The following is a 72,089-nucleotide window of genomic DNA, read 5'->3' as shown; positions in this document are numbered from 1 at the left end:
ACTTTACACCATCAATACACATATTTTTCTAACTTTGTTCAAACTTACATCAATGCGAATAGACACTAAACAAGGCATACATACACGTAAATTAGGCGTACAGAAACGTAAACAAGGCGTACAGACACGTAAACTAGGCGTATAGACACGTAAACAAGGCGTACAGACACGTGAAAAAATCGTACAGACACGTAAATAAGGCGTACAGACAGGTAAATAAGGCGTACAGACAGGTAAACAAGGCGTAAACTAGGCGTACATACACGTAAACAATGCGTACAGACACGTAAACAGGGCGTATGGAAACGTTAACAAGGCGTACACTAGGCGTTATCTTTACATACGTACCTAAAAATGTTTCGGAAAACTTAACAGGGCAGCCTGTACACTTCCATCATTTACATGATTTAGATATGTGCGTGAAGTTAGCAGCACAGCAGCATAGCAGCAAGCTGCCAGCAGCAAGTTGATATGCTGCTGGCAGCTAGCTGCTATGCTGCTGGCAGCTAGCTGCTACATTTTTAAATATGAATATAATGATTTATATGAACTATATACTACTTTAGTTAATCATTGTATGCTTTCCAGCTGTTTATAGGAATATAAATAGTGGTAAGAAAAAATGAGATCTTACTGTTTTAGCTTAATGTTTGGTAAACTTTTGATTACTTCGGGTCTTTTTGATAAGCGGTCGACCAACACAGTTATTTTCTTGCGAAAGAACAATTTCTCATCTTACAAACCAGCTAGGGCCAACGGGACCATACCAACTAAACGTAATCTTTATTTATAGTAAGGAAACTACAATGCCTAAGATTTGACTACCATTACGAGTAGGTATGATAAATGTTCAAATCCCATGCGGACGAAAAGTGCAGGGATGAACTAGGCCACGAGCCCTACAATGTGTGCTATTTCGATAGTTGGAGCTTTTGTCCTGAGTAGGCGAAAATAGAGCTCGAAAATCGAAATTTGCTGCTGTAAAAGCCATTTTGGGGACGCACTGACCCGAAAATTCGAGTAAGGGGACCATAACGAAAAGTGCAGGGATGAACTAGGCCACGAGCCCTACAATGTGTGCTATTTCGATAGTTGGAGCTTTTGTCCTGAGTAGGCGAAAATAGATCTCGAAAATCGAAATTTGCTGCTGTAAAAGCCATTTTGGGGACGCACTGACCCGAAAATTCGAGTAAGGGGACCATAACGAAAAGTGCAGGGATGAACTAGGCCACGAGCCCTACAATGTGTGCTATTTCGATAGTTGGAGCTTTTGTCCTGAGTAGGCGAAAATAGAACCCGAAAATTCGACTGAGGGAACTTAAGCGAAAAGTGTAATGTTGAACATTCTTCGCTTCACGCTCCTTTGGCTCATGTTCAGCTAGGCATTGTCAGGTTCATTCCAAACAATCATGGTTATTTAAAACTCATTAAAAAGTATACGTAACAGAATTCCAGGCAGGGATCTATTCTGCATGTCAATGGAGATTTATTAACGCCGGCTAGTAGACAACAGGTTTGAATCCTAGGCGCTGATTTGCAATTGAAGTGGGTCCGTCTAGCGCAGGTTCGAATTAAAATTGCCGAAAATAAAACAAACAATAGGCGAATAACACCTGCTCAACAAAAACAATAGCTTTATATATTTAGAGACAGATATTGCCAAAAATTTACATTTAATGCTTTATACTAAGAAATTTGCAATCCCCAGTTCGCATCTAACGACAAACATTCTAATGCCGAGCAAACTATTGACTAGTACCGTACATACGTATCAACGGAGGGTACACAGAGGTAACATTTTGAATGGTATAAAAGGTACGGAGTGTAAACAGTGTTTAAGTAGAGGGGGACAGAGGGGGTTTCATTAAGCAAATTCTGTGTCACAGATTTGCACCAAAAAGTTTTTTTCTGTAACGAATCTCAGGACAATAATCTAATAGAATTTGTTACGCTTTGATGTCGTAATTGTAAAAAAGTACCAAAATGTAAAAAAAAGATTGTGTCCGAGACTGGGTTCGAACCCGCGTTGCCAAAATTGAAATTCGTCGTCTTCCTTACTGAGCTACCATAACTATGGGAGACATAATTAAATTATAAAGCTATGTCGGTAGTATCACGTGATAACACCGACTAGCCAATCACACATAAGGAATGAATTCTACCTGGTAGACATACCCAGTAATCTTTTTTTAATGGTAAAATACAATATAACTGCTAAACTTAAATAAATTGTAAACTATGTGGTACTTTAATTAGTAAGTTTCAATGCATTGTACACATTTGCAACAAAGTATACGCTGAACTATTTAAACAACATATTAGACATTGAAACACTGTTTTTCAAGTGGAGTGATTTTTCTTAGGAATTACTTGACCCCCCTTTTTTATTGGCTTAAAAGGTAATTTAAAGCTTGTACTTTAAGAATATATGTGGTTATCATAGCCTGCATTCGCTCGAAATGCCTTTAAATGTTGTCTGAAAATTATAATTTTACATTGAATTATATAGGGAATAACAATGGTGGTGTGTAACCTAAAAGGGACCAAACTGCTTTGTTTAAAAAGTGTTATTTTTGATAAGAAATGTATTGCATTTCACTATTTCTGGCAATTTTTCACAATTAAATGCATTTATCTTGTCCGGTTGATCAAAATATGCTATTTCCTGGTTTTCACAAATTTCGCCTATTTTTTTTTTTTTTTTAAAAATAAGTCGTCTGCAATCTTACGAGCACTGAAAATGTCCAAATTTGGTGAAAATTTGACTGCGAGAACTTGAAATGTGTGCAAAGATGTGTAGAACTGCCCAATTTGATGCTTAGAATGCCATTTGAGTCAAGGTTCAGTTGAAAAACCTCAAAGAATGGCATTTTGGGCCAAAACGGGCGGGCGGGCGGTCGGACGGGCGGGCGATCTTAAGGATGGACGGACGACCAGACATGTTTTTGTCGTAAACATGTTATTTAACGGTTTCTTGCCAAAAAATAAAAAATATAAACACACATATGAATATTCAATATGGTCACAACGATTCATGGCCTATATACAAATAAAAGACAATAGTATAAGTAAGTTAAATTAAAGAACAAAAAAAGTTTCAATAAATGGAAAAAAGATTCATTTCAAATGCAAACTGAGATATATATTATATTAACTAATGAAGTATTATGGGAGGCTATTTACAAATGACATAATACTTAAAAGATCTAAACGATGTTATTTAGTAAGGAATTTCTTAACATAAATGCTTGATTTATTAATTTACTTAAGCTACTTAGTATGCTTACGTTTTTTTATAACAATAGTTTCGATAAACTTGTACATACCTGGGTCTCTAATGTAATATATTTTTATCATTTTTTCTGAAGTCATTATATACAGGACATGTTATGATTAAATGATATTCATCTTCTAAATCATTAGAGTTACAAATAGTACAATAACGTTGGGCTCTATCTATTCTATTTCGGCCATATTGGCCGGTTTCAATATGCAGTTTATGAGATGATCAATAAGTTTAAATTCAGAACTTTCAATAACATGCAAACTTGGAATTAATATTTTTGTTCTTGATTTAAATAAATAATCAGTCTCTTTTCTTTTAAAACAGTAGCCTTTTATTTTTGATATGATCTCGGAAAGGATTTTATCATCATTCTTCAAAACAGTTGTCACAATTGTTTAAATTAGGTAGTTTAAATACAAGAATTAGTGAGATAAGGAAGCTGCCTTTTTATAGATGTATTTATATGTCATTACTTCAATTGATTTATATTTCGGTCATTAAAATTTCCACAGTCTGTCGAATTAATTGATAAAATTTAGAATGTGTGTGTTTTAGTTGTATTTCGTATAGTTTTATGACCCACTGGCCATGTGTTTTTATAAGCAAATGATCATGACATAACGCGGGCTGTCAGTCAAAGTAGCCGGCCAATACCGGAATGACCAATCAGCGTCCAAATAAGGCGTGGCTTATCAGTTGCCCTTTGTTATCCGCCATGGTTAAGGGTCCGCCTACGGAGCGGGAGGTCGTGGGTTCGATCCCGGGCCGCGTCATACCGAAAGACGTAAAAAGCTGGTACAAGTAGCTCCCTTGCCTGGCGCTTGGCATTTAAAGGGTAGTGCTTGGAAAAGTGGTGTACTCAGTACTGGTTCTACCCAGGAAAGTTGTATCCCGTGTATCGGTGCTTTACACCGAGCACGTTAAAGAACCAAGAGGTCTCTTCGCAAAGAGCTAGGGTATCGCATCCGGATTTCTTGTATCTCACTCTGTTTCTTCAAGTCTTGCAATGTCTGGATTTGACTGCAAATTGCTGTCACTTCTATCTCATGTCACTTATGGCATTTAAACACAATTTAAGTCGTGATGGCGTCACGGCGGGGTCAAGCCATAATGCAGCCAATGGGTGCGGGCAGACCTTGATAAACTCAAATAAACAAACAAACAAGGTTAAGGCGCTTGGCATTTAAACGGTAGTGCTTGGAAAAGTGGTGTACTCAGTACTGGTTCAACCCAGGAAAGTTGTATCCCGTGATTCGGGGCTTTACACCGAGCACGTTAAAGAACCAAGAGGTCTCTTCGCAAAGAGCTAGGGTAACACACCTGGATCTCTTGTATCTCACTCTGTTTCTTTAAGTCTTCCAAAGTCTGGATTTGACTGCGAATTGCTGTCATTCTATCTCATATCACTTATGGCATTTAAACACAATTTAACTCATGATGGCGTCACGGCGGGGTCAAGCCATAATGCAGCCAATGGGCGCGGGCAGACCTTGATAAACTCAAATACACAAACGACCTCCGACTATCTGCACTAGTGAGTGTGGCGGATCCGTGGTCTTGAGATAATACACTTGACTATCAATCCAGGCGTCACAGGTTCGATCCCCCGTCGCATCACTAACAAAAACTAATCGTCTTCCGGAAGGGACGTTAAATGGGGGTCCCGTGTGACAGTGCTATACACTGGTGCACGTTAAAGAACCAGTGTAGCTCTAACATTCAGGGTTACATTCTGTCTTTGCACAATGATCCAAAAACCTAAAATGACTAACAATCTTAATGGAGCACTCGCCGAATGGGCAAGGCTCGAGTGCGAATATAAATTAGCTTACACACCCACACAGTAATGAGTATGTCCGCCCTGTTAGCTCAATCGGTAGAGTGTAAAACTCTGAATCGGACAACCCTGGTTCGATTCCCGGGCGGACCAGGTCACTACTGTTGTGATTTGTTATGAAATCCTTTCTACGACCATTCGCAGTGTACCACTGCCCCTGGCATGTACAAAAGTTGTCAGTTCCTTGCAGAGGTGAAGGCACCTAGTACTGGTTCTGCCCAGGAGTGTTGTGCGGTGGTTGAACTGTCACTCTGGGACCCTTAAATGTGCTCACGCCTGGACCCGGAGTATAAACTACTAACACCACCACCACCTTCAGTATTGAGTGAGCTCAATCGATAGAGCGTTGGTAAAAATATAATATAAAGATAAATATAAGATAAAAACAAATCTGGCTTCTTAAAAATAATAACATCCAATTAGAAAACTTGAAATTAATTTCGATTTCAATAATCTGTTTTTAATTAGCAATCGGTCTCTAATCTTAGATATGATTTTATTTTATCAGCATTCATCAAAGCAGGTGTTACAATTTATATAATATTGTTTGAATACATTATTTGTTCATGCATACATCAATTCATTCTCACTCACTCACTCACTCACTCACTCACTCACTCACTCACTCACTCACTCACTCACTCACTCACTCACTCACTCACTCACTCACTCACTCACTCACTCACTCACTCACTCACTCACTCACTCACTCACTCACTCACTCACTCACTCACTCACTCACTCACTCACTCACTCACTCACTCACTCACTCACTCACTCACTCACTCACTCACTCACTCACTCACTCACTCACTCACTCACTCACTCACTCACTCACTCACTCACTCACTCACTCACTCACTCACTCACTCACTCACTCACTCACTCACTCACTCACTCACTCACTCACTCACTCACTCACTCACTCACTCACTCACTCACTCACTCACTCACTCACTCACTCACTCACTCACTCACTCACTCACTCACTCACTCAACCCACCCACCCAGCCAATCAGCCACATACCCACCCACATACCCACCCACATACCCACATACCCAAACACCCACCCACCTTACTTGATTACAAAATTCAAAACTTTTTTATAACATGGGCGTACGGGAAAGAGTGCATTTCCGTATATCCATAGGGTACGGGAATTGTAACTTTTGGAACTTGTATATGTCCGTACATCCGTAATATACGGGAAATGTACACGCCCGTATATTTTTCGTGTACAGGAATGGTATAAACCCGTACGCTCAACGTGTACGGAAGAGCATAAATTCCCGTACACTCAACATGTACGGAGACCATACATGTCCATCCGCTCAAGATATACGGAGATGTATGGTACCGTACATTCATCAAAATTGTGTTAGTACCAGTCGTACATCAACCCTACCAGCATTGTCGATTTTTATTATTTATTATTATAAACATGTCGCTTTAATTTCATCAAAGGTTGTTAAAACCCACCAAAAGCATAACATTTCCTACACAACGGGACCCTTACTAACACATTGCGGTTTCCCTGCGTAACACGGACTATGTATACCAGTGTATGATTTAAATGTTGTTCATATCATGTATGCTGTCAAATATAACACCAAATTACCTGACTTTATTACAAAATTCAAAACCTTTATAACTAGGGATGGAAACCGGATACCAAATCGGTATCCGGATATTCGTATCAAGTATTCGAATACTATCCGGATACTCGTATCAAATTGTTTTCATATTAAGTAAATTTCCAATTATATGTCACCCACCTTCTGTTATTTGACATAATTGTCCACTTTATTTATAATTCGTCATATGGCAATTTCACTTTTTCATTCATTCTTTCTCAGTCTTAATAATTTATAATGTTATAATCAAAGCCAAACAACTCATTTTACGTCATAAAACTCATGATGAATACCACATAAACACCTCGCGAATTTGATAGTCACTTCGGCCGAGGTGGTTTCTTGGTTACTGCCACGTGCTTTCGAGTTTGTTATTTATCAGCAGGTTTCATGTTAAATGGCGTTTTGATTATTTGATAGTCAATTGTAATTTTATTTCATTACATTGTTTGATATAATGCAAAACCTACAATTTCTGCGGTGTATTGTAATGAAGGATATAATTGCGGAAAAGGTATGAAGACAAAAAGACGATCTGATTTTTCTTTATTTACATGCGCGTACTTTTTTATCTATCAATAAACTAAACATGTTTACATATCGTATGAAAAATATAAAATAAGTATTTGATTGAAAAGTGAAAAGATAATAAATTTGTTTTTGTATCTATTGTTCAGATAGCAATAATTTCTTCATGCATATTCATAAAAAATACGATTGGTCATTAATAGCTTTGATTGCACGACCCTTATCTTGTGATTGGACAATCAATTCCTACGGATTAATGATCAATCCGTTTAATATCAACTAGTGCCAATTACAAATGTAGTGTCAATTAAGCACATCTGAGATCATAAAACAACACTTGTCATTGTAAACAAGGCCATAGAACTTCACAGGGTGCTGTATAAGGACACAATATCACGCCTTGTGCAAACACCCAATTAGCAGACGATTTATGACACATACCCGCTTCGCGACCGACACTGTTGATCACCTGAAATATTTCATCTGAAAAGTTTTATAACAATTGCTATGTCTTTGCTAAGCTATTTCATTGAAATTTAATTCTTAACGAATATCGGAATACCCATTTTGGTATCCGAATACTTGCGTGATATCCGGATATCCGGATATTCGCTTCCATCCCTATTTATAACATGTGTGTACGGGAAAGGGTACATTACCGTATACCCATAATGTACAGGAATTGTTACTATTCCGTACACTCAGTGTGCACGGGAACTGGTTTATTTCCGAACATCCATATAATGCGGGAATTGTACAAGCCCGTATATTCATCGTGTACGGGAATAGTGTAATCTCATACTCTCAAATAGCATAAATTCCCGTATTTTCAACATGTATGGAGACCGTTCATGCCCGTACAGTCAAGTACTAGTCGTTAGTCAATCAAGTCAGTATTGTCCGAATTATTTATTTTTATAATTTAGACCTCTTTTAAATTTCATCAAAAGCTATCGAAACACATTAAAGCATTAAATTTTCTACAAAGGTAATTTTTACTGACACCATCCTGTTTTTTTACGAAACAGTGATATGTTTAAGTCAATGGTATAAATGACTTTCATATTATATGTGCTATCAAATTAAACCCCCAAAGACCTAAATTGGCTACAGAATTCATTGTTTTTTGTTACAACACGGATGTACGGGTTAGTGCACGCCCATACATCGAATCCTGTATACTCAAGATGTGCGAGTTTTATGAATATACGAATCCGAACACACCCGAATACTCAACATCCCGTACACTTACCGTACAAATTGGATGTACGGGTTTCAGTATATTCCCGTATATTAAACCATTTTCCGCAGTGTAACATCTTCAATCCGTTAAAGTTAGTCCAATATAGCCAAGAGACATTCGGAGCTCCTCGGCCATTTTTATCGAAAAAGATATACGTTATTCTGCTCAATCGTTTAAGACATTCGAGAGGACAATGAGAGGGAAATACTTATGATTAACACCTTTATTGTTTAAGGGATTTTCATGAGTAACTAAGCTTGATTGGTTATAATTTGGCGATTATCTCGTGATTACTTTTTAATATCAAATATGTATTTCTAGAAATGGAACTTGATTTTGATATTTTAAATATTTATCTTTAATAACTCCGTCAGAGAAGTTAAACAGTTAATTGTGTCAAAGTCAATTTAAAGAACACCCGCACAATATTGTCCCGTATAGTTCCGAAAAAAATACAATTATATTGACCTTGAGTGTTCATTGTATTGACTTCTGCCTAGTTTAAGGAATATTTGCCATGATAATCCACTGCCGTGCATCTTCTCAATATTACACTGGTGTCACAGTAGGGGCCATTTCCTGTGTATTTGTTAATTGGCTCCGGGCCTTTTAGGTTGACACTTTTCGAGTAGATTATCCTACTAATACATATAAACAATATACACAGCTATAAATGAATTAATTGAATAAACCAAAATAAATATGACTGATAAGCTTTTAAACTGTGATATAGCATTTATATTTAAACCCATTTTAAATGCATGATCACCATTGTTATATCCAAATTGTGAAGCATCCTTTGTTAAAATATATTGGTGGGCTACTATATATAACATCACTCTTGTTCTTATTCAAAGGCATTCTATTAATACTGTTATTATCGTTTGAAAGCAACAACAACAAAAGATGAAAAGTCCAATTCTATAATAAAACCTTTATAACTGCACGGCTGGATTCCCAGATCGGAGAACTGCTAAGCAGCACAAGGCCATTAAGATAACTTTCGTTATGACTTTGTATTAATATGTTCGTGTATATGCTTATGGGTGTGTGCGTGTGCGCGCGCGTGCGTGCGTGCATGTAAGTGTGTTTGCGTTTATTCGGTGTCTTCCTGAAACCCCCACTTTTCAAATTTTGATAAAAGAAAAGTGGGTGTTTCAGGAATTTTGCTTTTTCCAATAAACACCTTCCTATGGCCTTAGGTCAAATTATAGCTATAGTCTGTTTCTTAGGATGATTTAATAAAACAAGACAAGTTTTTTTATACATTTATATCATCTTTTTTTCTTCAAACTTAATGGTCTTGTATCTTGTGTTTAATACATTAATTATCGCCTTTAATATACTCAAATAAATATTTCTTTGCTTAGATATTGCTCAGTTGAATTTATATGAAACATCAAAGTATTCAAAAAGATAAACAGTAAACTTAAATACCAATAAATTAACACTATTGATTGCAAACTGTTAATCTTATTTCTTTAATAACATCATCATCGTGTATCAATTATCAGTTTTAATTAAGAAAACTGCTTGCAAACTGTTAATCTTGTCTTTTTCAATGTATCAATTATCAGTTTGAAACTATAACTAATATATTTTAAAAAAAGATGAAAGAAACCTAATTAATCTTAATTAAACAGACTATAGGCCGTAACCATGGGTTACTTAAATTGTATGTATGTATGTATGTATATGTTTATTGCATGAAAACATTATACAACGTTTTTAGCAAAAACAAACAGTGAATGGAGAAAAGTACATGTACATGTACATTGAAAATTTTCAAGAGTATAAACAAACAGGAAAGATGTAACATCCTGCGACAATTGAATAAATGTTAGTAACATTAACAGTAAACATTTGTAGGCATTATCATAAATATAAAAAAGACGTTTAATTTAATAAAGAGTGTCTACGCTGAGTAGCAAAGAAAATAAATTTTGACAAATTGTATATTGTTGTTCTATGATTACTATTCATAATATTTTCAAATTTGTTAATATTAGGCCAGTGACAGTAGTATGGTTTAAAAAATTTAACTCTTAGGTCTCTATATTTTGGGCAGACAAGTAGAAAATGATATTCTGATTCTATCTGATTCATGTTGCATAGTGTACATACTGGGTCATTTAATGGCGTGTTGGTATACCTGCCAATCTCAATACCCAATCTGTGAGAGGAAATTCTAAATCTTGCTAAAGCATGTCGGAATTTGTATTCATGAATTACATCTAAATATTTTTCTCGTATAAAAGTGTGCTTAAAAATAGCATACGTTCTTAGTCTAGGCGAATTATTTATCTCAGAATACCAGCTTTGGCAATACGTAAATTAAAAGTCGGTGTTACAGGAATTTGAAAATTAAAAAGTGGGGGTTTCAGGAATATGAAAATTAGAAAGTGGGTGTTTCAGGAATAAACCGTTTATTCATCGGTTCTGTATAGTGTGACTTTTTGAATTGCTATTCGTAAATATGGTTGGTATTATTTTACTTTGTACTGTGATGATAAGAAATATTACTGAGTCTCAAGCATTTAATGATTTTTGCCTATCAATTATATAGTTAATATGTTTTCATGAAAAAGTTTAAACATTATAATAGGGTCATACAAGAATAAATTAAATCAGTAGGGTACTTATTTAATAAAACAAGAAAGGATTTTTTTTCAAGAAGGACATTTGCAGATACAAAGTCACACGGTGCAAGATTCCTCCTCGTATGCGACCGCGCACCCCGGTTTAGTGAGTGTAGGATGATATCCCCCCCGGATGATTGCCCCCCAGACATTAGCCCCTAGGACCATATCCCCCCCGGATGATAGCCCTCCCAGACAATAGCCCCCCTGCATATATCTATAAATGACTTTACATAGATACACTCTTTTAAATTTGCATATTCATAAAACTCATAAAACATAAAAAAAATGCCATTTAGTGGTCCTTTTCTGGTTCTCTATACAGACTTGTGAATCAAGTGTTCAGCGAACAAAACCTATAGTTACAGTTCAAACAGTGCATTTGCAAATGTCCCTATTACCATCTAACAGAATTGTAGTGTTGAAGGGTACAATGAAGGGTGGCCAATGTTGTGGGAATTAGTGTTACAAGTTCGATTTTGACTTGTAAAAATAGTCCTCACAATTTCGAGTCATTGAGGTTTGAGAATATCATACAAATTTGCTTAAATAAACTGGTTATAATATGCATTTTAATATTGGGGGGGGGGGGGGGGATATCATCCGTTTTTTTCACTAAGACGGGTACGTATAGTATCTTCCGGGAGGGCTATGGTCCTAGGGGATAATGTCTGGGGGGAAATCATCCGGGGGGATATTATCCGTACCTCCGGTTGAGTAGTGCAGCTTCACCGAGCCCGAGCCACACTGTCTTAGCGGCACGTGCATTTGACCAGCTTGTGGTATTAGCTGACATAACTGCGAGTCGCTGTTTAAGTGCAGACAAAGTTTTATCGTTCAAATGACTCAAGTCAAATTAAGTTGGTTCTTTATTAATTCCCCTTTTACGTTTAATTGTCACGTCCGGCTATTGATATAATGTACCAATATTATTTAATAGAAGAAGAAGTACAAAGATCCTAGTTAATTCTCTAAGTGTTTCCATTACAAAGGGTCTTTTCCTGTATATGTCAAATTTGGGAGTAGTCGGTCCCTGCTAAAATTAAAATGAAATATGGAATCATTGTTGTGACTCGGAGACCTATGCATATCCCTGATTAGAAATAAGAGATGTCTAGTTGGTTTGGTTTTTGGTTATTTTAAATGCAAAACAGGCATTGCCTTTTGAAGCACACACTAGTTAACTATAAATGTCAATATATGAGCATACTTTCTTAACATGCACTAGTTCACAAAGCCAAAAGTAACGCCGAATCATTGATATCCTCATTAACATTGTTATTATTTATGGCCTTTCTCAACAAAATGCTTGCATTGGTGGGCCGCTCATGAAAAAAAAACCTGCCGTAATCAAAATTTTACCAAATAAGCTAAATCAGTAAAATCTTTTTTTTCTTACTCCTATTTGTATTCCTATAAACAGCTGAAATAAAAAAACAATTATATACTATTGTATTATAGTAAATATATATTATTATATTCATAGTAAAAACGCAGCAGCTAGCTGCCAGCAGCACAGCAGCTAGCTGCTGTTGCTGCTAGCAGCTTGCTGCTATGCTGCTGTGCTGCTAACTTCACTCACATGATTTAGATTGCATTCCATTCATTCGCTATGATGTAATGACTATGATTTGACCGGTTGACAGAGAAGCCACGAATTCATAGTAAATGTAAACTTTTGTGAAAAATATTCAATGTCACTCATGGTCTTTTGAACATGAATTTGGAAATCATTCTATGGGGGCTTTCAAGCTAAATAGTATTTTCACAGATGCTCAGTTTGGTTTTAAAATTAAGTATAGTACGGTTGATCCTGTCTTTATTTTGCACTCTTTGATTCAAAAACAGTTTGAAAGAAAAAAGAAGCTGTTTTGCTGTTTTATTGATTATAAAAAAGCTTATGATTGCATTGATAGAAGTAGGCTTTGGTATAAGTTTACAAAATTGGGAATCGACGGTAAAATTTTGTCCATTGTTCGATCTATGTATAGCGAGGTGAAACTTTGTGTAAAACACCTGGGAACATTGTCAGATTTTTTCAACAGTAACCTTGGCTTATTTCAAGGGGAGATAACCTCTCCGATATTTTTCTCACTTTTCTTGAACGATATTGAAATGCATTTGCAAGAAAATATAAATGACGGCATTACTGTCGACCAAATTTCAATATATCTACTGTTATTTGCAGACGATGCTGTTATTGTTTCAGAGACAAAGGATGGTTTGCAGAACTCTTTAAATAGTTTATATTCATATTGTCGCAAATGGAACCTCACGGTTAACATTGATAAAACTAAGGTTATGGTGTTTAGGAAAGGTGGTAGGTTGGGCAATAATGATAAATGGTTGTATAATAATCAGGAAGTTGAAATTGTTGGTTCTTTTAATTATCTAGATGTTGTTTTTACCAGTGGCGGTTCTTTTATTCAAGCTGCAAAAACACTTGCAGGAAAGGGGTTGCGATCACTGCACGCACTTATGGGGCTGGTTCGTAATATTAAAGTTCCAATTAATATCATGTTTAATCTCTTCGACTCTTATGTGTTATCTGTTTTAAACTACGGCTCTGAAGTGTGGGGCTATATGAATGCGGAAGTCTCAGAGAGAGTACATAAGAAATTTTGTAAATGGGTGTTAAATGTTAAACAATCCACTAACACTTTGGCCTTGTATGGAGAGTTGGGTATGTTCCCATTGTACATAGAACGTCATATTAGAATGGTGAAATACTTTTTAAAGCTCCACTCAGTAAAGCAAGAAAACAGTATCTTAAATGCTATATTACTTGATCAAATTTATAATGTAGATAACAACGTGTCAACCAAGAGCTGGGTGCCAAGAGTTCGTGACATCCTTCAATCATCTGGTCTTAATGAAGTATGGCTTTATCCTGGTTCTGTGAAAATGGAATGTTTTGTGCCTGTGCTTCGGAGTAGACTTCGAGATATTTATATTAGTAATTGGAGATCTGGGTTAGATTTATCCTCTGCTCTAGATGTATATCGTGAAATTAAAACTAGTTTTGAACAATCAGCGTATCTCAGTCTGGTAGAAAATACAAAATATAGAAATGTTTTGGCTAAATTACGTCTTTCTTCGCATAAATTAAATATAGAGATAGGTCGACATAATAAAATTCCTAGACATGAAAGAAAATGTACATTGTGTATTTTAAATGATATTGAGGACGAATTCCATTTTGTTATTAAATGCCCTGTGTATGCAGACCTTAGACGCCAGTATATTCCTAAGTACTTTTATACTCATATTAGTTTGATGAAATATATTTTATTGTTGCAAAGTAGTAATAAAATACTCATTAGAAAATTAGCAATGTATTGTGACAAGGCGTTCAAACTTCGTGATTCGTTGATATAAAGTATGTGTCATGGATGTTTTCTATCTTATTTTTGATAGGGTAAAAACTCATATTGGGTTGATGTATTGTCCTTATGTTTTGTTATTTCAGTACATGTTTGCATCATTTTCCTGGTCCTTACGATGTAATCAAATATACTTTCATTACCCATTATACGCAGTCATATGCGGCTATATACATAACCAATGCATGATTACTGTTTGATCAATCTTAAATAATGTCCGACAGTATGTAATATTCAATTAAAAATTATATCATATGATATTAATTTATTCTCACATGTATATCCCAGAAACAATCAAATCAAATGTATTTAGCGTATAATATGCTATGTGTTAAAATTGTTGCATGCCATATATATGTATTTTTTGCTATTATGACGATAAGCTTGTTATGCTTAAGTCTAATAAATATTCTGTTCTGTTCTGTTCTGTCAAAAACTTGTATAAAATTTAGCGTTAACTGGCAGTATGATTGTGACATTGTCATTGAAAATCTTGATTTTGCAGACTTGATTGCCCACCGTCGTTATATTGCATCAATTAATAGATAATTATATATTACTTAAAATGGCCATGCATTCTGAAAGGCTTGTTGCTATTGTATGGTGTTGTTTTCGTATAATCCAACAACAACATGGCTGCTGTCACTTCAATGTCAGCTTTATTGGAGAACTTCTTCTTTTAGACCGTGATCTGGGAGATTTCGTGACCTTTGTCAAACAGCATTTTGGAGAAATATATCTTCCTCGCTTCACTATCAAGTCTTTTAAAATAAATTGACACATATGTCTAGATTTCCCGTACTTTATCAGCCATGACCTTTCAATGTTACGGTTTACATGAAAACTACAATGGTGGTTTGGCCGATCGATTGACGGCCAGTAACTGCGCATACCCGTCAATGACGTCATTATCGGGATTCTCCTTGAGTACATGACCTTACCTGTATTCGTCAGCAACACGATCTGAACACTTTGGAAACTAGTCTTGCCTGGCTAGGTGCACATTTTCATTCCATGGTTACATTGTTATTAGGCCTGGTACTACTTTGATTTTCATAGTCAAATTTGCTAACGGACATACATGTATAATCAAACTGTATAGCGTAGTGATACATGACGTAATTGAAGTGTGGTTACGGCTTTCGTGGCCAACATTCGGTGAATAGCTATGAACTGGGGCCCGTGGCCCTAGTCTAATAAAACAGCAGTGACTACACCAACTTTGGTACCATATATTGTATGTATGAATACACATAGAACCCATCTGCATCATTGGAGTCATCCGAGAGGCGATACGGAAACAGCTGCAAAAAATAAACAACTCGTTATTCATGATTTAGAATGTTTAATGTAACGATTATTGAAATAGTCCTTACCACGAAAGACAAAACGACATTCTAGAAACGATTCCATAAGACGCTAGGCGAAAGTGGTTGGATATTCATCCGATTATAAGGCAAAACATGCATTGCAACTTGAACTATCAATAGATGGATTGTCAGTAGAAAACGTGAAATGTCAAAAGGTCCTCGGGGTGCATGTTGATCAGACATTGTCATGGCATACACATGTTAAGACTGTAGTGAATAAGCTTAATTCAAAATTGGCACTTTTAAGAAGAATAGCATATTATTTAACAGACGAGATGAAATCATTGTATTATAATGCATATATCATGTCAAACATGGAGTACTGTTGTAGTGTCTGGGGACTTACACATTCCTCAGATACCACAAAAATCACTAACATTCAGAAAAGAGCGATTAAGCTAATAATGAAGTCGGGAACTAGCCACTGTGGAAACATGTTCAAACAGTCTGGGTTGCTATCTTTTGAAGACAGGTGCTATTATCATCTCTCATTACTTGTTTTCAAAAGCATGAATTGTTTGACTCCTTCGTACTTCACAGAATTGTTAACATTTGCCAAAAATGAGCACTATAACTTGCGTTCTTCAGAAAACAAGGATCTTTTTGTTGTAAAACCTAGAACAAACTATATCAAAAAAACATTTGCCTATAAAGCAATGAAAATTTGGAATAATCTTCCTACATACATAAAATGTCAAGATAAGCTACCAGCCTTTAAACATGCATTAAAAGGCTACTTATTGGCAAAATAATTTTATCACATGAACAAAAAATCTTGACACTTTATTTAAATCACATTATAATAAATAGTTCATTGTTTACATGAATTGTGTTAATGTACGTATATGACATTCTTGCAACAACTTGTAATGGATACTACCAAATATGTAAATATATTGATTGAATGTGGTTTTACTGAATATATCTACATTATTTACAGTATGAAATTATTGTAATTTATAATCATCATATTAAACTGAGTTGTGTTTGTCGAAGAAATGTATGATAGTGATAGTGTGATTGTATGTTTTGTATGTTGCTTAATATGTATAGTACATGTGTTTTTGTAATACTTTTGTGTGAAGGCCATGCTGGAAATAAGTAGTATGTCTGTAATGATTGTACACTTAGTATGTAACCTTCGTTAAATAAAGTTGTTATTATTATTATTATTATTATTATTATTATTATTATTATTATTATTGATATGTTTAACAGTCGAACGAAATCAGATGTCTTTCCTTAATAAAACTTAGAACTATGTTTCTTAAACGCAGCTAATTTTACATTCTGTCAAGTGTCAAGATATTTGTGCGAGTGAAAGACAGGAATGCAAAAAAGTACACGAACTTGAGCAAGAGAAAGTACCCATACTTTGACCAGAATAACCGTATTGGCCGTAACATTGTCCCACTCTGAGAGAGTACCCATACTTTAACTGAAACGACCGTGCTGGTGGTTACGTTGTCTCACTGTGACAAAGTACCCATACTTCGGCTAGAATGCCCACACTTATGGTAACGATGTCTTACTGTAAGATAGTACCCATACTTTGGCCAGAATGAACATGGTTTCGACGTCCAACTGTGGGATAGTACCAAAACTTTCACCAGGTTGACCGACTGTGAGATCGCACCCATACTTTCACAAGAATGATCGCAGTGACGGTAACGTTGTCTCACTGTGATAAAGAGCCCATATTTTGACCAGAATTACCCTGTTAACGGTAACGTTGTTCAATTGTGAGAAAGTACCCATACTTTGACCACAATGACCGTGCTGTCGGTAGCATTGTCCCACACTGTGGAATAGACCCATATTTATACCTGAATTACCGTGTTTGCGGTAAAGTTCTTCAACTTTGTGAAAGTAATCATTATTTATCCAGAATGACCATGACGATGGTAGCATTGTCCCGCATTGAGATAGTACCCATACTTTGACCAAAATGACCGTGCTGATGGTAACGTTGTCCCACAGTGAGATTTTATCCATACTTTGACCATAATGACCGTACTGCTACTTACGTTGTCCCACCGTGAGATAGTACCTTTACTTTCACTAGAATGTCCGTGCTGACGGTTACGTTGTCCCACCGTGAGATAGTACCTTTACTTTCACTAGAATGTCCGTGATGACGGTTACGGTGTCTCACCGTGAGATAGTACCTTTACTTTCACTAGATCGACCGTGCTGACGGTAACGGTGTCTCACCGTGAGATAGTACCTTTACTTTCACTAGAATGTCCGTGATGACGGTTACGGTGTCTCACCGTGAGATAGTACCTTTACTTTCACTACATCGACCGTGCTGACGGTTACGGTGTCTCACCGTGAGATAGTACCTTTACTTTCACTAGATCGACCGTGCTGACGGTAACGTTGTCTCACCGTGAGATAGTACCTTTACTTTCACTAGATCGACCGTGCTGACGGTTACGTTGTCTCACCGTGAGATAGTACCTTTACTTTCACTAGAATGTCCGTGCTGACGGTAACGTTGTCTCACCGTGAGCTAGTACCTTTACTTTCACTAGAATGTCCGTGCTGACGGTAACGTTGTCTCACCGTGAGATAGTACCTTGATTTTCACAAGATCGACCGTGCTGACGGTAACTTTCTCCATATTTATATAATGAGATCTCCTCTACATTGCAACCGATAATGACACAGTGTAATAAGGAAGACGACCGTTTAAATTGTACTACATCACTCACAATATAAGGGTTCAAATAATTTCGAGTAATTTGTATCGAACAGTATATTAAATTGAGAAGACACGAGTATACAAACGGCCGGACGGACATCCACAAAGCAAAACATGTACTGTATCTCAAACACAGTCTATGTGGAGGAGATGGAACTCACCGTATTCGCAGAGCGGAAACCGTGGCGTCCCGGAATTTCCATGCGGCCCACAAGGCATATCGTCCCAGTGGCCCTGGATGTGCGGAAACATGGCAACACAGTCGTCAGGATCACCGTTCAACGAACTTGTTCCCCAAATCCAGTTGGTGTAATTTACTGGGTCTCCTGCAGGTACGAAAGTAATACTATAATATACGAGGGGTGATCCAGAATTACGTGGACTTCTTACATATTTTCTATATTTTTCGTCAAAATCATTTTAAAATTCATGAATATCTTATTCAAGGCATTCTAAAGAATGTATAGACGGTATGTGTTTTAGGTCTGTAATTTTAATGAGTATTGAAGAATTACGGGTTTTAAAATAACAGGAACGCACGGTCGGCGCACCGTCTAAAATGTACGCTTATAAACGTTTGATGTATCTCTTACAACATGCTTTTCTTCCGTCACATATTACGCTGACTTCATACCAATATACTGTTCAAATTTCTGACGTCATTTCCGTTTAAAAGTCGTTAAATTCTGACTTGATTAAAAGCACAGTCTGTGATACAACATGGTGTCATCGGACTTTGTAGAGGCGCGAGGCGATGATAAAGTTTTGCGTTGGATGGGTAAAACACCGACGTAGATTATGACAATGATGGCCGAGGTGAAAATGAAGCAACCTGTGTGCCGTTCATTAGTATTCAACTGGCATTAACGTTTAAGAGAAGGGCGAGATTCCATAGAAGACGATAAGGGAAGAGGACGGAAGGAGACTAGGGGCTCGACGTTAGTGACGTCGGGCCCGAACGTCATCGAAGGGGATCGCCGTTTGACAGTCCGTGGGGTAGCAAGTATAGTCGGGGCGGGGTACCGAAGTGTGCAAAGGGTTTTAAGAGACGATTTAGGCGTGCGAAAAGTTTGTGCGAGATGGGTCCTTCTATTGCTACGTGAGGAGGAGAAAGTAAAACGTGTGCGTGATTCAAAAACATTTCTGCAAAAATATGTTCTGGAAGGTGAACAATTTATGAACCGGATCATAACTGCCGATGCCACCTGGCTATGGTTTTACGATCCGTACACTTAGCAACAATCTTCAGTTTGGATGAGAACCTCTACACCAGATCCGGAAAAGGCAAGAGTAAACAAGTCTGGAGCCAAGTACATGTTCATGGATGTTTATTATAATACGCGCAGTGGATTACGCGCCATGTGTCCGTGTTGGTGGGTAATACTTCGAAAAAATATGACGCTCTATGAGGGCAACATCATTGACGTCATTGACTGCGCCGGTCGGGTTCAACCATGTATCGTAAATTGATTGTAATTCAGCGAAAATTATATATATTGCTCTGAAAATTGCAGGAATTATATAGGATATTTTATATGTATTGAATGTGAAGTTTCTATGTTCTATGTGAAATGATATTTGAATTATTAAAAAAGTCCACGTAATTTTGGATCGTATAGTGCATCGCTTCAAATTGGAAGACCAGAGCCAATAATATCGTGCTGTCTATTTTGTTTTTGTTTTGTTGGTGTAAGTGACTTGGTTGATTCAAAGAATGGGCCAAGACGTCATATTTAATGATCCTCTAACCTGGGTGTGAACAATAAATCAGTCTGTTAAAGTTCGTGCATCACAAATTAAACGAACTTTTCGAACAATTGTTGCCGCTTACTTGAAATAAATGCAATAAATATGAAATGCATGTACACAGCAATTTTATTATTTCTTCTTCTTAATACAATTTTTTTTGGTAATTAAAAAGCTTGCCGTCCAAATGCCATAAAATGGCTGAAATGTGTTAAACATGAAGTCCCGCAATTTGGGAGAAATAAATGGAATTAATTCACGGATTTAAAAAAAATCAATAGATATCGATTAGGATATCACATTAGCTCCCAGAGTTCCTACACTTCGCATATTTGCCCCGTTTTTCGGCCCAAGTAGTTAATCCGTCGCAAGAAAAAAATAATCCATGTGTAGAAAACTCTTTCCAGCTTAACATGGGCTATAATTCAATACAATAGACGTATATTTAACATGGGCTATAATTCAATACAATAGACGTATATTTAACATGGGCTATAATTCAATACAATAGACGTATATTTAACATGGGCTATAATTCAATACAATAGACGTATATTTAACATGGGCTATAATTCAATACAATAGACGTATATTTAACATGGGCTATAATTCAATACAATAGACGTATATTTAACATGGGCTATAATTCAATACAATAGACGTATATTTAACATGGGCTATAATTCAATACAATAGACGTATATTTAACATGGGCTATAATTCAATACAATAGACGTATATTTAAAATAGAAACAGTAACTAAAGGAAAAACTGTTTGTTGCAGTCCTGGAAAATGTCGTTACGAGTCCCCTAACACAAATGATATACCAGGAAACGCTCTTGACAAAATAGACTATTTTAAACTAAATTAAAACTATTAATAAATGTGTTACGTAACAATGTATGTTAACGTTAAGTTATACAACATGTTTGACAGTAAGTTTGATGGATTTTAAAAAAAACATATATCCTGAGTATAAAGAAGTGCCGTCGATTTTTTATAAATATAGGGAACGCCACCGGCAACATTAAGTCAAAATTATTCCGTTTTACGAAAAATCCAAACTTTTGCCAAAAAGTAATTTGTGCAATATAAACAACTTTTTACTGGTCTTATTGGTTTAATAATTTATTTCAGCCAAAACTGTGCTGCTTGCGTTGTTTGTAAGAGCTCAAATGACCAAAAAGAGCTATCAAAGTTGGGAGAAAAAGGATGTAAAGGCTTAATTGAAGCAAGTGAAAAAAGGGTTAGCATTTTTTTTCTATAGAAAAATATTGAAAGATAAGTATAAGACATAAATGAAAACTTTGTATCATGTCACATTATCGTTCATTTTCACTCCTTTTTACATTTGATGTTGTTCTTTAACTTTTTATGGATTTGATCAAACGAAATGATACTATACTGTTTATTTGGAATAGCCTACTTATCTGTTTATCTGCAACGCAATCATAACAATACGCGAACTTACTTGAAGTCTCACATACATACGCTTAGAAACGTAAATACAAGCTTTGTTAATTTATTTTGCAACCTAGCATGTACATGCATTAAAGGAATAATAAATTGTTTCTGGTGACTGTTTAACTGTGCAACCAGGCCAATACGTCCACAAAGAATGCAGACGACAGTATTGCCACCCCAACAATGAAAGAACACCACAGAAGTCAGAAGATAATTCTCACAGATTACAGCGTAGACGCCGGACTGAAGAAAACAAATTTGACTTCATAGAAAACTGCTTATTTTGTGGAACTGTGGCCAAAATCGCAAGCAACAAAAGAGGAAACAATGTATTTCCGGTCAAAACAATGTAAGGGATTTCTGCAGAAAGAGAACTGACGAATGGAGCGAAAATGTGCTAGGCCGTCTCGAATATGCTCAAGATCTTCCAGCTGTTGAAGCACGTTATCACCAGAAATGCAGTATAAACTTCAGAACAGGCCGAAGTCGTCCAATTCAGTACCGACCCATTCAGACACAAACATATAAGAAAGGAAGACCATCAAGCAGAAATGCAGATACTGCCTTTCAACATGTCATGGAATATCTGGAAGAGCGTGTTAATGACCAAGTGACAATTTCTACATAAAAGACACTGACACGTTTCCGACATTTTTAAAACTAAAAAGTCCTTTCTCTGAAGAATCAAAGCTAAGGAACGTTGAAACTGGTACAGTCGGTTACATGATCTTTTCAAATTCGTTAACTTTAAAATACACGCATATCAATTATTGGTTGTTGTTGGTTCAAAAACATACCAGAAAAGAGCACCCAAAACTTTAAACTGGCGTTAATTCAATTTCGGTCACTGTTTACAGAATATTTGACACTCTTAAAGGTAGTATAATTATGTAAACGTGATTTTAAGAATTTTATACTCGGAATTCTTCTGAGGACTTTTTTCTGCGGTGTAGAAAAGCTTGATCTTCACAATGGTGCTTGATTTATTTCTGTTGCAATTTGTTTGAGGTAGAAGCCATTTCAGATCTAAATCGATATCGGCATTTAAAGCCTTTCTGTCGCATTAAAAAACAATAACAATAGAGCTCTAATATGACCTTAATGTGATGTTATCATTAAAGCAAGCAAAGTTTCAGATGTATGACTCTTTTAAACATAAAGGAGCGCCTTTTAGAAAGACACATATCTAGAATCAAACCTGTCCATTTGTTAAACGACACAAAAAAACTTCGTCCATTAATCATCTTTAAAAAAATCCGGCGTTCTTGAACCGGAAGAGACAAGTTTAGGATGCCTTCTGCCATTTCTTCAATCGGAACTCCTCGGCTAGTATCAAGATATGGCCTCGGATATAATACGGGTCGTAAGAAAATAGTCCATCATGGCCGACCAAGAAGATGTTCAAACAACCAAGAGATATGTTAGTCCAAAGACAGAATGAGGAGCGAACCATTACCACTTATTTGTGTGTAAGTGTTATTTTTATACTTATTGTATTTTAATAAAATATAAAAATAGTTTTAAAAGAGCTCTAATGAGAAACTAATTGGAAATGTCATTAATTCTTAGTGGGTGGGGTAAAGTCTTCTTTCATTTGACAGATTCTAATTCAGTAAGTTACAATTTTGAAGCTCCAGTGATCAGTGGCAAAAATTAAGAAAACAAATACTCTATTTGTTTGTTTTTTAAATAACAAATAAGTCTGAATCTGACTTTACTTATATCGATAATAGGTTAGACTTTCTTTCTCAGTGTATTTATCTCGTACATTTCATATCATTAACTTTAATTTTTTATAATTAAAATTTACGTTCTTTTAACCAAGGATGAATGGTTTATATTTCCGTGAGTGTTGGTAGCAAACAACTTAATGTAATGGCACAATTGAATACCTCGGCCCTGTTCACTAATATAGTTCTCTAAATGAATTAATTAGATCTTCATTCTATTGGTTTAACAAAATGAGTTTGAACGCAAAAACCAGCACACATTTCTTTCTAGACTAAATTCTTTGATATCCAACAGTGGTGGTGATGCAGAAACATTGAAAAATGCTGACATTTTTACTGTGCCAATGAAATGCAGACATTTAAATTTTAATCTTATTGTCATTTTCAGAGAAGAGTATGGTACCAGGGGTGCAGCTGACTCTGATTCCCGGCTTGTTCTAATGAAAAAAGGCAGATGAGGTAATGGTTGTGCTATTTTCGAAATTCGGACAATAATTTAACAGTCAAGTATCCTATTGGTTTAAGCCCAAAAGTACCTGCATGTTTGTGCAATTAACCAACAAGGATTGACAGTATTAAAATATCAACATAGTAGATGAATTTAAACATGATAACAATTTCATTTCATATTTTTTAATTAACCAGCAGTCCAGAGCTAAAAGCTGCTCTCTCACAGATTTACAGTTCTTCTTGGTCATTCTTCAAAAGCCCAAAGGAGTAATTAAATTAAATTTACACATATAATTAATTATATGGCTTAAAGCAATAGCAAAAAAATATTTTCCAAACAATTGAAATCTGTTCTATTATGTGTGACCTTATATGACTAGTTGGAGGAATTTTTACCAAATTTTCAAACTTGTATATGAAAGACTGTGATCTGATATTATGTCAGCAGTCTAATATCACTGGTTTCCATACATTTGCTCAATAATTGCCAATTGGCTCGTTTAAAGACAAAAATAAAAAAGGTGTCAGAACAGTAAAACTGTGAGGATGCAGCTTTAAATTGGTGTTGCACTTAATGTTTTGTGAATACTTTTCTGTTGTTGTACAGGCTTTTAAAATAATTGATCTGAAAATATAATTCCTATTATTGTTGTATTTTCTGTTTTCTATTTCAGGCACTGGAATCCAAATGTAATCAAAAATGCCATTGTATGAGGATTGACCTGCAATGCATGGCAATCATCTTAACACAACTGCAACGCCTTCCTTGGAAAAATGAGTGCAAGATGGAAACAAAGCGTTCAGTGGAACATCTTGTCATCTCAAATATTTGATGACTTACATATTGATGTGAAGTTGAAGATAAAAGTCATCTGTTGGTCCGTGATTATTAAATAAATCCGAACATATATTTTAAAAGGGTAAAATGATAAAGGATTTATATACGCTTTAAGTGGTTTTCCTATATTATGGAGGGAAGATAACTTCAAAAACAGAAACAGATGGCATCGGCAGACCAAATAAAGGAGAACTATTTTGTTCAGTTCAATTTTTAAGACTGCAGAAAATCTGTTAATAGAGCACATCCTTGCAAATGCCATATTGTAAACTGGGCTCTTTAAAATGTGAAAAGGTGAAAGTGGTCTAGAGGATAAGCCCCAAATTCAAGGTTGTGAGTTCAAGACCTCCAAGATACTTTCTCTTGACCTCAGGAAAAGGATGTCCATACTTGTTTCTTCTTAGGCAACAGACTTAAGAGTGATTTTGTAAGCTTCCAGCTTGCATAGCAATCTGATAAGGCATAAAATAAGTACTAGCTGACTTGCAAACAGTTTTTCCATTTGTGTTGATTTATTTTTCAGTCTGTTGGAATGTTTATTAGAAGTGATGGGCATTGCTTACTGCAACCAATATTAATTTTCTTTATTAAGTTGAATTTAACAAACACATAACATGGCTTGTGATTTTACGGATGGCTGATACATGTTTATTTCGTTGATTGTATGAGTTTATTTTCTCAAATGATGTAATAAAAGTTATTCTGAATGACTGTCCTTTTTTGTTTGTCCTTTTTTGTTTGAAGAAAATGTGTTGAGGTTTTGGCATAGCATAGTGTCATCATCATCATCACCATTGTTGTGTACAAATAAAACATTCAAAACAATGTATTAAAAAACAAACTGTCAAGCCAAGTACTCAAAGAGGCACAAGGATATTGCTAAAGAGACCGGTAATACAATTAGACAAATAAAATGTAAAGAAAGATCTATAATTCTGACACATGGTAATGCTTTAAATAGTCCTCTCATTGTGTGTTTATGGTTAAAGAGGAGACATACAGTATATTTTGTAATGAAGACTTAAATTTGTATGGCAACTTAAAGCCATATATGGGGATTAAGCGCCAGAAATATTGTGAAGTCTCCCAAAAGACTCAAAGCACATAAAAGGTCTTGCCATAGAAATGAAAGTAAAAATGGGAGTAAAAACTAATTTATCATTAGTTTTACATTGGATTGCATACACATGGCTCTGTTATTACTTGACTAATATTAAAAATAAAATTAAGAGACATGTTGATCCAAACTGTAATTATTCTTGTTTGCATTTTATGGAGTTGGACATAAAAAGAGTCATTTGGTGAAGAGTGATCTAAAGGCTAATTATTCAAAATAGGTTAAGTATTATTGAAAAAAGTCTGGTATACATTGCTGAAAAGCTTAGTAACCTGGCTAAATATTTGTTTAAGGCTTTTATTTACAAAAAAATGAATCAGTTGAGTATCTTATCAGTTACTCTTTTGGTGTTGTTGTTTTTAATAAAAAATGACAATTTACTCAAAGATATTGAGACTAATAATTATAGATTTAGACAAGTATAATGTGTAAGGAAACTTCTAATGAGTGGGTTTTATCCACAGCCTAGGAGGTAAAGTGAAGCATGATCTGCCTTGAACAAATACAATTTTAAGACAAGATCTGTCAACTTAGTGCACCAGTCAATTGTAACCCCCCCCCCCACCCCAGGTCAGGGGGAATACTGGGGTTAACCAGGGGAAATGGGCCGTGTTTTTACCTATCAGGTGGCCCTGCAGTGGTGGTTGAATGCGTTGGTTTTATCTTCACTTAAAATATAGAGGGGAATGGACCTTACCTAGAGTCCCTTGGGTGTGGGGGCATTTGGCAGAGATTTTGCCATTGGATCGTCCGCGCAGGGTGGGGATTTTAGCCGGGGTTGGCTGTACTGAAAGTCAAAGTCCCCACTATTCCCCAGATGGGGAGGCCGTGGTTACAATTGTCTGGTGCATATCCACATGAACGTTGTATTGGTACTCTAACAATTGAGCTTACTGCGTAGATAGTCACCGCCCCACCTCAACCCCACAGAACTGTTTACACAAAAAAAAATTGCAGCCCAAACCCAATAATGCTGAAGTAAAAGCATGCATAGATTTCAGCTGGTAAAGCTGACTGGGTGCCAAGCTCACACCCATCCTACCACAATCCACAAAAGTCTGCACAATGCAATCAATGATTTTACAGAATAGTAATGTTGTTTTAATGGCAAGACATGGTGTGAAAAAATAACACGGCAAAGTATGACTTGAAACTTACATTTCATAGGGTATTAACTGTTGAGAAAATGTTGACATTTAGTCCATGCATGCATTTAATCCGATGTAATGATTCATGCATGCCATGAACCGTATGATCATTTCAATGACTGTCAAGTACATTTTCTGCGGTTTTTCTGTGTGCTCACGATTTTTCTAGAGGAAATAGAGTGCTTCAACTATAAGGAAACATCTAAATATCCATAAAACGAACATTCTTTGAGGTTACAATAAATATTTTCTCTTAAACAAGCACATTTAATTTAACAAAATCCATTTCCTTGTTGTTACAATGGGCCTTCTTTACGCGGATTGAAAACAGTGTTAATCGCCGGCAGCCGCATCGCACTTTCGTATATCCTTACTACTATTTACGAGGTCTATCTCGAAGCTTGCCCGGAGATGGCCGAGTTGTTACGATTGCCATTTCTTATTATTATTAATGTTAAAAATGTGGCCAAGTGCGGTCTGTCTTGGAAAATCAAATGGCAGTCGGTGATAAATAATATAAAGACCATATATATATAAAGATATATGAAGACCATTTGAAATCCATGTATGAATATATTGGATGTTTTGGAAACCCCAGAATGCTATCATAGATTCACAATGAAGTTAATATTGTTTTTTTTCGGTACAATTTTAGTTATTAAGGAAAATACAAAGGAGATAACGCTGTAATTTCTTAAAGAACAATTTTGATTCTTCGTTGTCCTACCAGCAGCATGCACAGACTCTCCGCGTATTTATTATTATTTATTTATTATTTAATATATGATGGGTCGATTTTCAAATTGCATGCCGGTTCACTCAGATTACTGAAAGCATACAAGTTGTTGCCGTTTGCTTTCGTTTAATATCCTTGAATCATTTACGACAGTAAAATGCTTACCAGAAGTCCACTGAAAATGCCCTTCCTTGTCGATATCGCTTAAGCCAATCCACACAGATGAATTCCTCGGCAATTGTGTCTCTATCAGTTGCTGGAGGAACGCCTGTTCCTCGGCGGAAGTAATGGCAGCCAGATGTCCACCGCCTTCCAAGCACAGCTTCTCGCCATCAGCCCAGCCCCTCGATACTTGGAACATCTTGAAACAGCTCCTTCCGAAGCTTTGGGGATCTTGTTTTGTGCAACCTATAAAGGAGATAATATTAAAATATGAAAACTTCAAACAGGTGTATTATCAAAGCACTCAATAAAAGTAACTGCACAGACGTGGGTTTTTTATTTACTCATGTATTCGTCATATTAATGGGTAAAGCATATTCACCATGTATATCCTAATAAACAGAACTAAACCATAGCCACACAAAGGAAATGCAGTCCTGCTACTTCTTTTGGAAACATGTGACCTCGAACTTATGATGCATCGGTTGTCGAATTTAAACATATTAAGGACACTAATAACACCGATCTACCGTGAACTAACTATGAAGTATAGCGTTTTAAGAATAATAGATAAATCAAAAGACCTGAAAAGGCTTAAGTTACCAAACACGTCATTTTCTTATGTTACTGGGTAAAAATCGAAATGCAAGAAAGTCAGTCAAACGATCAGATACATTATACGCCGTACTGCCGATATACGAATATAAAAATATATATCACATAAATATTATTCAACGATAATTCCAGTCAATTTCTGCTTGTTTGCGCCTACTTAAAGAAATTGCAGTAAATTTCTTTCAATACGTTTCATTAAAATACAAACATCCATTCATTTTATTTTGAGATGTTATGTATATAAATTTGAATAATAAATGTATATAACATTAACATCACTGTTTCAATTTACAAAACACCATTTGCAGACCGGATGTCATACTGCGATAACAAAAGGTCTCCCGTAATTTTGTTCCAAAGTTTGTCTGTCTAATTGCAATCTGATTTGCACAGTGATCTTCATATGGCTTAGCCTCTCCTTTTTTCGTTTTCGACAGCTTCGTTTTAAATACAGGTCAGGTCGACATTTAAAATATCTTAACATAATTTTGTTTCAGTTAATTTGCTTTTCTTTTGAACTGCCATTTTCAGATGTATGGCGCTTTATTTCTCAATAATCACTAGCAAACGGGCGCTTGTACATGTGATGTTTGTAGTTTCTGGTATATACCATTGTCATATCTCAGTCGAGATTTCAATACAATGTAGAGTTGATATCTAATGTCCTTTAGGTATTATTTCAACTGCGTTAAGAACCCTTTTTAGTTCCTTTCATTCTCTTTCGCTGTTGCCTGTTCCTTCTTGCCGAATATCCGTACGATAAAATGACTCCAGTCCAACAAAATCATTTGTGTCAACAGGGCTGACACAATAGAAAAGGCGAATTACGCTTTCGCGACCGTTTCCCGTATTAATCAGAAGGAGTATCTCCATACCTCAAGTCTGTGATCCTGCAAATATCCTTGCCAAGCGTTGCCTTTCTTCTCATGCACTCGGTACAATTATGTTTGGAGATAACCGACTCTCAAAAGCTTTTAAAGGTTTTATAGGGTTGCCAAACACACCTTGCTTCTGCCCCAACAATGAAACAGATAACATCGAGCCCTTTTGTTGCTCAGTCCATCCGTTGTATGTAGCACGTGCTTTAAAATGATGTCTGTCCATGTACCATAGTAGGTCGCATGCTTGATAGTAACGCCTGCATATCATCTGTACACTAATCTTCTATTTTCGTTAATTCACGAATTTATCTAGCCTGTCATTTCACATGTCCTCTGTCTGGAATGATGTGTTCATGAAAGTCTAACTTTCTTTCATGCGTGTCCTAAGCAACAACCGTCGCACTCTCGCCAGTTTACTCCGGATCCTAGGCCAGGTGTCAATTCTATTCCGGCTTCTCATTTCTTGCATGCACAATTGCTCTTCTTGTTCTTCCGTATACGGCGAATATCTTTCTGAAATGGTGTGGTTGTCATTATTCTAGATAACGTTAAGTCGATCTCACGTTGCATGGCGCGATTTATATCTGCAAATTCACTTAAGATGTATGGAACTGTCGCCTCCCGCTCCATGCAATGAGCCTTGAGTACTTTTTATTTGAGTACTTGAGTTCTTTTTATTTGAGTACTATATTTGCCTCGAGTTGGACGCCACATTCTGTAACGATAAACTGTATTTTCCTCTTGGCTTTTTGCCGATTGCTTGGTAGCAAATTATTAAGAAAACATTTCAAAGTGGAAATAAGAGTTGTTCAATTAATGCTCAATCAGTCAAGATTCGTAAGTGTTATATTAGAACTGAAAGCGAGTATTTAGGGGATTCGATTTTAGAATAACGTGGGTTAGGACGTTAGTAAGGGTAAGGATTAGTTTCGAATCCCCTCTTATATTTAAATATTGCCAAAACATTTCCCATATAACCTCCACCGCAATGATTGGCCTCTTAATATTGTTTCACTTAAAAATGGGAGGCGAAGTTTTTTATATATGTTCCTTGCCTCCTTTTAATAAAATGGATCTTTGCAATTCGTTGACTCGTATAATAAAGCTTTTCAACGTGGACTTCAAAAGCTTAGGCCATACTTATAACTCACTATCGCTAGGATGGAAAGTTCCGTAAAAAAATCCATTTAAAATCTATACCTGCCGCTATGACAAACGGTGTCGATACCACAAAATGTTTCAGATTGTATTCATAGTGTCTTGTAGTTTCTAACATCACTCAGCGTAATGTTCTACAAAAGCAACTTTCAAAGAGAAATATTCTGAGAATAAATGTATTTGTACGACTTTAATTCACAGTTAGGTGCCTGTTGAAGAAATCAATTAATCCGGAAGTAATGCTGTTTTATTAGACGTCAATTAAATCAATTGCGCTCATCCTGCATGGGAAAGCGGAAATGACGTAAATATTGACATACCATTATCTTTAGTACCAATAAGTACATTAAACATAAGTATCAGACTGACCTTCGTAATGTGTGTTGGTTACTCCTGCGCCAGTAGTTGTGGGAGGGGGCTTGGATGACGATACGTCAGTGGTCTGCACTATGACAAATTATTAAGAACGAAAATGTCACCCCTGTCATCATCTACATGTTGCTTGTGTATTTCGTGTTTAATACCGCTGCATATAACAAATTAAAGGTTAGTCTCATTTAGGTTTGATAAATGTATGCTGATACCGAGAGTGTCATCGATATTTCGATAAACTGCATAATAAAACTGCAATACAAAGTAAAATACAACAAATTTATGTTTAATCATTTGATTGACATTGACTTGAAACTTAGTTTTCGCATATAGTATGAAGTGTGTCCGTACGTCTGTCCGACTCAGGAATAACGCCTGGACATGACTGAGTGGTAACATCATCGTCCGTCTGTACATACCCGAGCTGAAAAAGACATTACTGTGCTCAAAGAATTATCTAAGTGACACACAACATCTGGTGGATTTATTTTTATTAAATTGAATGGAACATATCAAATGTATTTGTTACTGTTGTTGAAATAATATATCAATATGAGGGTTCAATCAAAATTATTTTTAAAAGGAGTCATTATAAAATATATTCTTTGTTAATACTGCCAAATTTATAGTCGACTAAAGTAATTTCATAAATGTCTGTACTTCATTAAACTGGACGTAACATCTGAACTAGGTTACTTTGGTATCGAGTCATATTTCTACCATCAATTAGGGTACTTGAAACACGTTTAGTAATAATATATTTGAACAGTTCAGTGTAGCGACAAAGTCGACACTCACAACATAAAATTCCCATTAATAGTAACAAATGTCGCCTGCCGATTTACCACCAAAAATATAGTTTGAGAAAGTGCAGACTATATAAATTGCAAGCTATGTTTCCAATAACCGAGGTAGATTTGACAAAGCAAGAATCAATCATAACACAATATCTATTAAAATCATTAAATCTGTTGAACTTTGATAAAGATAACATTAAAGTAGTATCCCTGCGCCAAAAATGAATGAACATCGAAACGTAAACAAAGAATTACTATCCACTCAAAGCGCATCATTCAATCACGTGACATAATGATGAAGCCAAGTGAATTTACAGTCGAAGAGAGATAATCCTGTAATGAGATAATGCAGTAAGTTAATCAGATTTCTCTCCCTTGCCTTTGTAAAGAAGAAGCGGGAAATCACAAGCATGATTGATTGTCGTGCACAGTTGAAGTCTACAGAGATGTTTGTTTGACTTTGTTTTAGAAAACATGATTGTTTTACTTGGAATCTGATGTTCTGATGGGTAGTATTGATTTGCATTTGTAGTCTTTTGTGTTTGTCTTGGGTTAGCAATGGATTGGAATGATCATTATTTCATTCAGCTGCATTTATTTAGTTTTGTCATGTATTTTCACGAAATCAGCAGATTTTGTATTTTAAACGAGAATGGCAGTTCCGTGATATTCTTTTAGCCTCTTTCCATATACTAATATATGTGGGTTTGGTTACAGATGATAACATGCATGGATAACAGAAGTCACCATGGGAGGGAGTAGGAGTGTTTGATTCCATAAATCAGTAAGTTCCATGTCAATGTTTTGTTTTATGATGTACTGTGTTGTTGTTGTTGTTGTAATCGATTGTATTATATGTGTGTTTTATATGCTTTAGCCATTTAATTTAATCTGCCACTGCACACGATTAAATCATATAAGATATTAGACTGTTTACGATGTTAACTTATAAACATGTTATTATTCATTATCTTATGATTGTTTATATTTATATTTTCAGGACGCTCCGATATTATATCTACATTCGATAATGTTGAATATAGAGATATTGAATAACACTGTGTCACGTTGTTGTTTGAACTATTAAACTGCTACATATGGTTACCTGGACATATAGACCAACCCTCGCTTAGGAATTACAAATGATTTCTCATCTTAAAACCTGGAATGACCTAGAAAGCAACAATGGTCTCATTGATCTCAATGATCGCACAGTTTCCCTGCTTAAAACATCACGCGATAGCCCACGTGGGAATAACAAACGCACGCCATGACAGGCACGTACAGTGCTGACGAGTTACCTGACGATATAGAAATAGAAGAGAGTTGCTGACCATATAGACACTGAAGGAAAAAAAGTTTTGAAATTAAAGATTTTATGCTAACTTTTATATATATATATATATATATATATATATATATATATATATATATATATATATATATATATATATATATATATATATATATAGTCAATAACTTTTCTCTCTCTCTCTCTCTCTCTCTCTCTGAGAGAGAGAGAGAAAAGTTAGCATAAAATCTTTAATTTCAAAACTTTTTTTCCTATACACTTTATACACTTTTTATAGTGTACGTATAGACGGATGTTTGTGCATTTATTTTTGAAAATGGAATTTTATTGAAATGAATCGATTTCTATTTTTGCTGGTTTGGTGTAAATATGAGAAAACATCGAGGATTTAATAACTTTTTTAGGTGTTTCATCTACAATTGTTTGAAATCAATTATTTAAATTTTCATCATTTTAATTAAGAAAAGAATTTCTCTTTAATCTGTTGTACTTTCGAAGTTGTTTTGTGAATAACAAGGCAAACATAGGCAAACTCTTTCTAATGAGTAAAGTTTGATTAGTATATATACTCATATGTAACACCATATGATGGAGTTCTGCTTGGATTGGTTACATTCTCCATCCTTGTTTGCCTTCTTACACAGCGACATTAATTGTATTGTCAATAAAATATTAATTTTTCATTTACCATCATGCTTCAATAAACCAGGGGCGGCCCCTGTGGTTGTTTTACACGGGGACTAGATTCACTGTGCAACATATCAGCACCTTATTAATACACACATGATCGTGAATCATAATGGTGAAAACCCGTATAAAACCCTGTTCATGCAGCGCTATCAGCGCTTTGATTCGGACTGAAACCATACTTTGTGTTCGAACATAACAGGCATCCAGGTAGCGCTCTGTCCGTCTGTTTGGTGTTCAGTAGCCATAGGTTTGCAGTCGAACTCGAACATCTCACCAATCGTGTTGGAGTTGGAATTTGGCTGAAAATGCACGTAACAGAGAAAGAGGGTATAACATCAGTTTACAGGTATATAAGTATCTTCCATGGCCGAGAGTGTAAGATAGGTTCATTCCGACCCGAGCGTAGGGTGTTTTGCGGAAACGAGGTTTACCAAGTTTCCGCAAAACACCCTGCGCGTGGGTCGGGATGAACCTATCTTACACGAGCGGCTATGGTAGATGCATTTTCTCCCACCTCAGTTATGTTTTTTTTTTGCTAGAACTCTTTTGTGCTTAGTGAAAATAATTGCGTATGGATATGCGTTAATATGTGGTTGTCATGGATATGCGCGCAGTGATTCAGATTATGTTCATAGTCAAATCGGTCTTTAAATAGTTCTAAGGAGAGTGAAGCATTATTTCTTGAAGATCTGAAAGTATTGACATAATGAAGATCTGAAAGTATTGATACAAGGATAATCTGAAAGTATTGATACAATGAAGATCTGAAAGTATTGATACAATGAAGATATGAAAGTATTGATACAAGGAAGATCTGAACGTATTGATACAATGAAGATCTGAAAGTATTGCTACAATGAAGATCTGAAAGTATTTATACAATGAAGATCTGAAAGTATTGATACAATGATGATCTGAAAGTATTGATGATCTGAAAGTATTGATACAATGAAGATCTTCAAAACTTACAAACGAAGCGTCTAGGTTCAAAGCTATAAAACGGCCAGGTCATAATTTCTCGAAAGTTCTTAACACAACTAAGTAGCTTTTTTGGATTAAGCAAAATTTATTACTTAATTTATTTCACTAATTAAACGAATTTTATGAAAAACTGCCCAGTAAACGTAGGGGACATAGTAATAGAAGGGTATCTATATAGCAGCATTACGAAATTAAGATGATTGATAGAAAAAATAAATATTCTGAAAGACAGAAACTAGATTTAACTAGGCCCAACAACTGAATAACACTTAGGCCCAGGGATCTTAAACTTTGTAGGCAGTAAATTTATCATTTTTAGTACTACAGCAACTTGTATTTGTATGGCCAAAAGGCACATAGTCATATGAACATAAGTTTGTCATATAATCATATGAGCATGAGGTTGGCATATAGTCATATGAGCATGAGGTTGGCACATAGTCATATGAGCATGAGGTTGGCACATAGTCATATGAGCATGAGGTTGGCACATAGTCATATGAGCATGAGGTTGGCACATAGTCATATGAGCATAAGTTTGGCACATAGTCATATGAGCATGAGGTTGGCACATATTCATATGAGCATGAGGTTGGCACATAGTCATATAAGCATAAGTTTGGCACATAGTCATCTGAGCATGAGGTTGGCACATATTCATATGAGCATGAGGTTGGAACATAGTCATATAAGCATAAATTTGGCACATAGTCATAAGAGCATGAGGTTGGCACATATTCATATGAGCATGAGGTTGGCACATAGTCATATAAGCATAAGTTTGGCACATAGTCATCTGAGCATGAGGTTGGCACATAGTCATATGAGCATGAGGTTGGAACATAGTCATATGAGCATGAGGTTGGCACATAGTCATATGAGCATGAGGTTGGCACATAGTCATATAAGCATAAGTTTGGCACATAATCATATGAGCATGAGGTTGGCACATATTCATATGAGCATGAGGTTGGCACATAGTCATATAAGCATAAGTTTGGCACATAGTCATCTGAGCATGAGGTTGGCACATATTCATATGAGCATGCGGTTGGCACATATTCATATGAGCATGAGGTTGGCACATAGTCATATGAGCATGAGGTTGGCACATAGTCATATAAGCATAAGTTTGGCACATAGTCATTTGAGCATGAGGTTGGCACATATTCATATGACCATGAGGTTGGCACATATTCATATGACCATGAGGTTGGCACATATTCATATGAGCATGAGGTTGGCACAAAGTCATATAAGCATAAGTTTGGCACATAGTCATATGAGCATGAGGTTGGCACATATTCATATGAGCATGAGGTTGGCACATAGTCATATGAGCATGAGGTTGGAACATAGTCATATGAGCATGAGGTTGGCACATAGTCATATAAGCATACGTTTGGCACATAGTCATCTGAGCATGAGGTTGGCACATATTCACATGAGCATGCGGTTGGCACATAGTCATATAAGCATAAGTTTGGCACATAGTCATATGACCATGAGGTTGGCACATATTCATATGAGCATGAGGTTGGCACAAAGTCATATAAGCATAAGTTTGGCCCATAGTCATATGACCATGAGGTTGGCACATATTCATATGAGCATGAGGTTGGCACATATTCATATGAGCATGAGGTTGGCACACAGTCATATGAGCATGAGGTTGGCACATAGTCATATGAGCATGAGGTTGGCACATAGTCATTCATATAGAAATCTCAAATAAAACGACAGCGTATTGTCGATCGAATAAGTTAACAAATGTCAGCTAGAGAGAAAAATAATAAAATGTAATGTAATAATAAAAATAGTACGTATATTTTCACGTAATGGAATCAGGTTAGCCATTGGCTGTGATGGATACCTTGGCTTGATTACACTTTGATATGTGCATTGTACGAGTATATAAGATCATATAAGCTACATGCAAACTGGCATCGAATATGAAAAGTAAGATATTTCCACGTATATACATGCCTACAATAACCTGAATATCAACGAGCAAAAAGTTATATGTTCTTTTTAAGGTGCGACTTAACGCATGTTACAAATTACATTTGTATTTTAACAAGTAATGCGAAAAAATATATGAACATTGAGGAAAAATATGAAATAAGAAATGTTTTACTCAAAAACAATACTTGAAGAATAAATATTGAAATATGCGTTAAGGTAAAGCTTAATAAAACATATTGCTAATTGTTCGTCCATCTACAATGATATAATTTATCATTTAATCTTCAATCTAAGTATTGTGTTAATATAAATTTGATCCGAACAAACAAACTATTCAAGCAAGATGTACAATCCAAAATTGCAAAACGAACGATTTTAGGAATCATGCAGTCTATATTTAATGGTATTAAATAACGGTATTAATTGAAATGATGTGAAAGGTTAAAATCTGAACTTCTCCGTAGGTGGAACAGTTGATATAAGCACAGGCCTCCTGATAACGACAAGAGTTACCACATAATTGTCGAACACAACTCACAGATAGTTCACAGAGTTAAAGACACAACTCACAGATAGTTCACAGAGTTAAAGACTCAACTCACAGATAGTTCACAGAGTTAAAGACTCAACTCACAGATAGTTCACAGAGTTAAAGACACAACTCACAGATAGTTCACAGAGTTAAAGACACAACTCACAGATAGTTCACAGAGTTAAAGACACAACTCACAGATAGTTCACAGAGTTAAAGACACAACTCACAGATAGTTCACAGAGTTAAAGACACAACTCACAGATAGTTCACAGAGTTAAAGACACAACTCACAGATAGTTCACAGAGTTAAAGACACAACTCACAGATAGTTCACAGAGTTAAAGACACAACTCACAGATAGTTCACAGAGTTAAAGACACAACTCACAGATAGTTCACAGAGTTAAAGACACAACTCACAGATAGTTCACAGAGTTAAAGACACAACTCACAGATAGTTCACAGATTTAAAGACACAACTCACAGATAGTTCACAGAGTTAAAGACACAACTCACAGATAGTTCACAGAGTTAAAGACTCAACTCACAGATAGTTCACAGAGTTAAAGACACAACTCACAGATAGTTCACAGAGTTAAAGACACAACTCACAGATAGTTCACAGAGTTAAAGACTCAACTCACAGATAGTTCACAGAGTTAAAGACACAACTCACAGATAGTTCACAGAGTTAAAGACACAACTCACAGATAGTTCACAGAGTTAAAGACACAACTCACAGATAGTTCACAGAGTTAAAGACACAACTCACAGATAGTTCACAGAGTTAAAGACACAACTCACAGATAGTTCACAGAGTTAAAGACACAACTCACAGATAGTTCACAGAGTTAAAGACTCTATTGTATGACAACTGCATTTCACAGAGAGAAATTTTTTGAAAGTAGACAGCTTTTGCTTTGATCCATAGGGTTCTCCTGTTTTAAAGTGAGATAAAACTTTCTAAAAAAACAACATAATTTTATTCAATCTGACAGTGTAAATGATGAGCCTTTGCTTTCATGATCTCAATTGGGACTAAATTGTTACAAAAAAACAGTAGTGTCAGTTACTACCAGTGAAAAAAACCCTGTCCTGCCCAGGATCACTTCTCTGTTGTTGACGAAAGTCCTTGGCAAGTGCAACTGACTTTACAACAGACAAAACCATTTCCTTCAAAACTACCATGATTCCTGTACATACCTGATCGAACACACTGTACACATAAGAGGTGTTTTTCATATAATATGGATACATCAGAATTTAGTGCTGAATGGAATTGCGAATGCGATATACACACAGTTAGACACACTGCTTGGATACGGGTTTAAACAAAGGTACCTGGACATGAACTGTGAGTTCCACCTTGTAGTTGCATATACATGGATAATCCCCGCTGACCACATCACAGTGTTGTAGCCAGATGCATACTATCAGCAAACGTTGCCTGCAAATACAGCATGGTATATAGCAGCGACATGGATAATCCCCGCTGACCACATCACAGTGTTGTACCCAGATGCATAATAACGGCAAACATTGCCTGCAAATATAGCATGGTATATAGCGGCGACTTGGATAATCCCCGCTGACCACATCACAGTGTTGTAGCCAGATGCATGCTTACAGCAAACATTGTCTGCAAATATAGCATGGTATATAGCAGCGACATGGATAATCCCCGCTGACCACATCACAGTGTTGTAGCCAGATGCATAATAACAGCAAACATTGCCTGCAAATATAGCATGGTATATATCGGATACATGGATAATCGCCGCTGACCACATCACAGTGTTGTAGCCAGATGCATAATAACAGCAAACATTGCCTGCAAATATAGCATGGTATATATCGGATACATGGATAATCGCCGCTGACCACATCACAGTGTTGTAGCCAGATCCATGCTAACAGCAAACATTGCCTGCAAATATTGCCTGCAAATATAGCATGGTTTATAGCAAAAACATGGATAATCCCCGCTGACCACATCACAGTGTTGTAGCCAGATCCATGCTAACAGCAAACATTGCCTGCAAATATAGCATGGTATATAGCAGAGACATGGATAATCCCCGCTGACCACATCACAGTGTTGTAGTCAGATGCATGCTAACAGCAAACATTGCCTGCAAGTATAGCATGGTATATAGCAGAAACATGGATAATCCCAGCTGACCACATCACAGTGCTGTAGCCAGATGCATAATAACAGCAAACATTGCCTGCAAATATAGCATGGTATATAGCAGAGACATGGATAATCGCCGCTGACCACATCACAGTGTTGTAGCCAGATGCATAATAACAGCAAACATTGCCTGCAAATATAGCATGGTATATAGCAGAGACATGGATAATCGCCGCTGACCACATCAAAGTGTTGTAGCCAGATGCATAATAACAGCAAACATTGCCTGCAAATATAGCATGGTATATAGCAGAGACATGGATAATCGCCGCTGACCACATCAAAGTGTTGTAGCCAGATGCATGCTAACAGCAAACATTGCCTGCAAATATAGCATGGTATATATCGGATACATGGATAATCGCCGCTGACCACATCACAGTGTTGTAGCCAGATGCATAATAACAGCAAACATTGCCTGCAAATATAGCATGGTATATATCGGATACATGGATAATCGCCGCTGACCACATCACAGTGTTGTAGCCAGATCCATGCTAACAGCAAACATTGCCTGCAAATATTGCCTGCAAATATAGCATGGTTTATAGCAAAAACATGGATAATCCCCGCTGACCACATCACAGTGTTGTAGCCAGATCCATGCTAACAGCAAACATTGCCTGCAAATATAGCATGGTTTATAGCAGAAACATGGATACTCCCCGCTGACCACATCACAGTGTTGTAGCCAGATCTATGCTAACAGCAAACATTGTCTGCAAATATAGCATGGTTTATAGCAGAAACATGGATAACCGCCGCTGACCACATCACAGTGTTGTAGCCAGATCTATGCTAACAGCAAACATTGCCTGCAAATATAGCATGGTATATAGCAGAGACATGGATAATCGCCGCTGACCACATCACAGTGTTGTAGCCAGATGCATAATAACAGCAAACATTGCCTGCAAATATAGCATGGTATATAGCAGAGACATGGATAATCGCCGCTGACCACATCAAAGTGTTGTAGCCAGATGCATAATAACAGCAAACATTGCCTGCAAATATAGCATGGTATATAGCAGAGACATGGATAATCGCCGCTGACCACATCAAAGTGTTGTAGCCAGATGCATGCTAACAGCAAACATTGCCTGCAAATATAGCATGGTATATATCGGATACATGGATAATCGCCGCTGACCACATCACAGTGTTGTAGCCAGATGCATAATAACAGCAAACATTGCCTGCAAATATAGCATGGTATATATCGGATACATGGATAATCGCCGCTGACCACATCACAGTGTTGTAGCCAGATCCATGCTAACAGCAAACATTGCCTGCAAATATTGCCTGCAAATATAGCATGGTTTATAGCAAAAACATGGATAATCCCCGCTGACCACATCACAGTGTTGTAGCCAGATCCATGCTAACAGCAAACATTGCCTGCAAATATAGCATGGTTTATAGCAGAAACATGGATACTCCCCGCTGACCACATCACAGTGTTGTAGCCAGATCTATGCTAACAGCAAACATTGCCTGCAAATATAGCATGGTTTATAGCAGAAACATGGATAACCGCCGCTGACCACATCACAGTGTTGTAGCCAGATCCATAATAAAAGCAAACATTGCCTGCAAATATAGCATGGTATATAGCAGAAACATGGATAATCCCAGCTGACCACATCACAGTGCTGTAGCCAGATGCATAATAACAGCAAACATTGCCTGCAAATAAAGCATGGTATATAGCAGAGACATGGATAATCGCCGCTGACCACTTCAAAGTGTTGTAGCCAGATGCATGCTAACAGCAAACATTGCCTGCAAATATAGCATGGTATAAAGCAGAGACATGGATAGTCGCCGCTGACCACATCACAGTGTTGTAGCCAGATGCATAATAACAGCAAACATTGCCTGCAAATATAGCATGGTATATAGCAGAGACATGGATAATCGCCGCTGACCACATCAAAGTGTTGTAGCCAGATGCATGCTAACAGCAAACATTGCCTGCAAATATAGCATGGTATAAAGCAGAGACATGGATAGTCGCCGCTGACCACATCACAGTGTTGTAGCCAGATGCATAATAACAGCAAACATTGTCTGCAAATATTGCCTGCAAATATAGCATGGTTTATAGCAGAAACATGGACAATCGCCGCTGACCACATCACAGTGTTGTAGCCAGATGCATGCTAACAGCAAACATTGCCTGCAAATATAGCATGGTATATAGCAGAGACATGGATAATCGCCGCTGACCACATCACAGTGTTGTACTCAGATGCATGAAAACAGCAAACATTTTCTTCGTCAAACATGCTGCGTGTTATGTTCAACAAAATGCTTTGAAAAAAGTTCCTACATGTCTTAAGAGCCATAGCTCAACCAGCTAGTAGCCGCATTTTTATAGCAGCTGTGGTATGTTTCAAAGATATCGTTGAATTATTATAACCACTGACCCATATGCTTGGTCTAGTCGAACAGCTATCAACAACAGGTAGTTATTAATGTGCTTATAGGTTAAGTGCCATCTTAGCTGCATTCTTTTATAGCAACGGCTTTCTTATTCTGTGAAATCATGTTATCCAATGTTATATATAAAAAGAGCCTAAATGGATTGCGTCAACTCTTCAAAATCACCCGAAAATTATTATGCACATTTGGCCATTTTGTACTTTTATTAACGAATCATTTTCATTCACAAAATGCCACTAGAATATATTTGTGGGAAATGACATAAAATGTGAACAAAACTATTAGATTAATATTGAATTGAAGTAAAGTAAACAACATTTTGTTTCTAATTGCATTTACCAAATCCGCCGATATTCCATTGTTGAAGTATATCACTGAACTAGGAACCATTACGTACTTCGAGCCTTATCTGTGCGACATCTCAGTATTGCTTTGTTTATGTTACACTATTTTTTAACTGGCCTTAAGTGCGTATTTAGTGAAATAGTATGACATTTTATATCAATATTGAGCGTCGTATTACTTGTACACAATATCAATTCATTTCATGATTTTAAAGATACCTTATATTTTGTTAAACCTACTCATATATACAACGCTGTCACCAAAGACATGTATATATCGTGAAATAAGACACCTTCTCATAGAAGTGCAACAACATAAGCAGTTTAGCTGTATATAGATAATTCATGTCGAACGGCTCAACCTTGATAAGCTGACATAGAAGGTAAAGAACGGCTCAACCTTGATAAGCTGACATAGAGGGTAAAGAACGGCTCAACCTTGATAGGCTGACATAGAGGGTAAAGAACGGCTCAACCTTGATAAGCTGACATAGAGGGTAAAGAACGGCTCAACCTTGATAAGCTGACATAGAGGGTAAAGAACGGCTCAACCTTGATAAGCTGACATAGAGGGTAAAAACATTGTTTTAAAGGGACTAGACACCAGATTACCATTGCAAGAAAAAAGAAAGAAAAAAAAGTAAAAAAAACTTACACAAAATCGATATCGTTGCCTTGCATAAAACGCATTGAATCTTATTTACTGATGTACATTGTATAACATCGCTTAAACGACACATGTATCTTTCGCTTTTTTCCAATTCGAAATTTACAGGGTCTGCTTACCACGTAAATCCAAGCAAATTCAAAGCTAGCGTCGGTATATTATTAAGTACTTACACTTGACTTTCACATGCTAAATTTACACATTATAAACTGGAAAACCATAATGTGTCGTGTTTAAACGGGTAAACTCAGCTAATACATCGACAAAATATTATTTTAATCATGTAAAATGATGTATTATTGGCATCATACTAGCTCGTATTGACAATTCTAAGCTAGTTTTAAGGAAATAATGTAATTGCCGATTTTGGGACCATCTGGTGTCTTGTCACTTTAACATATCCAGCTGAAAGACACTATATATATATATATATATATATATATATATATATATATATATATATATATATATATATATATATATATAGTGTATACTATACTGTACTGTTTATATACGATATATATATATAAGAGATACTAAGAGTTATTAATTAGGTTTCTGAACTACAAAGATGTATTTTAAAACTGTATGAAATATAATAATGTCATAAGAAAAAGAAGTGTTTTTTTTTCTGAAATTGTTCAATGTATTCGCTTATTTTTGGGAAAACTGTTCATGAGCATTTTTTATGAGAGGTTGTCATTTTATGTTGTTCATAGAAAATGCGTCTCGGTGAAGGCATAATCATACAGACACACATGTAATATGAAATAAGGCACTGCATTCGGCGAGCTCTCGCGGTAATGCTCCCGGATGTGTACATAGTGTGGACATACCACGTGGTTTGTGACGTCACATTTAGTTATAACGTGAAGTAAAACACCGATCGACTCAAAAAGGATTATCGCTGTAAGTTTGTTATTTTTATATCAATTATTATAAAACCTAGCGGAGGCTAAGCGGTAAAATGTACACTACCTCGGTAACTAAGCGACATGTTGAGTAATCAGTGCTTCAGCCAGGATTTGAAAAGGGCAGGGTGGAGTTTTGAAAAGGGCAAGCTACATGAGTCGTGTAGGGGCGATTGGGGGTGGTTGTGGGAGGGGCCACCCCTGTCACAAGGGTTTTTTTCTGGGGGGGGGGGAGGTCTCACCCTAGAATTTGTTTTGTTTTCATACTCATTTTAAATCATTTTCCATGATTTTCAGACTTGAACAAAATGGGTCTTTTTCTCAAAATTTAGAAGGGTGTGTTTTAATATCAAAATAAAAATTTGTCTTATTGTCTGTGGTATAGTGTGATTGTACTTGACTGGAGTCTTCTTTAGTGCAATGTCACATATTTCTCCTAAAAATCATGTAAAATGAAGAAAAAAACAAAGACAGTTAAATATTTGAAGCAATCAAATAAATAAATACACAAAAAAACAAATATGTAAGGGACGAATCTTAATTTGGTACGTTCAGGATTGGGTACGAATGTTACATTCAGCCTGGCTGTTATTTAATTGTCTTTGGTAAAATAATGTTTAATATGCTCATGTTTTAGAATAAAATGACAATAAAAATCACTGCCCTTTCTTAAAAAGTCACTTATAAAACATAAAACACTGATAAAATAACTCCTAAATTCGGTCTGACAAAATGGCGGTTTCGGCGAATTTTGACAAGATCATGGAACTGATAGGTAAACACTAGATAAAGCATCAACATATTTTTGTGGGTTACAAAGAAATTTTCATCATCAATATTTTACAAATAAACTTTCAAAACATTTACTGAATAAGTGATGTATTTGATTGTGTTAGCGCCACTTTTCCTGTGTTCATAAATCGGCAGTGACCGTGTGCTTCAAATCAACACTGTTTAAAATGGCGAGTCTCGTCTGTACAATACAATAAACAATTATTTAAAAATATTTAATTGTGCTTGACAACATTTTTCACCATCCCCTCACATTTTCTATCGCATTTTACGAACTTTCATCATTGAATAAACGAGTTCTCAATGTATATTCTGATTGGCTGGTATTCAATAGCTCCGCCTCCTGCCGATGTTCCCTATTTGGCTTTTCCTAATTATCGGATTAAAAGATGACCGGTTATGAAAACACATGTCGTCTGCTCACTACACAAATACACAATTAGCTGTCATATGACTTGGACAAGGCACATGGGAAGATGAAAGGGCAGTACGGCATATTTTAAGCAGTCGGCAATGGGGCAGCATGGTGACACCTAGCGGGAACACTATTATCATAAATATTACGTAATTTGTCTCAATTATGACAGCGGCTGCCGATCTTTAATAATGATTTCAATAGTAAAAAGGGCACTTACGGGATAATTAGCGCTAATAGAGCATTTGTGAAAAGGGCACTACTCAAAAAGGGGCAGGGCGGTAAGAAAAGGGGCACGGGCGCTGCGCCATTGAAAAACGGGCTAGCTGAAGCACTGGTAATTTATAGTTTTTTTTTTAAAAAATCGTGGGCAAATGCTTAAAATGGACAAAATATTGTTTGTTATGACAAGAAGCAAATTACGTTTCTGGTCCAAAAAGTTGTTTACATATATATTCACCATGTTTGCCTTAAAACGGAAGTCTCGGAATGCATATTCTATCCTCGGGATATATACATACCTACAAATAAGGCATACAGTATATAGAAATATCAAATGTTTGTATTTTGTTATGACGAATAGCAAAACCTATTTGGTTATGACGAGAAGAAATGATTGAAAAGATTGTGGCTTGGGAGGCAATGTTTACAAATAAACGTGTTGATTTTATCCACAAATTTTCGTATTTTCTCGGCAAATATGGCATATCGATGCATGTTGTAACTGTGCTTGCATGTATACATTCCTATTTTCAAAACTTCATGGTTATTGCTCGACTGTACACGTTTCCGGGCCGATATTTTGTTCCTTAACCCCCCATTTTGTTTATTGCAAGCACATTTTGGTTAAATGTAAACAAACTTCTTCACAATTGTTTAGCTTTGAGAGGATACGTTTTTAGTTCTGAGAATCGCTAATGATCACTCTTTCAGTTTAGTATGTGATGTGTATCATAATTTGAAGTCAATGACTTTTTTCACTTAAGGAACGAACTTGAGCCCAGAAAAGTGTATCCATCGAAATACCACTTGAACATCAGCAATTAATTTCACGTAAATGTGAGAAAAAGTGCAGTGAGTCGCGGAGAGTGAAATAATGGAAATTCAGTCAGTACAAGGGTTCACGGGTATGCGACAATTAAAATAAATGCTGAAAGCAACGAATTAGATGAAGACATAGGACTACATGCTGCTTCGCCAGAAAATACTCAAGAAACTGACACATTGGAAAACCTTAGTGCCACAATAGAGCGTTTAAAGGCCTTGTTTAAGTCATCCCCCATCCGTGTATAGTAAACAACTTCTGTGTTTTGATCTTTATCTGTGTTGCTGTCTGCTGTCTATCAGTTCTCAGATCTAAGTGACCTAGATGTTTTATTATAGAAATGAACAAATGATCTTGTCTTATAGTTGTTGTTGTTTTTTTACGTTTTCAAATTATAATACAACTATTATTATTATTATTATTATTATTATTATTATTATTACAAAGCTTTAGAATAAGAGTAATGTTATATTCTATACATGTATATAAAAGCCCATTTATATGATTTAACCATGATGCTTCACAATTTGGATATTACAATGGTAACCATGTATTTAAAGTGGATTGAAATATATCAGTTATATAAATATTAAAAAACGTATTACTCTTATTTGCTTATTATTTATATCCCATCGGTCAAATTAATAAATACATTGGATATACAAATTATACAAGAATTGATTATATATTAGTGAGACAATGAGACTATCTACGCTAAAAGTGTCAGCTCTAAATGCCCCTGTGTCAATAAACACACACACACAGGAAATTGTCCCCTTCTGTGACCCAGTGCAATAAACAAGGGATGCACAGCAGGGAATGAACATGCCAAACAAGTCCGATAGAAATCTTTCGTCTTCTCAGAATAATGCATGGCAGGGGTGTTTTCCGAATCATATCATTTCAATGTGTCTTCAAATATCTTGTAGGAAATTGACTTCATTGAATACTTTCCATATTTTATCAGGCGCGTTTAACGCGCATATGTTTATGTGGTATTTCGAGGGCTAATCGTGTGCTTTTGGGTGTTCTGTTACGAGTTAAAGACGTTAAACATTTATTTTGTACACTGAGAATCTAACTACTTTGGGAGTTGTAATCACAGAAGCGAGTTTTTTTTCATCGGCGACAGGCTAGCATTTGATGTTCTTGTATTGACGGATTTCTTTGCCACTGCGGTCTTGTGTGATTTTCTGTATAACGTGAGGATCGTTCGCCTTCTAAATAGGGCCATGGTGAAGTTCCTGAAGTGAAAAAGTCGTTGACTTCAAATTATGATACACATCACATACCAAACTGAAAGACTCGTGATCATTAGCGATTCTCAGAACTAAAAACGTATCCTCTCAAGGCTAAACAATTGTGCAGAAGTTTGTTTACATTTAACCAAAATGTGGATAGTGTGCTTGCAATAAACAAAATGGGGGGTTAAGGAACAGTCGAGCAACAACCATGAAGTTTTGAAAATAGGAATATATACATGCAAGCACAGTTGCAACATGCATCGATATGCCATATTTGCCGAGAAAATACGAAAAATTGTGGATAAAATCAACACGTTTATTTGTAAACATTGCCTCCTAAGCCACAATCTTTTCAATAACTTTTTTATCTTTAAATATGTTTTTCGCCACATACTGGACGCATACATTTTTTTCAAAATTTTAAGAAAAAGACCACTTACCGGGCAAAAGTTAGTACCTGAATCAGTATTTTTCATTCTAAATCCGCCATTTTGTTTGCCATGAAACATTTTTCTCACTTAATGTTTGCATGAAACGAAATTAGTCCTCCCCCTTGTTTTTTCTTTGCTCGCCTGCTGTGCTTCCCCATGGCAAGGGGAGGCCGCATCATGCTAAAAGAAGAAAACATTTTGTTTGATTAAATCATTGACCCTCTTTATTGTGCCGATAAACATGGTTTTGCTTCAGTTGTTCGACATCAAGGTTTATCAAGTTTTATAATGAAAAAAGACGAAATGGCAACGTTTACTTCAATGAACGTTTGTTTAAGTTACATTCAATTGTTTTAATGGTTTTAATTGAAACACAATTATTGAAGTAATGCTAACTACATGTAGGTGCACTTCTAACCTACCGACGACACATAAACTCCATTTTTTGTCAAAAATACCAGACAAGCTTATGAAGAACATGCAACGTGTTGTTGGAATCATGAAGTTTTCTGATCAATAAATGGAGTGACATACTGAGCAGTGACATGTAGTTGTTAAAAACATAACCGATGCTCATTGCAAAACAGGTTCAAAGTGGGCTCATTGCAAGATGGAGAGAGGTCGGCAATTATTCCTAAAAACTGCTTTTCGTCATAACCAAATAGATTTTGCTTTTCGTCATAACAAAATACAAACATTTGATATTTTTATATACTGTATGCCTTATTTGTATATATGTATATATCCTGAGAATAGAATATGCATTCCGAAACTTCCGTTTTAAGGCAAAAAAGGTGTATATATATATATATATATATATATATATATATATATATATATATATATATATATATATATATATATATTTATATATAAAAACAACTTTTTGGACCAGAAACGTAATTTGCTTCTCGTCAAAACAAACAATATTTTGTCTATTTTCAGCATTTGCCCACGATTTTTTTTAAAAACTATAAATTACTCAACATGTCGCTTAGTAACCGAGTGCAGTGTACATTTTTCCGCTTAGCCTCTGCTAGGTTTTATAAAAATTGATATAAAAATAACACACTTACAGCGATAATCCCTTTTGAGTCGATCGGTGTTTTACTTCACGTTATAACTAAATGTGACGTCACAAACCACGTGGTATGTCCACACTGAAAACAATTTATACTGCTTTGGTCTCAACTCGTAATCACATGGGTGCGGTCACTGTAACAATTACGATACTTCATTTTAATACCTTGAACACAATTGTACTATTTATGAGCTTATTTAACATCTTAATCAAAGCGCTTATATATAGCGTTGAAAGGCCTAAGTAGTACTACTTTTTGTGAGTATAGTCATGTACATGTAATTGTAAAACGAATTGAAATAAACATCTAAAGATGACTTGACTTGCAACTTACGTTTTAAACAATTTTCATTCATGGCCATTTTTCGCACCTGTTATTGTCATGACCAAACGCGCTACAATAAAGCATTGTTATAATAATACATATATTTACAGAGTAATTATTAAGTTTATAAATAATATAAATAGACTGAAAACGGAGGGCAAAAAAAACGATTACATTGTCGCTAAAACAGGGGGAAAACTCAATTTTGAAGATTATTCGCTCCAGATACAATATGATGGCATAATTTGTAGGTTATTGTGCTCCACTGCGAGCATTTATACAGACAACATTTCCAAGAAAAGGGATATATAGAAATCTGCAACATAAACATCCAAATATTATATCATTATCTTGGACTGTTTTATGTGAACTAGCAGTGCTGGTTTTCGAGCCTGGCTCTCAGAGCCACCACTCTTACGAGTTGTCGTGCATTGTACGAGATCTGTCTTATCATTGTCTCTCAGAGTGACAATTGTACATGCGTTTGTGGGCGCACTGCATCTTATAATTATACAAAATAAGACAAACTCTTGAATTTCAGTTATTCGATATCACAATTTCACCAGATCTTTGCTACGCTTCTGAAATATGGGGATATGAAAACCTGAGTGTGATCGAAAGGGTCCATCTATATTTTCTGCACAAAACAACTAAAACACTATCACGGGAACTACTAAGAACCACTCAATAAAATACAGCTAAAATAAAATAAATAAAAGTTCACATCTAATTTTTATGTTCCATTAGAGTTACAAAACGGCACACAACAGATTTCTTTTTGATTTTTTACTTCTCCTATAGTCATATCACTACTACCACCTATACTATAGCTAGTACGGGTGGAATCTTTGTTTACATCTGACCCATGATATAAATCTCATTTTGATACTGGAATGCCAAGCATGCATAGAATTTGAGAATGAGCTATAGCTGTTCCTGAGTCAGGCGCTGTAAAGAGTAAGAGCCAATAACTCTTCTGAGCTAGAGACAAAGAGCGGGTATCATGGTTAAAAGTAAGGAGGACACATTGTCAAACCTAATATCACGATTATGAGAGTGTGTTTTTTAGAAATCGAGGAATGCAGTGCCATATTGATATGTTTAATCTTCACAGGTACTTCGATTATTTTGTAAACATACTATTAATGGAGTGATAGTACAATGGACAATACAGGGACAATCCTAATAAGAACGATTCGCCCATGGAACACATGCATGTTTACAAACAAAAGTAGTACACTTTCAGCTGAATATTACTGCAGCCGCTTGAATAAGCATGTTTATACTCATTTTCTGGATTGAGCTGGAACCCAGCGCCAGGGAGCGTGAGCCAAAGCATGCATGCTGAACTTATACTTGTGTAATAATCAGGCTTGTTTTGATATCCGCTTTTTTTCGAACGCTGAATTCTTTATTTATAAAGATAATATAATTAAATGATGTCTATATGTATTACTCATCGATATATTATAATTCAGAAAGTCAGATGCGAAGCAAAAACTGTTCTTGGTGGTTTTAGGTTCGAATCTCACTAGAACATGTTCTGGTAGATGTATGAATGAATCCTTCTGTTTATAAAAGTGGGCAGGGGTACGTATAAGGTGTTTATAATTTAATTTATGACATACTGCTGTTGTATTATGTAATGATACAATGGTAAAGTTTGACAGTATCCGCATCTTAAAAGGGTTGAGGGATATTTAAGTGAAAGAAGTTAACAGTATCACAATGGTGTAAGTTGGCTTCCTATTTGTGCTAACTTATGATGTATTACGCCAACGTTTAAGTATCAATCAGAGCGCTGATAAGTAAAACTGCTAGTTTGCTCATTGATGGTCCAGGAACCAATGAATAATCGTAAGAATACACATTAGTTTGTTCCAAGTATTCCATTCTTTAGTGAACTTCAGCTGAAAATTGAACATTTTCTACTCTTTTTTTAATCATGCATGTTTTTCATGGCAGAACTGTTCTTACTTCTCCACTATGTTTACAACATAAATGAAATACACGTGATCGAAAATCTGCATGTTCTCTATTTCGTATCAACCTCGACACGCGTTCACTGCTTGTGAAGAGCGTTGACTTGTATTAATTTTTAAAATAATGTAACTTTCTTCACAATCGTTTTAAAATAAATAATAAGTCACTCTCATTGGCACGATGCTGCGCGAGAGTCTGGCCTTGTGCTGTGGGAGAAACCGTAGAAAACTCGACTTAGTGACCACCAACGGAACCAATGCAGCCTCATGTAGTTGTCCTTTACCATCAAATCATGGCCATGTGGTCAAAACTAGCACCGCCCGTTTTTTATAACTTATACTGTGAAAACCTTGTAAATCTTTTCTAAAACTGCAATGGTCAGATCCTTGATATTAGAATGTAGTCCCATGCAGTGGCCCTTAAGCAATCTTGTTCAAGTTGCTATGTATGCCCCTAGGGTCCAATATGACCCTTTCCAGGGTTCATGCTTAATTTCTATATATTTATATAGTTCAAGCGTGAAAATATTTTTCTCTGAAACCGCAAAGCCCAGACCCTAGATATTTGAAATGCAGCCTCATGCAGTTGTCTTTTGTCGAAATTATGGCCTGGGGTCCCAGTATTTCTATAAACGTATAGAGTAATAACTTATAGAAGAAAATCTTCATCGAAACAAGGCCAAGACTTTTAATAAATGGTATGTACCCGCATGTCTTGGATGTTAACAAAGATTGTTCAAAATAGTTCACTGGGGTCAAAGCTGGGGTCCCAGTTTTTCTTAAATAGGAAACTATTCGGAAATCTTCTCTAAACCACAATGCAGATTCATGGTAATGTGCGTGTAGCCTCGTGTTTGGCCGTTAACAAAAATTGTTCAAACTATGTCCTCGTGGCTTATCTGTTCTTCAGTTATTGAACGGAAACGTATGTTCAGCTTAAGGTCACCATGACCTTGACCATTAAGCCAATAACTTCATCTGCTGGTCATGACCAATCTGCCTACCAAGTTAGAGGTCCCTGGGCCTTAGCGTTCTTCAGGTATTGAGTGGAAACCTTGGGAACGAACGATCGGAAGGACAGCCAGTCCAATTACTAAATGCCTCCCATTGGGACCATAAAAAGGTCAATCAAGGGCCATAATTTGTATTCAGGATTAATATGGAGCTATGTAACCTACATGCGTGAAGGCAACTGTGTTAAGTATAAAGCCTTCTTGTTCTTGAATAGTCGAGCTTAAACTCGGAGGGACACCTGACGTCAGGAAAGGACACTTGCTTTCAGATTTCGGTGTCTCTTCAGGATCCTTGGGAAATATCGCCAGTGTCAACTCCAAAGTATGACAAATGCTGCCAAAAGTCAGGCAACTTTCAAGTGCACGAAAGCTATTAACACAATGATACATCAGTGGAAAACTATGCAAACGAATAAAATCACATGATTACATTTTCCCATGTTTTTATTGGAGTTTTTCTTAAAATGGATTCACTTTTGGAACCTCATTCGGACACACTTAACTCGAATTGAATATCGCAAAAAGGTGCACTTTCATCTGTTAAAAACAATGACAACTAACATTTCATCAGATCTATTATGAACAAAATGGATCATGCATGAAAATAAGTACATTTATTTACATGAACATGCATATTGCTAAAACTCTGTTTGCAATATATTATTGATGCCAACAACTTGAATTCAATTAATTTTTTAATAAACACTGCAAGCATTTCACCTATTTGCCTCCCTGCCAATAATCAATTATACAATTGTAAAACAATAGAAAGTGGTGGCAACATGGTTTTAGTGGCAATGCACTGTCAGTCCATTGTTCTGGCTCATGGACACATTTCTGTTTATACTCCATTGTAAGAATAGATGCAGATGAACAACTTAAACATGCAAGCTATCAATGAATCAGGTTAAGGGCAAAAAAGAGAACTCCATGGATAATAACAATGAAATAAATGGATAATAACAGTGAAATAAATTGGTTAAACAAAATATCTCACAATATAACATTTGGACACATGATTATATATATATGTATTGCAATATTCAAATTCATAACTATTTGTTTTGTTCCGGAAGGGACACTACTCGACAAATATAAAAAACAGAAAAGCTAAAAATGCAGCACAGCATACAAAGAAACATTTAAAAGTTCTATTTCATTCCATATTTCCATTAATATACATAACACTGATGATCTTGATGAAGCATACATGCTAAATAATGCCAACACTAGTCCGTTAAGTTTCAGTAAAATAAGAGCTGTCACAGAGACAGCGCACATTGACTATTCCGCCGCTTTTCAATATAAGGATTGAAAAGTTTTGGCGAAACATGCATGGATCACTGTTAGATTAGATTTCAATGCAATACATGATGTGCTGAGATATTAACATAAATGTGGTTACATGGAAAATTTTAACCAGAATTTTTAAGTCTAATAATAAAGGGCCATTATTTGCAAAATACAGTTATCTAACTAGGTTATTCAATTACGTTGGGTGGTTGAATACCATTATATAAAGTCTCAACCCAATACATCAAGTAGTTGCTGAGATATCATCATATGTGTGCTAACATGCAAAACCTTAACCAGTATTTCTAAGTTGCATAATAAAGGAGCAAAAATGATAAAATATAAAAGATAGAGTTATCTTTCCTGATTAATAAGAAGGTTGAATAGTTGGGAGCCTGTGTATAAAGTTTCAATGCAATACATGACGTATTTGAATTTATATGTCAAATAATAAAGCAAAACCTTAACCAGAGTTTTTAAGTCGAATAATAAAGGATCATTATTTGCATTAAATGCAAACTAGAGTTATCTTACTTGGTTAATTAGGAAGGTTGGATGGTTGAGTACCATTGTATAAAATCTTAATGCAATACATCAAGTAGTTGCTGAGATATTAACCTATGTGTGCTTACATGCAAAACCTTAACCAGAATTTCTAAGTCAAATAATAAAGGCCCATTATTTGCATTAAATTCAAATAAGTGTTATCTTACTTCATTAATTTAGTAGGTTAGATAGTTGGGAAAACATATCTAAAGTTTCAATGCAATACATGGTGTATTTGCTGAGATAATGACTTAAAGGTGTTTACATGCAAAACCTTAACCAAGGTGTGACGCCGATGCCGACGCTTGGGTGAGTAGTATAGCTCTCCATATTCTTCGAATAGTCATCTAAAAACAGGATACCATTAAAGCGATGCTATTCTCTGCACTACAAGCATGCATTGCAAAAAAATTGTATTAGGAAAAATTTCAAACCAAAGAATCATGCGATCATTCTCACACTGTTTGTAAGAAGAATACATATAAAGGTGATCAAGTACAGAAAAAAGGAATAACAACAAAAAACTAAACTCTTTTTAATTGTGACATCATAATGGTCACCGGTAAGATGAAGTCATAGATTACCAATATAGTACCCCATTCAGTGCCCAACGTGATTGAAAGTTTTTATCAGGAGATAAGATAAATATCACCTTAACCAGAATTTCTAAGTCTCATAATAAAGAGGCAAAAATTATATAATATGAAAGATAGAGTTATGTTACTTGATTAAAGAAGAAGGTTAAATGGTTGGGAGCCTGTGTGTAAAGTTTTAATGCAATACATGATGTATTCGCTGATGTATTGACTTAAAAGTGGGAACATGCAAAACCTTAACAAGAATTTCTATGACAAAAAAAGGGGCCATTATTTGAATTAAATGCAAACTAGAGTTATCTTACTTGGTTAATTAATTAGGTTGGATGGTTGAGTACCATTGTATCAAGTCTCAATGCAATACCTCAAGTAGCTGCTGAGATATTAACCTATGTGTGCTTACATGCAAAACCTTAACCAGAATTTCTAAGTCGAATAATAAAGGCCAATTATTTGCATTAAATGCAAACTAGAGTTATCTTACTTGGTTAATTAATTAGGTTGGATGGTTGAGTACCATTTTATCAAGTCTCAATGCAATACCTCAAGTAGTTGCTAAGATATTAACCTATGTGTGCTTGCACGCAAAACCTTAACCAGAATTTCTAAGTCGAATAATAAAGGCCTATTATTTGCATTAAATGCAAACTAGAGTTTTCTAACTTGGTTAATTAAGTAGGTTGGATGGTTGAGTACCATTGTATAAATTCTCAATGCAATACCTCAAGTAGTTTCTGAGATATTAACCTATGTGTGCTTGCACGCAAAACCTTAACCAGAATTTCTAAGTCTAATAACAAAGGCCTATTATTTGCATTAAATGCAAACTAGAGTTTTCTAACTTGGTAAATTAAGTAGGTTGGATGGTTGAGTACCATTGTATAAATTCTCAATGCAATAACTCAAGTAGTTGCTGAGATATTAACCTATGTGTGCTTGCATGCAAAACTTTAACCAAGGTGTGATGCCAATGCCGACGCCTACGCTTAGGTGAGTAGTATAGCTCTTCATATTCTTCGAATAGTCGAGCTAAAAACAAAAGGCATAATCCAACAATAACAGCACCCCTGAGTTATGGACACTACTACACAAAACAGTGTTACTTGTCTCCGGTAACATGTGTACAAAATTTTAATATCTAGAACGGTATAAGAGTGATGGCCAAGGTTTAAGATTTGGCTCCCTGACATTGCTGCAGTCAACAAGGCTATGACCTCTCCCTGACACCGCTGCAGTCAACAAGGCTATGACCTCTCCCTGACACCGCTGCAGTCAACAAGGCTATGACCTCTCCCTGACACCGCTGCAGTCAACAAGGCTATGACCTTTGAAAAAACAGATAGGCAAATAAACGATGGGCAAATAAATGATATGGCAAAAGCTTATCATCAATAGAAAACAATGAAAGAAAATGATTTGAATCAGCAAAAACAAATGACCAACAAGTAACAATCAATACTGGTACTAACAAATTACTGAATGGTGAAATAACAGCCAAGTAAATGAAGTAATGCACAAGTTACCAAACAGTAAACAACAAACTCAACAATGATGGGTTGAAGTGCGTATTCACATATTCCAAGTAATGTCAATGTATACATAAATATGACAATAGGTTTGTAAATCTTGAAAGATTGAACTGTGACACCTTAAAATATATACATGTAATATTGTTAAATCTGTATACATTTTTAATCCTAAGTACAAACAAATGATTTGATTACATAAAATAATAACTGATTTACTCATTTTACACAAAAGCGAGAAAACACATTCAAACTAAACATTTTTAGCAATTAAAGCTGAAAATCAACTAATTTCATTCAATAAAAAGTATTATAAAAAGTATTCAATCATTTTATAAAAATAGTGAACAATTAGGAACAACTTAACATAACTTTCTATAAATGGATTTCATATCATAATAATTTTACCCACCAGCTAATTAATAGAGACTGATATCAAAATACATGTAGTTTCAGAAATAAATTAACAAAATCCATCCAGTTGAACCATTCTGCCACATAACTTTAGCATTTTGTAGAGGAAAAGAGGTGCAGTAAGAGAGTTATCACACTTTGTCTCACAATGGCCTGGATCATGCATGTGTACTAGAACATTGTATTGCTAAATTAGGCACAAAAAATTAACACTTCATCTTCAGGTTCCAATTTCTTAAACAGTCTTGACAGGATCAAGGTCAACACACTATTTCTGTTTCAGAATAAATTGTTTTACATTTTTGTTTTGCAGCTAAATATAATAAGAAAATCATAATTATCACACTAAATTACTTTTTGTTTTGTAAATTTGAAATAAGACACTCAAGCTGTTACCGATAAGATTTCTCAAGAGAGAAATTGGAGACTGTCTGCAACTTATATTGCATGTGGCCTTAAATTCAAATTCAGCTTATAACATTTGATTTTAAGTATAAATGTCATACAATCTAACACACAATATAAACACAACTCAAAGTACATTGCCAAGTTCCATGTAAAATTTATCACAAAAATCAGATCAAGCCAAATCACTGAATATCAAATTACAATTTGATCAATATACAAATTCACTTAGAAATACATTCTTGTTTGGAAAGCAGCAAAATTGCTCCACGCAACTAAATACACATATTTCCATCAAATTATAATTGTTGATTTTAAGTCCTATGATAAACATGTATTGCAATACTTTGTAATGAGACAATACTGCTGTAGCCTCGATAAATTTAATCAACACGATCAAAATCATTTATCAAATAATCATTTTCTGGCATTGAAAAGGTATGCAAACAGTTTAGTCATGATCTTAATAAACTTTCAACTGCAAATGTATTTTGGGTTCCAAAAACATAATTTATTAAAATGATTCGATCCAATGCAAATCCTAATCTAAACAGTCTTCTACAATCAGAACAAATTCTTTATGTTAGTAGTATGGTCAATACACATGTTGAATAGACTTCCAGAGAGAGCTGCAAGAAGCTTTAACTGAAAACTTCCCGAGATAGCTGCAGCAAGCTCTGATCTGAATACTTAGGCTTCCTGGGATAGCTGCAGCAAGCTTTAATCTGAATACTTAAGACTTCCTGGGATAGCTGCAGCATGCTTTAATCTGAATACTTAGACTTTCCAGGATAGCTGCAGCAAGCATTAATCTGAAAGCCTTCCTGGGATAGCTGCAGCAAGCTTTAATCTGAATACTTAAGACTTTTCAGGATAGCTGCAGCAAGCTTTAATCTGAATACTTAAGACTTCCTGGGATAGCTGCAGCATGCTTTAATCTGAATACTTAGACTTCCCATGATAGCTGCAGCAAGCTTTAATCTGAAAACTTAGGCTTCCTTGGATAGCTGCAGCAAGCTTTAATCTGAATACTTAAGACTTCCTTAAATAGCTGCAGCAAGCTATTATCTGAATACTAAGACTTCCTTGAATAGCTGCACCAAACTTTAATCTGAATACTTTGACTTCCTGGGATAGCTGCAGCATGCTTTAATCCGAATACTTAGACTTTCCGGGTTAGCTGCAGCAAGCTTTAATCTGAATACTAAGACTTCCTGGGATAGCTGAAGCAAGCTTTAAACTGAATACTTAGACTTCCTTGAATAGCTGCAGCAAGCTTTCATCTGAATACTTAGACTTCCTTGAATAGCAAGCTTTAATCTGAATACTAAGACTTCCTGGGATAGCTGAAGCAAGCTTAAATCTGAATACTTAGACTTCCTTGAATAGCTACAGCAAGCTTTAATCTGAATACTTAGACTTTCCATGATAGCTGCATCAAGCTTTAATCTGAATACTTAAAGACTTCCCGGGATAACTTCAGCAAGCTTTAATCCAAAAACTTAAGACTTCCTTGGATAGCTGCAGCAAGCTTTAATCTGAACGATTAAGACATTCCAGGATAGCTGTAGCAATCTTTAACCTGAATACTTAGACTTTTCAGGATAGCTGCAGCAAGCTTTAATCTGAATACTTTGACTTCCCAGGATAGCTGCAGCAAGCTTTAATCTGAATACTTAAGACTTCCTGGGATAGCTGCAGCAAGCTTTAATCTGAATACTTAGGCTTCCTGGGACAACTGCAGCAAGCTTTAATCTGAATACTTAGACTTCCTTAGATAGCTGCAGCAAGTTTTAATCTGAATACTTAGACTTCCTTGGACCGCAATCTTTATTCTGAATACTAAGACTTTCCAGGATAGTTGCAGCAAGCTTTAATCTGGATACTTAAGACTTCCTGGGTTAGCAGCAGCAAGCTTTAATCTGAATACTTAAGACATTCCAGGATAGCTGTAGCAATCTTTAATCTGAATACAGACTTTCCAGGATAGCTGTAGCAAGCTTTAATCTGAATAAAGGCTTTCCAGGATAGCTGCAGCAATCTTTAATCTGAATACAGACTTTCCAGGATAGCTGTAGCAAGCTTTAATCTGAATACAGACTTTCCAGGATAGCTGTAGCAATCTTTAATCTGAATACAGACTTTCCAGGATAGCTGTAGCAAGCTTTAATCTGAATACAGACTTTCCAGGATAGCTGTAGCAAGCTTTAATCTGAATACAGACTTTCCAGGACAGCTGTAGCAATCTTCAATCTGAATACTTATACTTTCCAGGATAGCTGCAGCAATCTTTAATCTGAATACTTAGACTTCCTGGGATGGCTGCAGAATGGATTAATCAATGCTTAAGGTAAACCCTTCCTGGTTTAAATTTTCATTAGTTCACACTTTTATTGCCAAAAAACAATCAAACAAGTTTTCATGCGTACAACCAGAAATGTTTCTTCATTCCAAACAAAGAGAGTACATGGGCATAAAGCACTTTATATCCATACCAGTATAAATAAACCCATATGCTACTTGAAAGTAGTAAACAATCATTCAGCCAGTACCATACATGTACATCTAACATGAGGTATGAAAATGCAGTTGGTACACCACTTATACTCTTTTGTCAGAATACACAAATTGCTTGAGGAACAATTTATACAAACAAAAGGAAGAACTCTTAAATCTCTAAACAAATATTTTTTTTATTAATAAGCATTTGACATAGAACTAATTATTAAGAAAGGTCAATAAAAATGGGTCTGAAAAGGCAACAATAGAAGTATTTACTATATATTCTGCTCAAGACAAACATAGGATCAATCTACTATTCTGAGTGACAAAAATGCATGCACTTAAATAAAATGTTTACACAATTTCATTACTTTGCAAACAATTATAAAAATAATCTTAATAAATATTAAAGCATGAGTTTGACTCCAATATATATGCCTATATTTCTACGAAGAAAATAACGTTAATTACGTCCCATATCGAAACTCGTTTAACAATGCTGCCATCATGTATGTACATTTATGTGCAACATGTATTTACATAAACATCCAACATGAACGTACACATACATCCAACATGTATATACATAAATGTCCAACATGAACCTTTCCAACATGTATGTATATAAATGTGCAACATGAACCTATCAAAAAAATATGTACATAAACGTACAACATGTGCATACATAAACATCCAACATGTGCATACATAAACATCCAACATGTGCATACATAAACATCCAACATGTGCATACATAAACGTCCAACATGTATGTACATAAACGTCCAACATGTACGTACATAAACGTCCAACATGTACGTACATAAACGTCCAACATGTATGTACATAAACGTCCAACATGTACGTACATAAACGTCCAACATGTACGTACATAAACGTCCAACATGTACGTACATAAACGTCCAACATGTACGTACATAAATGTCCAACATGTACGTACGTAAACGTCCAACATGTACGTACATAAACGTCCAACATGTACGTACATAAACGTCCAACATGTATGTACATAAACGTCCAACATGTATGTACATAAACGTCCAACATGTACGTACATAAACGTCCAACATGTATGTACATAAACGTCCAACATGTATGAACATTAAAACCGTAAGGAACATGAGTTGACATCTAATTTGTAGCCAAATAGCCTGCTACTTTAGCTATATAGAAACTGTCAAACATTTTCAGAAGCAATCTGCAGTTATTTCTGTTTCACCTTCACTTCTTTTTCCTTTCCTCTGTACATCGTGGACAGTACCATTTGCCTTTTGGTTTTGCTGTCAGACCAACGCAACCAAAGTGGAACCACTCAATTGGACACTGAAAAAGAAAAAGAAAAAAATCAGTATATTTATTCAGCCAACCGTTTCCTATATGATAAAAAGAAGCAAATATTAGCACATTTGTTTTGGTTTCTTATGTATTTTCAAACCATTAAATAAGTGGAGATAAGCGCCCCCGTGCATGACACAAGTGACACTCACATTCATGTCACACACCAGTCACACTCACATAAATGTATAGATAAGTGCCCCTGCATTCCACACAAGTCACACTCACATAACTGTATGGATATGTGACGCCATGTCACACCCAAGTCACACTCATATAAATGTATGGATATGTGACCCCATGTCACACACAAGTCACACTCACATAAATGTAATGATAAGTGCCCCTGCTTTCCACACAAGTCATACTCACATAAATGTATGGATAAGTGCCCCTGTATTCCATGCAAGTAACACTCACATAAATGTATAGATAAGTGCCCCTGCATTCCACACAAGTCACACTCACATAAATGTATGGATAAGTGCCCCTGCATTCCACACAAGTCACACTCACATAAATGTATAGATAAGTGCCCCTGCATTCCACACAAGTCACACTCACATAAATGTATGGATAAGTGCCCCTGCATTCCACACAAGTCACGCTCACATAAATGTATGGATATATGACCCCATGTCACACACAAGTCACGCTCACATAAATGTGTGGATATGTGACCCCATGTCACACACAAGTCACACTCATATAAATGTATGGATAAGTGCCCCCATGTCACACACAAGTCACACTCATATAAATGTATGGATAAGTGCCCCTGCATTCCACACAAGTCACGCTCACATAAATGTATGGATAAGTGCCCCTGCATTCCACACAAGTCACACTCACATAAATGTATGGATAAGTGCCCCTGCATTCCACACAAGTCACACTCATATAAATGTATGGATAAGTGCCCCTGCATTCCACGCAAGTCACGCTCACATAAATGTATGGATAAGTGCCCCTGCATTCCACGCAAGTCACGCTCACATAAATGTATGGATAAGTGCCCCTGCATTCCACACAAGTCACGCTCACTTAAATGTATGGATAAGTGCCCCTGCATTCCACACAAGTCACACTCACTTAAATGTATGGATAAGTGCTCCTGCATTCCACACAAGTCACACTCACATAAATGTATAGATAAGTGCCCCTGCATTCCACACAAGTCACGCTCACATAAATGTATGGATATGTGACCCCATGTCACACTCATAAAAATGTGTGGATATGTGACCCCATGTCATACACAAGTCACACTCATATAAATGTATGGATAAGAGCCCCCATGTCACACACAAGTCACACTCATATAAATGTATGGATAAGTGCCCCTGCATTCCACACAAGTCACACTCACATAAATGTATTGATATGTGCCCCTGCATTCCACGCAAGTCACGCTCACATAAATGTATGGATATGTGACCCCATGTCACACTCATAAAAATGTGTGGATATGTGACCCCATGTCATACACAAGTCACACTCATATAAATGTATGGATAAGAGCCCCCATGTCACACACAAGTCACACTCATATAAATGTATGGATAAGTGACCCCATGTCACACACAAGTCACACTCATATAAATGTATGGATAAGTGGAACCACTCAATTGGACACTGAAAAAGAAAAAGAAAAAAATCAGTATATTTATTCAGCCAACCGTTTCCTATATGATAAAAAGAAGCAAATATTAGCACATTTGTTTTGGTTTCTTATGTATTTTCAAACCATTAAATAAGTGGAGATAAGCGCCCCCGTGCATGACACAAGTGACACTCACATTCATGTCACACACCAGTCACACTCACATAAATGTATAGATAAGTGCCCCTGCATTCCACACAAGTCACACTCACATAACTGTATGGATATGTGACGCCATGTCACACCCAAGTCACACTCATATAAATGTATGGATATGTGACCCCATGTCACACACAAGTCACACTCACATAAATGTAATGATAAGTGCCCCTGCTTTCCACACAAGTCATACTCACATAAATGTATGGATAAGTGCCCCTGCATTCCATGCAAGTAACACTCACATAAATGTATAGATAAGTGCCCCTGCATTCCACACAAGTCACACTCACATAAATGTATGGATAAGTGCCCCTGTATTCCACACAAGTCACACTCACATAAATGTATGGATAAGTGCCCCTGCATTCCACACAAGTCACGCTCACTTAAATGTATGGATAAGTGCCCCTGCATTCCACACAAGTCACACTCACTTAAATGTATGGATAAGTGCTCCTGCATTCCACACAAGTCACACTCACATAAATGTATGGATAAGTGCCCCTGCATTCCACACAAGTCACGCTCACATAAATGTATGGATATGTGACCCCATGTCACACTCATAAAAATGTGTGGATATGTGACCCCATGTCATACACAAGTCACACTCATATAAATGTATGGATAAGAGCCCCCATGTCACACACAAGTCACACTCATATAAATGTATGGATAAGTGACCCCATGTCACACACAAGTCACACTCATATAAATGTATGGATAAGTGCCCCTGCATTCCACACAAGTCACACTCACATAAATGTATTGATATGTGCCCCTGCATTACACACAAGTAACACTCACATAAATGTATGGATAAGTGCCCCTGCATTCCACACAAGTCACACTCACATAAATGTGTGGACAAGTACCCCTGCATTACACACAAGTAACACTTGCATAAATGTATGGATAAGTGCCCCTGCATTACACACAAGTAACACTCACATAAATGTATGGACAAGTACCCCTGCATTACACACAAGTAACACTCGCATAAATGTGTGGATATGTGACCCCACATTGCACAAATGTAACACTAGTGTTGGAATATTGGACTTCATTTGCTATCGATAATTGAATCGAATTGGACCTAGCATTTCAATTTACTATCGATAATCGGACAATAACCCAAAGTTCATTGAAATGGTTAAACCTGGAATCAGTACGTGTGATGCTATAGTCATGCCTTTGGCAACAGTACAACAGTACTACAGTAAATTTCCATAACCTTTTTTTGTCTTAAATAACTAAACGAAAAACATAACAACACAACACATACTTAATAATTGCACATCAATTGCAAAATGAAGCACACTGCATCAAGTAAATTAACTTAGCATTTTATCCATGTAAAAGCATATTAAATATTTGTGAACAAGCTTAACATTCAATAACCTGTTATATTGAACATTAGAATATCTTTGTAGGTAAGACCAGACCCACTACACCATAGAGACAGGTTATTGAAGAAGGTTTTATGAAATATATAAACAATTTGTAATTTTGGGAGAGTTTGTAAGTTTTTAAGCAAAAGTGTTTACATTCACAGCATTTGTGTGAGATAGTGACTGCCCTTGTTAAAATGAACAGAACTCAACGAAAATTTACGGTTATCGGAAGGAAAAAATGACATTTACTTCTTTTACCACAAAATAAAAAAATATGATGTTACCGCAAGTAACATTAGCGACATCGATTTTGGACCTTCACTATCGATTGTCGCCGGCAAGGCATTGTCAGTGATGATTTATTGATTGTACTTGACAATCGTTCTATCTCTAAGTCCACACACATAAATGTTTGGATAAGTGCCCCAGTGTCACACTCTGATAAATGTATTGATAAGTGCTCCAGCATCACACTCACATAAATGTATGGATAAGTGCCCCAGTGTCACACTCAGATAAACGTATTGATAAATGTCCCAGTGTCACACTCAGATAAATGTATGGATAAGTGCCCCAGCATCACACTCAAATAAATCCAAGGATAAGTGCCCCAGTGTCACACTCAGATAAATGTATGGATAAGTGCCCCAGCATCACACTCGCATAAATCCAAGGATAAGTGCCCCAGTGTCACACTCAGATAAATGTATGGATAAGTGCCCAAGCATCACACTCATATAAATCCGAGGATAAGTGCCAGAGGGTCAAACACAAGTCACACTCACAGCAATATGTTGATAATTGTCTCAGCATCACACACAAGTCATAATCACATTAAGGTGTGAAGTGTCCCAGCATCCAGCACAAATCATAACCATGTGAAGACATGGTTAAGTACCCACACTTTTCATACCCACATCAAGGTGTGTTGAAGTTCCCATAGCACACACATATCACACACTGACTGTTTTAAAAAATGTCACACACAAATCAAGCCCCCATCAAGTTGTGGATAAATGCCCAAATACTACTTATGTTATACATGAAGTTGTGGATAAGTGTCAAGTGACCCACTAATCATCCACACATCGAAGTGAGGAAAAGTGCCCCAGCATCACACATAAATAATACTCACATCAAGATTATCACAGCCAATCATTTCCCCGTACGAGACCTGGTGACACAGACAATATGTAGGCTCGTTTGGATCCACCGGCATGTCGAGTACATCAGACGGATTGTTCATCGTCAATGACAGCAGTGGCGATATCATTGGTGGTGGTGTCTGCTCATTTGAGGCACTGGATTTAAAGGTAGAATAATTGTTATTAAGACTTTAAATCAGATAAAAGGCTGTATTTGATATTCAATAGCTTATTTGAAGGTCAAATACCTAACTATTGACTTGTTAGATTTCACACTAAACAAGAGCATACCCTTGGCCCTTTTTCTTTTTCTTCTTCGGAATTTCATCGTCAAACTCTTCCTTCATAGACTTCCTCTTCTTCTTATCTTTCTCCTTCAGGTCTGCAAATAATCACAGCAATCGGTGAAATAGTCAGTTAACAAAATATGCACATACCAAAATAAGAATGTGTTTGCACAGAAATCTGGGTTCTCTATTATCATATGTTTATACATTCAGCCTAGTGGGTTATAATCTTATAATATGAATAAACAAGAAGTTGTGCTTGTTCAAGAAATTCTTGATTTCAATCACTGAATATCAGAGCCGGGAAATTCAAGGTAATATTGTAATCATTTGAAAATTGCAGAAAGTTGAGGCTAAAATGTAGCTAACCAGTAGGTCATCAGACTTGTTAACAAGAGGCACATCAGTGCCTGTGCTCCACTGGCCAAAAGGTTCAAGCAAAGACCACCTAACGAACATTTTCGTCAAGTTTCATAGAAATACAATCATCAATTTTTGAGGAGAAGTTATTTAAAAAATTTTTTTTACTTTAATAGCTCTGGCTGCCATGTTGTGCAGTGGACCGAAATGATTTGGGCAATTTGAGTAAAGGAGCACCAAACAAACATTTCTGTCAAGTTTTATCGAAAAAAGGTCATCAGTTTCGACGACAAGTCGTATAAAGTTTTTTTATTTTTTAGCTCTGGCAGCCATGGTGTGCAGTGGACTGGAACCATTTAACAAATTTTGGTTAATGACCACCCAAGGAACATTTCTGTCAAGTTTCATCAAAATCTGATCATCGGTTTCTGAGGAGAAGTCGTTTAAAGGTTTTTCTATTTTTACCTCTGGGGGCCATCTTGTGCAGTGGACCGAAACCATTGAAGCAAATTTGATAAAGGACCATTCAAGGAACATTTCTGTTAAGTTTCATCAAAATCTGATCATCGGTTTCTGAGAAGATGTTCTTTAAAGGTTTTTCTATTTTTTTGCCCTGGCAGCCATGTTGTGCAGCGGACCGGAACCATTTGAGCAATTTTGGTTAAGGACCACCCAAGGAACAATTCTGTCACGTTTCATCAAAATCTGCCTATCCGTTTCAGAGGAGATGTCGTTTAAAGATTTTGCTATTTTTAGCCGTGGCGGCCATATTGTGCAATGGACCAGAACCATTTGAGCAATTTTAATAAAGGACCACCCAAGGAACATTACTGTCAAGTTTCATCAAAATCTGCCGAACCGTTTCAGAGGAGATGTCGTTTAAAGATTTTGCTATTTTTAGCTCTGGCGGCCATATTGTGCAATGGACCGGAACCATTTGAGCAATTTTGGTAAAGGACCACCAAAGGAACATTCCTGTGAAGTTTTGTCAAAATCCGCTTATCAGTTTCAGAGGAGATGTCGTTTTAAGTAAAAGTTTACGCACGCACGCACGCACGCACGCACTCACGACGGGCAATCTGTGACGACATAAGCTCCATGGCCTTCGGCCAGTGGAGCTAAAAACTTAAAGTTCTTCTAACCACATTGTTATAACTATTATAGCCAAATAGAAATGCTATGGACTCAGACATTTTGAATCCAATTCTATGTTCAATGAAGTGCACTCGACAAGACCAGCGACTGTGCAATTGATTGCATGTATTTTATGCAGAAGCATTTAAAATGAAATCTACTTAAATTTGATTAAAACAATTCACATAAATATAAATCACTAATGATGAGTGCTAAATGTACAATTACATAAAAGAGTATGTTAACAGTTTAAAACATTTGGAAACAGTTTATTTTAACTTGGTGTGATGCAGAATGTGAGTTCTGTGCAAGCAACATACTACAAGAATGTGTAAATTGAAATGTTAATCACAGTGTTTTACATTTGAATTGCAAGAAAGCATGCCCATAGCAGTACGAGTAGAATATTTTAATTATGTGTTACTATAATCTGGAACAGTTTCAAAACTTGTAAAAGAATACAAACGAGTACCATAGTTTGCGATAGGACCAGTTAAGCTTTAAACATCTGCAAACACTGACAAATAAACACCGGCTCACAAGTAAAAGATCACAATATTAAGGTGAAACTGAATTATTGAAAGCTTGGAAAGCACTTGACCAGTACATGTATATAATGTTCCCAGTCACACACTTGACCAGTACATGTATATTATATACCCAGTAACACACTTGACCAGTACATGTAAATTATATACCCAGTCACACACTTGACCAGTACATGTATATTATGTTCCCTGTCAAACACTTGACCAGTACATGTATATAATGTTCCCTGTCAAACACTTGACCAGTACATGTTTATAATGTTCCCAGTCAAACACTTGACCAGTACATGTTTATAATGTTCCCAGTCAAACACTTGACCAGTACATGTTTATAATGTTCCCAGTCAAACACTTGACCAGTACATGTTTATAATGTTCCCAGTCAAACACTTGACCAGTACATGTTTATAATGTTCCCAGTCAAACACTTGACCAGTACACGTATATATACATATTATGTTCCCAGTCAAACACTTGACCAGTACACGTATATATACATATTATGTTCCCAGTCAAACACTTGACCAGTACACGTATATATACATATTATGTTCCCAGTCAAACACTTGACCAGTACACGTATATATACATATTATGTTCCCAGTCAAACACTTGACCAGTACACGTATATATACATATTATGTTCCCAGTCAAACACTTGACCAGTCACGTATATATACATATTATGTTCCCAGTCAAACACAAATTTAAAGATTGCTGAAAAGCACAATGATTTATGAAGATAATAACATCAACATAAAGCATGCAAACATCTGAATAAAAAAAAGCAACAAAACAATGAAAACGTATTGACAACAATAAATTGCACATGACTATGACGATGAAAATGTTGGATGGATCTTTGTATACACACTTGATTTTTTTCCTGTATCTGCCTTATCATCATCGTTTGGTTTGCTCTGGCTTTTATCACGCAGGTCTGCCTCGAACCGTGCAAGGTCCGCATCCAACTTTCGTATATGCTTATCCACCTTGAGTAAACCAACATGTGAGATGTTACATGTGAAAAAACGTAACACAATTCTGTTTCACCTACTGTGTACTTTCATCTACATAAATATCTCTGCCAGAAATATAAACATTACTCTGTTTTTGGAGTGCTGTGCCAGCTTGTATCCCCCACTTTTGAATGTTGCCTCCACCCCACAGATAGGGTTAGGGTTTTGTGATAATCTCATTGCTGAATACATACATCATATGTAACTCGGCAGCATATTATGACAATGAAAGCACACAGTGCACCCTGAAGTTAAAGTAATAAGAATGAAAAGAAATACAAACTTTTTGGCTTATTTTCCTTATTCTCATCTTCGGAACAACTTGTATACTCTTTCAAATCAGCCTCCATTCTTGCTATATCTCTATCATACGTCTGAATGTATCGGTCAACCTAGCAAATAGGTCATACCATCTTGAAATGTCTTCAAAGAAAAACATGGCCAAAATGAGTTGATGTATTTTTCCCTTGGGCACATTATAAACAGAAGATGGTAAGGTAAACTAAGCTTTTCATATACATGTGTTATTAATTGTTCTGTACATGTTCATGATGTAAGGTAACTCTAAAGTTTATTGTGATTTAAATGATATCTCTATTCAAAACCAAATAGGAACAATTTAACTTCATAGAGTTTCTAGTTAAAGGGATTCATTCACAGATTTATGCCGGACAATTTTTGTCAACTTTGTTGTCAAGTTATTTCACTATCTTTTATGAACCCTCACAAAACAATAACTGGCCAATACTCATTTAAACAAAATGTAATCAATTCTTTCCGAAAGAAATTCAATTTTTAATATTGCTACTTTAAGTTTTTTTCTGAAAAAAGAGTGTTCTGACTTTTATAATTATTATAAAAGAGCTTTTCTAATTTGACCTGATGGTGACGTTTTATTGATGTATGACCCTATAAAATGTGAAAGAGTCCCTTCAGATTATTGAAAGATGATACCATCTCATATGTCTGCATGGCAAGCTGGACTTTATCATCCCCAAATTCCCGACTTTTGCTGAAGAGTTTCTGTAATGCAGTGAGTAAGTCCGTACGCTTCTCAGGAGACATTGTCCGCACACTGGAGAGGTAGCCTTCAGCCTTATCATCTATTTCGTTCATCAACTCTATCAGAAAATTAGAAAATAAAAACTCAATCTAAATAATATCTCGATGTATTTCTCATCCATTAACCAAAATAATCAGTCTGCAAGTGGTTATATGATATAAAATGATTTTAGTAATAATAACTATTTCTCTATCATTTCTATTCATTACGCCCCAACTTTGAAAAAAAAATAGTATCAAAATGTTTTCTGCTATATGGGATGAAAACCAAATCAAATGTTTTAAAATAATGTAATAAAACTTTCATGAAGGAAATTGAAGTGGCATTTTTTTGTGTGTATATATATATATATAAGAACTGCTTATACAATTCAAAATTGTTTATATTGGTTATAATTGCATACCTTATGTTACACTATAATGATATTTAAATTATTTCTGTTTTATAATAAAAGTGTACCAAAGCACAGATAAAAAATAAGCCAGCCTGAATTTGATCTCATCGATCAAGTTTACCTTGTGCCTTTTGATCTAGATCTTTCATTAGACTGAAGTTTCTTTGCAACTCCCCTGGCAGTGATTCCAAGCCTGAAAAATAAGAAAATAATGCGAGTTTAAACTATCGTAAATCTCCTATTAAATGTTCATGCCCTTTAAGACGAGCCAGTGTTTGTACCTACAGGCATTAACCCCACAAAATGTTGACAATTTACGCCACAATAATAAATGTAAAATTTGTTTTTTATCATGAACTTTGCAACAATAGTTGTTACATTTTCTACGCTTTTGCAGAAACAAAAAATACCAATTTTTGCTAAACGTTGTGTATTGATATATTGAAGCCATGACTTGTGTTCAGTATGTTGTAGGCCTTAAAACAATTATTTTGATATATAAATGTATAAACTATTTCATATCATGCCTTGTTTTTGATATTTTAATCACCAAAATGGTCAAATTATATCACTAAATATGCATTCAATTTTTAAATACCTTATCTTTTTTTAAATCAGATGAACATCGCTGACCAATAGGATTGAAAGACACCAGGAAATAAAATATTCGAAAATGGAAAGGGTTGTTGCAGGATTCTGGAAGCGTTAAATATTGGCAACAAACATGAAATCAATCCACAAATGAAACATTTCACAGAAAACCTTTCGTTGTGTTGTTACTAGTCATGTCACTGTGCTGACTTGACAACTTAAGTACAGTAGACTGTAATGTCTCCGTTGTAAGGATCAAGTCAAAAGTTCTTCTCAAGAAAATGAAATTTTTGGATGAGTCTTAGTTGGACATAAAACATCCGAATCCATGACTAATAATTGCCAAAAATGGAATCTTGAATTATTCCCAAGATGTAATTTACCGGTCAATTGTAACCACAACGCCCCTCCCCAAGGTCCGCTGAATATCATGAGTACCAGTGCATTCACTAAGCACTGCGGGGCCACCTGGAAGGAAGAAACACGGCCCTATTCCACCGCTATCCCCAGTATACCTGTAGACCAAGGGCGTAGTTACATTGACTGGTGCATTATCACTTCCCCGCAATGTTACTGTACTGATCTGTGATTGTACGGCATCGTCAAGTACGAAATTGATAAATCTACCAGTGACCAATTGATAAAAAGGTATTTGCATAACAGCTCATATATCAACAATGAGCAATTTTTCAAATGTGTTTATTCAGGATAACGATTTATATATACTTTTATTCTGTACCATACAAATTTGCGCCAAAACACAACCAAAACTAGGTCAAAGAATACTTCTCGTTTCATTCGACAATGGGTAAAAAAGACACACTGCAAGGCTGCAAATATTATTATACCAATCCATAATTTATTTGATTATTAGATCTTATTAAAATATGTCAGTAAATTCACATACTGTCCAGATAATGTTCTAAGTACATTGCTGTCGCCATTTTGTTTTGGTGTTATTATATCACGTGACAAACAAGTGCGACTTATGACGAATTTTTGGTTATTATTATATAGTACTTTGCACACCATTATTATAGCGGCTCGTTGGTCTAGGGGTATGATTCTCGCTTTGGGTGCGAGAGGTCCCGGGTTCAAATCCCGGACGAGCCCATTCTTTTTCTTATTTCTTAGATTGAAAAAGAAGTAGACACTAGCATAATAAGCTCTTCTTCTTGAAACGGTCCCATATCAATTTGTTTTCATGTTAAGCGTTAAAGACGCACAATATAAAATATGTTGATGCAAAAAAAATTATTGTTTTATTCTAATGCATTATGAATCTCATGTTTAAGGGCTTTCTGCAGTGCAAAAGTTTTGAATATAATGCACTAGTCAATTGTAACCACGGCCCCCAGATCCGGGGAATAGCGGGTAGGTAGATAAATAGATTGATTTCAGTAAGGAATGCACATACATGGACATTTAAAATAAACAACATGTATAGTAAATAACATTATACATGATATTT

General features: G+C 35.9%; 2 protein-coding genes, 1 long non-coding RNA gene and 1 other non-coding gene across 9 annotated transcripts; 2 read left to right on the top strand and 2 right to left on the bottom strand.

The window, feature by feature from the left end:
• Positions 1-15,769: 15,769 nt before the first annotated feature.
• Positions 15,770-42,395, bottom strand: LOC128203651 (aggrecan core protein-like). Its single transcript, XM_052905152.1, has 8 exons — positions 42,310-42,395; positions 38,667-38,772; positions 34,025-34,144; positions 31,398-31,470; positions 31,044-31,121; positions 28,024-28,266; positions 18,790-18,954; positions 15,770-15,855 (listed from the first exon to the last, which is right to left on the bottom strand). Exons 1-8 carry the CDS (start codon positions 42,327-42,329, stop codon positions 15,830-15,832), a joined length of 831 nt encoding a protein of 276 aa, XP_052761112.1. The 5' UTR covers positions 42,330-42,395; the 3' UTR covers positions 15,770-15,829.
• LOC128203652 (uncharacterized) lies at positions 23,209-25,564 on the top strand. The gene is made up of 3 exons (XR_008256001.1): positions 23,209-23,308; positions 23,958-24,028; positions 24,694-25,564. It is a non-coding gene; the product is annotated as an uncharacterized LOC128203652 (long non-coding RNA).
• A 10,382-nt stretch (positions 42,396-52,777) lies between the features above and the next one.
• Positions 52,778-71,562, bottom strand: LOC128246672 (inhibitor of growth protein 4-like). 6 transcript variants are annotated; one of them, XM_052964990.1, is made up of 8 exons: positions 71,526-71,544; positions 71,002-71,133; positions 70,149-70,220; positions 69,525-69,691; positions 68,426-68,543; positions 65,514-65,604; positions 65,213-65,378; positions 52,778-60,846 (listed from the first exon to the last, which is right to left on the bottom strand). In XM_052964990.1, the coding sequence occupies exons 2-8, from the start codon at positions 71,048-71,050 to the stop codon at positions 60,745-60,747; spliced, it is 765 nt and encodes a 254-aa protein (XP_052820950.1). In that variant the 5' UTR covers positions 71,051-71,133; positions 71,526-71,544; the 3' UTR covers positions 52,778-60,744. The 6 variants fall into 6 exon arrangements, with proteins under 6 accessions (XP_052820950.1, XP_052820951.1, XP_052820947.1 ...); XM_052964987.1 differs by lacking the exons at positions 52,778-60,846; positions 68,426-68,543 and adding exons at positions 62,257-62,493; positions 68,854-68,962 and having other exon boundaries at positions 71,526-71,558; XM_052964986.1 differs by lacking the exon at positions 52,778-60,846 and adding an exon at positions 62,257-62,493 and having other exon boundaries at positions 71,526-71,558.
• Positions 71,563-71,659: 97 nt separating this feature from the next.
• Trnap-ugg (transfer RNA proline (anticodon UGG)) lies at positions 71,660-71,731 on the top strand. The gene has a single exon. It is a non-coding gene; the product is annotated as a tRNA-Pro (tRNA).
• The last annotated feature ends 358 nt before the right edge of the window (positions 71,732-72,089 follow it).

This window comes from Mya arenaria, chromosome 9 (assembly GCF_026914265.1).
Source record: "Mya arenaria isolate MELC-2E11 chromosome 9, ASM2691426v1".
Lineage (NCBI taxonomy): Eukaryota > Metazoa > Mollusca > Bivalvia > Myida > Myidae > Mya > Mya arenaria.
The sequence above is the reverse complement of the archived record's forward strand: the minus strand, read 5'-3'. Positions and strand labels throughout refer to the sequence as shown.

Excerpts from the sequence above, each read along its gene's own strand:
- LOC128246672 (XM_052964986.1), bottom strand. The coding sequence starts at position 71,050 with ATGATATTCAGCGGACCTTGGGGAGGGGCGTTGTGGTTACAATTGACC. Across the intron at positions 68,544-69,524 it reads CCATGCAGACATATGAGATG|GTGGATAAGCATATACGAAA; the intron begins GTATCATCTTTC and ends GGTTTACTCAAG. Across the intron at positions 65,605-68,425 it reads AGATACAGGAAAAAAATCAA|ACCTGAAGGAGAAAGATAAG; the intron begins GTGTGTATACAA and ends GATTATTTGCAG.
- LOC128203651 (XM_052905152.1), bottom strand. The coding sequence starts at position 42,329 with ATGGAATATCGGCGGATTTG. Across the intron at positions 34,145-38,666 it reads AACTCACAGTTCATGTCCAG|CCAAATTCCAACTCCAACAC; the intron begins GTACCTTTGTTT and ends GTGCATTTTCAG. Across the intron at positions 31,122-31,397 it reads TATTCCTGAGTCGGACAGAC|TGCAGACCACTGACGTATCG; the intron begins GTACGGACACAC and ends AATTTGTCATAG.